The sequence below is a fragment of the Grus americana genome, chromosome 12, assembly GCF_028858705.1.
Source record: "Grus americana isolate bGruAme1 chromosome 12, bGruAme1.mat, whole genome shotgun sequence".
Taxonomy (NCBI): domain Eukaryota; kingdom Metazoa; phylum Chordata; class Aves; order Gruiformes; family Gruidae; genus Grus; species Grus americana.
The window spans coordinates 8,472,128-8,543,428 of NC_072863.1; the positions used below are offsets into that span (position 1 = coordinate 8,472,128).

General features: G+C 43.1%; 2 protein-coding genes across 5 annotated transcripts in view; one reads left to right on the forward strand and one right to left on the reverse strand.

Moving 5' to 3' along the window:
* Nucleotides 1-539: 539 nt before the first annotated feature.
* On the forward strand, nt 540-46,366 carry MAP7D3 (MAP7 domain containing 3). The gene is made up of 20 exons (XM_054839005.1): nt 540-753; nt 14,722-14,823; nt 15,649-15,729; nt 17,762-17,925; nt 21,197-21,311; nt 22,255-22,287; nt 27,236-27,337; nt 29,723-29,821; nt 30,224-30,322; nt 31,411-31,536; nt 33,633-33,778; nt 34,150-34,280; nt 34,862-35,106; nt 39,693-39,828; nt 40,568-40,748; nt 41,886-41,990; nt 42,262-42,315; nt 43,114-43,207; nt 43,661-43,853; nt 45,157-46,366. Exons 1-20 carry the CDS (start codon nt 672-674, stop codon nt 45,464-45,466), a joined length of 2,598 nt encoding a protein of 865 aa, XP_054694980.1. The 5' UTR covers nt 540-671; the 3' UTR covers nt 45,467-46,366.
* Nucleotides 46,367-49,087: 2,721 nt separating this feature from the next.
* FHL1 (four and a half LIM domains 1) overlaps nt 49,088-71,301 on the reverse strand; it is a 32,790-nt gene continuing 10,576 nt past the window's right edge. Inside the window, exons 1-7 of one of the 4 annotated variants that reach the window (XM_054839006.1) lie at nt 61,384-61,402; nt 61,176-61,271; nt 53,175-53,356; nt 52,327-52,504; nt 51,649-51,818; nt 50,881-51,067; nt 49,088-50,102 (exon numbers count right to left, since the gene is read on the reverse strand). In XM_054839006.1, coding sequence (XP_054694981.1) covers nt 49,945-50,102; nt 50,881-51,067; nt 51,649-51,818; nt 52,327-52,504; nt 53,175-53,356; nt 61,176-61,197 — 897 coding nt within the window. In that variant the 5' untranslated portion in view covers nt 61,198-61,271; nt 61,384-61,402 and the 3' untranslated portion in view covers nt 49,088-49,944. Of the gene's footprint in view, nt 50,103-50,880; nt 51,068-51,648; nt 51,819-52,326; nt 52,505-53,174; nt 53,357-61,175; nt 61,272-61,383; nt 61,403-71,301 lie in introns of those variants that run through there. The other 3 variants (XM_054839007.1, XM_054839009.1, XM_054839010.1) reach the window with 3 other exon arrangements.

Sequence of the window (71,301 nt, forward strand, 5' to 3'; positions counted from 1 at the left end):
CTTTGTTGGAAAAGTGAGTTTACAGATGGACCGTTTATAATGGCTCATTACCCCAGACAGCTGGCCGAGAGGTCTCTCAGAGCTCCCTATCGCAAGGCGATTTATCATCATTAATGGCAGGATAACATTTGTGGGGCCATAAATTACCGCCCATGCACTGGCCTGTGGGTAGCTGAGAGCTGGCACTGCCCACCGTGGGTGCAGGCCGTGTCCCGCTCTGAGAGGCCCTGGGCTGCTGGGCCCCCCCTCAGGACCAAGCCCACGAGGGACCACGACGGCTCCCGTGGACAGGCCGTTTCCAACGGCTTCGGCGCCCCTTATCGGCGGCGTTCACCATCCGCGCCCCCAGGTGGGCTCCGGGCGGGATGGAGCAATGGGAAGGAAGACGCCTTCCGTGCCACCGCTGCTCGAGGTCCGCGACGCCGCCGTAGCGGGAGGCAGCCCCGGGGTTCGCAACGCCCCGGCGCGGCAAGCCCCGCCCGCCACCGCCCTGCCCGGCCCCGGCGAGCGGCCGGGCAGATCGACCGCTGTGAGGGGCCGGCGCCGGGCGGGCGGCGCGGCGCTGCCCTGCCCTCCCCCGCGGCGGCGCTGCCGGGCGGTGCGGAGCCTGCGCACTGCGCTCCCGCGTCCCCCTTCTGCCCGGCCCGCAGTCGCGCGTCCCGGCGCTGAAGATGGCGGAGGGCGGCGGCGCAGCCCCCTCCTCCTGCTCTTCCTCCTCCTCTTCCTCCTTGAAGGGGCTGCGGGAGCAGATGGGTGAGAGCGGACAGCGCGGCCCCGAGCCGGGAGGGGAAGGAAAGGGGAGTGGGGGGTGGGGGGGGCGCGCGTCTGTCCCGGCGGGGGCGGCGTGGGGACCCCCGCGCTCCGGCGGCCCAAGGGCACGGCCCGCCGTTGGAGCCGGGTGTCCACCCCCCGGTCGCCTTCCGCCCCACAGTACGCCCGGCCCCCTTCCCGGGACGGGGGAAGGGGCACCGGGAGCGGGATCCGGGGCCGCTGCAGGCCGCCGGGCTTTGTGTCCGGCTGGCGGCGGGCTGAGGGAGAGGCGCTCCGCCCGCCTCCCGCCGCCGGGGCTGCCCGGCCCCAGCCCCTCTCCCCGCCCGCCGGCCCGGACGGGTCTGTGAGGCTGCGGAGCGTCTTTTCCCCCTCCTCGAGGCGTTAATTGCTGACTTGGGACCTCTCGCAGCGTGTAGGCAGCGGCAGAGGCGGCTGCAGGACTGCTTCGTTACATGAATCGCCCATTTTTCACCACTTCTTGACGATCTGAACTTCTCCGTTTCTCTGGTGGCTCTGGCATTCAGGCCAGCAGCTATTGCAGATGATTTGTCCCAGTGATGTGTCCGGTGACTGCACCAAGCCCCAGGTGCAGAAGGCAGGGGCGGTCTGTGGCACTGATTCCTAATCAAAGATTTGATAATGCCTTAATTTTTTTAATTTTTATTTTTACTTTTTTGAACTGGTCTCTTGAGAGGGCTAAAGAAACTCTGCTTTGGTTTTCTCCTCGGAAGTGTTTGTGTGCCTATTTATACTTAAAGTCCTTAATATACTCTGAAATGAGTATTGTGCATGCATGATGTATGTTCCAAGCATAATTTCATGGCATATCTCCACATGTTAGCTTTGTGGGCGAGCCATTAGAAAAGGTAAACATTTTCTTACCCCAGACTAAAAAAAAAAAGGAAAGAGAATCGTGGTTTGATCTAAACTAACTAACCTGGACTGGATACTAAAACTGCTCTGGCTTGGTTGTTTTCAGTGTACCTGTGTAATTACATGAAGAAGAGTGCTGGCAAAAGGTCCTGAATGCACAATACTCAGCTGGCAACCTTTCTTCTTCAGTGTGTTGTGTGTCAGAAATATTATTTAATTACTTCTTATTTCTCTTTCAAAATTAAGACAATCTAGTGCTCCAGAAGATAATGATCTGCCCAAAAATAGCACTTCTCACCTGCACAGACCAGTCTGATCTTTATCCTTGCTGCTAGAACTGCTGAATTTTCTTTTGTGTGTTGGATGCACTTATACTGTGGCACCTAATTTTTTCTAAGGATGGGCACCCACATTTGCTGACAGCTGTCATGACCTAGATTTAGTCCCAAAACCAGAGGCAAAATGTTCCTTGAACCAGGCAGCTCCATCTCCCTTTAGATATGCACATGTTCTAATATGCACATCATGTTAAAAAAAACCAAAACCCTTGCTAGATCCTGGAAAGGCCAGACTTTGAATTTTTTTTCCCTAAGGGGGTAGAAGTCACTGAGCCAGAATCTAAACTTCACTTTACATAGAATGCATTTCTAGCAGTTACGTGCTAGAAGATGAACTCACTGCTAACGTGAATTGAAGCAATACTGTCTGTGAGTGTACAGGCCACTGCAGTTCTGCTCCTGACTTCTTGTCAGTAGCCCTCCCTCACTCTCTGGGGAAAGCAAATGATATTTAGAAATCATTCTTGCAATCCAGTGGTTAACAGTGGAATTTGCAAGATAATTGCCAGTGTTAGGAGAAGTTGTGAGCAACAACCAAGTCTGATACTGCAGCTGTTTGGAGATGTAGAAAAAAGACAGCAGGAGGAACCTCCTTTGGTCCCACGCTGCCGTTAGGCATATTCAGAGAGGTGTGGAGAGGGACATCACTTTTTGCCTTTCTAAGCTCAGTTGGTTGCGTGGGGAGCTTCTCAGTTCCAAAATACCTGATAACTAGAATACTTGCATCCAGTTTCTGCTGGCCTGTGGGCAATTCTGTACTTCACTGTCTTAATCTGGAGAAGAAACCTCTGTGCAAAACAAATATAGTGCCGTGCACCTTCAGTCATTTGTCAGTGAACTTCAGGTTGGGAATCTCATGTTTAAAGACAATAAATATAAATTCGCAGTGTCTTGCTGAGAAACCACAACACTTTCTGGTAGTTTGACTAGGCGGTATACGCATACCTTTTGTATAGTTACCTTTTGTGATCTTTTTTACAAGATACCGCTGGGTCCTTGTTTCCTGCTTCCACTCTCTGTTACCAGCCTCTTGATACTGTTTTGATCTGTGGCTCATTAGTGCTTGTTAATTATTTTAGGCCTTGAAAGTGTAGAATCCCATGGTGCCACTTGTTACTAGCTTCTGTACCAACGTGGTAAGTTTAAAGAGAATCTTTTTCTTGCCAATTCAATCTAGTATTGAGGTAAGGAAAAGGTGTTTCTCTTTCTTTGAGTATCAACTGTAATTAAGATTCTGCAGGCCAAATCATGCCTGCTACGTCAGTTCTGTGATTCCTTGCAATAATTTTCTGCCCTTACACACTTGTCCCATCTTATTTACTTTAGGTGAATGACAAAAAGCAGAATTTGCTGCTACAACTAGAAGCCAGTTAACATTTCTATCGGTGATGCATGAACATCACTTAATATTAGAAATTAATTGTGATTGTACACTGTGAAACAGCGGTGCATAAATGGCATTTACTCCATTCTTGTGATCCATGCTTGCTGCTGTCATCCTTCAGGGGTGAAGATGAATTTTTGCTCATAAATTAATACCATAAGCACCGCTGAGCTTGTTAAGATTTGAGAAGAGAGGAATAGTTGGTTACTTGTGGTTTACCCAGTGAGATTTTTCTTGAGTGGTATGGATAATCAGAATAAAAATACATGTAACTTAATCTATTGTAGCCTAAATTTATTGTTTTATCTTTGTTTTCACTGAAATACTAAAATATCCTGTCTTTTGTAGTATCAGCGATAGAGAATGTCTATTTGCTTTTGCCAGAGCTTGGCTTCACCGTTGCTAGGATTTCTACTAGTGCATTGAATCGGTGCTGTGAAGGTTGTTCAAAACAGTATATTAAAACGCTATACATACATTTTCCTTTCCAAGATCTAGATGATCTTTTGGGAAATCTGCTACAAGACCTGGGACAAAAACAAAGTGCCTTTTTCAATAAATCTAGCCGCAGGCATAATTCCCGTTACCTGCATGGCCAAGCCCAGTTTGGTAGGAAGTTGTCTAATAAAATAACATCTTCAGTCTGTCTGATCAGTTGTTTCTTCCTGTGTAAGTGACACTGTCTGGCTTTGTCTGTCTTGCCTGGAGCACAGTTCCTGGTTACTTCTTTACCAAGCATATATATACACAATTGGCATGAAAAGAAGGCTGGATGGATAACTAATAGTGAAACTTCATTGCTCAAGCAAGTAGTCAGGAACGTGCGCAGATTTGTCTGGTCTCTAGGTAATAGTTATAAAATGTAACTTAAGAACACAAGTTCGTACCAACACCTATGGAAGTACTAGAGAACTCCTTGGCAGAGTCTTGGTGTCAAAGTCCAACAACAGAAGCTGGTGAGCACTGTCTGGAGAAAATTATTTGGGATCCAGAAGCATCTGTCAGTCAGACAACTGATGAATTGACCTCTTCATCAGAGCTGCTTGCTGGAAAAGAGAAATAAATTACTTTTGAATTTGTATCCTTAAAAGCCTTTGGGTTTTACAGAGTGGTTTGAGTAGAGGTGGGCTTCAAAACTTGTCCAGGAAGCTGCAAGACAAGTAAACGTCCTTTGCTAGGTTTCTGATAGCATGGGGGTGCTAGAGTAAAAGCATCTTCAGTATTCAGTTGTTGCCTGATGCGGTGGTGTTTGTACGAATGACTTGTATGTGTTTCATCTGCAGAGCAAAGGTGGCCCAGTGACTGGAGCATTCAACTGGCGTTCACTAGGTCTGGCTTCAGTTTCTTGTTGTCAGAGTCCTAATAACATTGAAGAAGGTCTTTAAGGTTTTTCTGTGCTTCATCTTTTTTCCCCCACATGAAGTAGTAGTTACGCTGCTTTGCAGAGTGCCAAGGTGCTAATGCAAAGAACTGCACAGAAATTGGGATTTCACATAGATCCCAGTGGTGAGAGAGAACATTCCCCAGTCAGGCTGAGAACTTAGTGTAATTGTAATGGCTATGAGCCTTAATTTCATTTTGTTCTTTTTCATGGAAATGTAATAGTATGAAGTAGGGATAATTTCACACTGATTCATAAAGATGTATGCTATGTATTACGTGCTTAACATTTTGAAGATTACTTCCAGTTGTAAGTGGTTTATAAAAAAGGTTTTATTCTAATTTAAAACTTAAAATTCTTGAGATTTCTCCACAGGCATTCAAGAAAGACATCCTCCTTGCTGTAAAGCAAAAACAAAAAAAAATCTCAAAATCATATGCATATACAGCATAATTTTGGGAGTTTCTTATACAGAATGTTCCATTCTTTACATATTTCTTCATGTGTTAAAATTACAAAAATAAATTTGGATTCCATGCCTCAATTCAGATGGAAGTATTAAACAAATAATGACTTGCAAGGATCACAACTCTAATGGCGAGAGCCCAGAGATACTGACTATCCCTAACTGTGCACAGCCTTAAAATGTGACTGGAATTAAGGACTGCTGCTTCTTTATACACTTGTGTTTTTCCAAAAGAAAACAGATAGGAATATTTAAAGTACTGATATGCTATTACTAATTTTCAGTTCTTTAAAAGTGGGTTACTATGAGATAAATGGAAGAAATAGTCTGAGTTAGTCATAATCAGAGGGGTATCAAATGCTGCTGTCTGTCTTTCAACTTGATTAAATAATTGGAGATGCTTGCAGTCCTTTAGTGAAAGAATAGCCTGACAGATAAAATTCTGAGCATGCAATTTTATTGACTTCTGTGAACTTATCAGATGACTTGCGATATTTTAAAAGCTAACTGGTGACTTCAAATTCCTGGTCTGCCACAAATAAATTAGCGCCATTTAGCTTCCAATAACACAGCTTACAACCAGGTAATTCTTAATTGATGATATGCTTTCGATGTGTTTGCACATGCCTGTCCAATAATTAAAATGGTTCTAGATGCTGATGATTAACTTGTTTGGAGTGTGGGATTGAGGGGAGAAAAATCAAATGTTGCTCGATGTGTTTCTGTTTGAAAGAGGAGCCCCAGCTGCCCTGCATAATGCCTCAGCCACCCGCCCTATATACCTCTGGTGTTCACAGCGTATGTAAATGGACACAGCGTTTGCTTTTAAGGAAGGCTAGCCTAGTTGCTTGACACTTCTTTTCTTCTAAATTATTGTTATTTTCCAGTCAGTTTGGAACTTCTGCTTTCTAGGTGAAGGATACACAGCTGAAGGTGCCTTTGAAGAAAATAGTCACCACTAGCTGTGCTCAGAATACCTCTGTCTTTCCTCATAGTGGTTTTTGCCATCATAATTCACAGGGAACTTTTAAAATACTGTTTCATGAGTATTTAACTGGCTGCTGATAAAACACCCTCTGCTGTTTCAGTGCACTGACCTGAATCTTGGAAGGGAGCAGAGATACTGTAGTGGCCCATGAATCGCCTTCTCTCGGCAAGTGTTTTGGAGCTTCCAAGTGTTCAAATTCCTTTCTCAAGTCTGGGAGGGATTAGCTACAAGAATATAGAAATCCTGTAGAGATCCTTATGCTTAAAGAACATAAATTTGTTCTATTAAATTGAAAGTTTATCCTCTGCTTAGTTTTGCCAAGAGAATTTCTTAAAGGAACGTAATTTTGCAGTGCAGTGTTGGTCAATGATAGGTAAGTTGTGTTCTGGACATTCAAAACCGAGGACGGTTGTCTCCACACCAGATCAGCGAGTGTTACCTTACTCACTTTCACCTTTCTCTGAAAGACTTTCTGCCAATATGTAACGAATTAAGCAAAAACATAGTCTCTTTATTGGACTCTTTTGCCCTTCTCTCCTTGGGTTTTTTTACGCTTACCCATTCTTTAAGCTTTGGGGCAGGGACTGATTTGTGATTACTTTCCTGGGGTCTTACATTACTACTTGTAGTGGAATGCCTTAGCTTTCATTTTTTTTAGGTTAAGCATACAGTTTTGAGAAAACTTGCATTTTAATTCCTTTTAAGTTTTGCACCACTGTGTTCTGCTTTAGACAGTGGGTTTGCTGCATTGAACATGCTGTGGACCTGTCAGTGTCTTACAGCACTCACTGTTCTGGTGCAGGGCTGTGTTGAGTGATTCGATTTGAGCCTGGAGGCTTGTCTCTTCAGGGTAAATGCCAACACAGTCCCTCTTCTTCTGAAGCAGACACAGTATTTGAATGAGCTGTAAAGTTAACATAAGAAATTCATCAAGTGTAAAAGGCAAAAGTAGTAGTTTTCACTGCTGTCATGTAAAGGAGTTGTTATCCTTCCAGCTAAAGAAAGCTCAAAATGCTGCTTTCACAGGGTTTGTCTCAAGTTAGTTGTGACTTGTAGTGCTAGGCTGTGTTCTTTGCTGGCATTGTGTGGGTTGGGTGTATTAAACAATAGCCAGCCTGCAAACAAGAGGACAAAAGCATTTACAAGAACATGCTTTGAGCAAGCAAAAGAAAGCACGCTGCTCAGGAAAGGGGGAAGTAACGGATAGAAATTAGCTGATTTCCAGTGTTAGGGATAGTGCAATATAAAAGAAATAAATAATATAATGGGGAAAACAGATGTGAAAGGGAAGAGAGCAGAAGTTTGTCTTGAAGTTACTTTTTGCAGTGGCTGGGCAGGAGTGTGAACAGAAATCAATTTAAGGCAGCCTCCAGAGTTGGAGGAGTAAAGCAGAGCTATCTCATTTGTGTCTGTCTAGGTTTTGCTGACTCTTGAGCTAGAACTACAGTGGGAACTAAACTGCTCTGCGCAGGTTGGAAGTGGGACTGCTCTGACATCTGTTAAGCCAGTCCGGTGTGAGGGACATTTTTTTTCTCTAATGTACTCCAGGAGCCTGAGGCATTGGAAAGTGTTAGTAAAGAAAGAAAATGATCTGTACAGCAGAGTGGGTACTAGTAATCTTCCACTCTGTGTCTAAAACACCACCATTTTATCTTTTTCATCCTGTAGCTGTAAAACCTGTGTCTAATTCTGTCAGGTTTGGACCATTTAGTCTGTATACGCCTATATATAAGCATTTAAGTTACGTCATGTAACTACTGTATTTCACAGTGAATCCACTTGAAATGATGTAAGGACATATTTATTATATAAACTGCTTTCATTTGAGTCCAGTGTAGTTGGATATTTTGGAATTTCCACTATGCAGAAACAGGTAAATACCGATTTCTGTTACACTTGGGAAGGATCACTAGGGACTTTTAGTCATAGTTTATTGCATCAGCATTGCAGTCAGTGTCTAATATATCTCTAAAAGAAACCACTCAAGGTAGGTGAAAGCAATTTCTGTTTGTTTTGCAGTTGGTGAGACGAGTTTGTAGTTGCCAACCCACAGAAACTTTGCACAGAAATATTCTCTTTACATCTAAAATGCAGCCTTAATGTATTCTAGTGGAGAATTTTAGAGAGTACAAATACCTTAGTGCCTTGCTCTTTCACTGAGAAACATAATGAGTGTTCCAGCCTTTCCAAACCTCTGGCTTCCCTGTGGCTGGCTGTGTCTTATTAAGACTGTGCTGCTAGTCAGCAAAGAAACAGCAGCAATGCGTGGCCATTTGCTAAGGAACACAATTGGGACAATAAAGCTTGTATCTCCTTTATGCAGGAAGCATCAGCCCTGGAGAGAGGTCATTGTGCAGATAAGCTTGGTAAGCACAATGCAATAAACAGATTAATAACTAATGCCAGGTAGAGCAGGGTAATGATCTGACTTGCATTAAACCTTGCAGAGAATTGGCAATATGTGAATTGGAGAAGTGCCGCCTTCAGAGGGCCTTTTTGTACAAATCATGTAATCATACCAAAAGAGACGGTAAAAGATTGTGTTCTTTAAAAAAAAAAAAAAAAAGTGACAAGTGGATCATGTAGAATGCAAAGCTTTGTCATGTTGGGGAGGCGAGGAGGAACCAGGGGAAAGAAGATAGTGGCAAAGGGGAAAGTGAAGGCAGCAGAAAGCCAGCAGTGAGTGAGAGTAGAGTATCTGTTGTGCTTCAGTTTAATTTCTTTCAGGTGGTAATAACTTATCTTAGTAGTAAACAACCCAAATTGTGAAGCTGAGTGTCCTTTCCAGAGAACAGGGAGGATCTACTTTGTCAGCCCTTTATACACAGTACAGGCAGTGCTTTTTACCAACCTTATGATGGCTTCTGCAAGAGTTGGTGACATCTCTTCTTCTTAAAGCATTGTGCTGGCAGTTGCTTTTCCCATTAAGAAGAGAGAAGCATAATTCTTGGCTGAGCAGTGTGAGCAAGGTTAAAATAAGAGAATGTAACAGCAGGAATCAGTGAGGCCTCCATAGGAGATAACGTTCACAGTACATATTGCTAGCGTTTGGGCTAAGGATGGTACTCACCTGATGTGGCTGTCAGGCAATGGTATAGCATCTCTGACTGTTGCAAGTTTTTGGAGGTGGCTGCCAATTCATTTAAGGACAAATTTTGATTCCTTGGTCTGTGCTTGTATTATATGCAAGTTTGATTTAGATTGTGTGCTTCCCCTAGGGAAAAGTGTACAGAGATCAACTCACAAATTATCTAGCAACCTTCCTGGTGCCTCTCTGAGCATGCCCTAGGCTGAACAAATACGGTACCATGTCCTTGAGAGTGCTTCAGCCCTATCTTTGTAGGTTTCCTTATAAGAAATAAGTAGTGTTTTCTTAGTGATGTGAATTTTTTTTTTTTATGTTTCCAGCTCGTAATCTGAGTATGGATGTTTAAGGATAAGTAAAAACTTAGATTATTGCAAATACGTCTCAAATACTTACTTGAGGAGCTGCTAATTCATATACTACAAAAGAATGTGGCAAGCAGTTTTCCAGTGGGATCGATACTTGTGATGAATTGAAGAAATCATCGTAAACTGCCTTGAACACTGGGAAGAAAACCAGATTGTTGACTTAGCTGCAGAAATGAACTTAAGGGGAGGAAAGCACATAAAGGTAGTAAAATAGGTATCTCATGCAGGGAATAAATATAGAATGAAAGTTATGTAAATAGAACCTGGAATATGGATAAGACAACAGGAAGCTCTTCTGGCCTGCTGAAGCTGAGAGACAGTGTGCACTGCTTTCTGGAGATCTGTGTGCTTCCCATCTGGTGACTGCCCAGACAAAACAGGAGAACCATCTGCCTTCCAGCTGGTCCGTTAGAAGGTGCCTACTGGGAGGCTCACGTATTTGGTTGTGGAGCCTGTCAGTCCTTGCAGCCCAAAGATGGGATGTGAGGATCGATGAGGAAAGACAGAAAGAAGGGAGAAAGCAGGGAAAAAGAGAAATGCGTACAGAGGGGGCTTTTCTGTTCATTAGAAACTTCTGTGTTTTCTGCCTGTTTGTGTGAGGATGTATCCTTCTGATGTCCTTTAAACAAGGAGTAATGGTGTAAAACCAATACCTGATTTTTAAAGCATCTAACATATGATCTTGCATCCGTTTGTCTTAACCTGTGTTAATTAATGAGTGGCAATCAGCTTAAAAGACAGTGTGCAGAAATCTCAAACTTGAATGCTGACTTCCCCTGGCTTTCCTGAAAGCATATACAAAAATTATTAAAAGAAAAAGGATCTTAACAGTGTTACTGAAAAGAATTACTATCTGCTAGACAAACAGTAGCTGCCTGTAGAGGAGCAAGACAAAGATGGCATCTTGCAGATTTGGCACAGTTTGCTATAAAACCAGAGATATTTGGTGGGAAGTTCAAATTTGTTTTGTTTTATGCATTGCTTGTTACCTGCTTTAAACGTATATGAAAACACTTCAATTCATAACAATGTTTAAAATTCAGGAGACCTCCTAACTTTTGTTTCAAAGGCTTAGACTGGCATTTTTTTGTTTGGTTGCTTTGCATAATGAATCATTAAATCATAAGAACCAGAAGGTTTTCTGTGAAAGTTGACACTGTCCACTCTTCTGGTTCTGCATGGGAAGGGCAGCGTCTGGCTGGGTCAAAAACAGCGGGAGAGGTGATGGGATGGAAGCTTTGAACCTGGCGGGTAAAGGGAAGGCGCTGGTTCAGTCCCTAATGAGGTTTACTAAGAACAGCAACTGTGTGGGTCCTTTGACGGTCTTGGCAAGGGCCAAGGGTATTAACTCAGTGCAAGGATTGAAATAGAAATAAAGTTTTATTTTTAGCACCGGTCTCTTCAGGGCATATCAGAAACCTGATCAGCAAAGGGAAGTGCCGTCGTGCTTGGCGCAAGGGAGGCACCACCATACCTGCGCGGTGAGCTTGGTCGTGAGCTGGAAGGTGAAAAGGGAGAGTCTGCTTTATCTGGCACATTGCCTCCTGTAGCGGCTGGCTCCTGGTGCTCCCGTTGGTTTGGTTTATCCATGGTACACTTGGCCAGACACATAGTGCTAAATGGTGATGAGGGTGCAGAAGGAAAACTGCTTCCCAAATTACCTAACCATTTTATGTTTCAAATAGCCCTATTTTATTATGCGCGAATGCAAATACTGTTATTGGCCACAAGTGTGGCCTGTACTTTTATCAATTTTAGCTAGAGTATTTAAAGGTAGACTACTGTAAAATAAGCACACACATTATGCTGATCACAAATTGTAGTTGTGAAAGCCTTTCCTGACTAGTGTGGGAGGGGAAGCTCAGGGTAGAAATGAGATTTAATTTGCTTCTCAGAGAACTTTTCTTCTCCAGGAAGTTTGCTGAATATGTCCGTGAAGGCACCCCCCAGTAATGCAGCATGTGACACAGGTTGTAGTGAAACGGTTGTTAACTGGGTTCCTGTTCTGGGTATCCTGATTAATTACAGCAGTATTAGGCTTATTTTACAGAGATAGTAAGATTTTGTGGAAAATTCTTTTCAGTGAAGCTTTGCTCCATAGCAGACTGCTACATTCATTGTTGAAAACTAGGCTAAAAAAGAATATTTAAATGTATTAAAAATTAAGATTTCTTTTATCATATTAAAGCAAAATAAAATCTGTAGGTTTTTTTAAAGGTTGCAGAGTACAACAGTATGCAATTCCTTTTCTCTTACTGTAGTAGAATTTGGATTTTGAAAATCACAGTTTCTTATTGTAAATTTACCATAAAATTAACAAAGGCTGTAAAACCTGTCTGTTGACCTGAGACTTGGTGAAGTTAAGCTCGCACATCTTGGGGATGCATCCAATGTGATGGCTTTTCCTCTTTTACTAATCTTTTGTTCAAATCCCCAGTCCACTTTTAATTCTGACTTCTGTTAGTTGCATGGATTACCTCTGTGTAACACAAAGGTGCACTCCTAGTGCCTTTAAATCTGCTACTCTCAAATTTGTAAGCACATTGTTTCTACGCAAATAATGAAGCATTGAAGCAGTGAACATAAAGATTTTAACTGACATACAAAAGAACCATGACATACAAAATCCTTTGGCTAAGTATTTCTAGACCTTTTTCACCTCTATGTCCTTTGCAAGCTGTACTGTTTCCATAACCCACTTTCCTGTTCTGTAGAACCTCAAGTAATTTTTTGCAACTTTAATTAATTAATTAAGATGAACTAATTGCTTTGCAGATGTGACACATTTTTTATAATGGGTGCCTTCTAATCATGAACATTATTCAAGTGTTTGTTTATTATTTTAGATGAATAAATACATAATCCCCTACATCCATTATGACTGGTTTGTTCACCAAGATTTCTAATTATAAAATACTTCTGCAATTAAAATAAGCTGAAAATTGTACTTATTTAAATTGCAGCTTGCTTCTTACTGTAACTTTGTTACAGAAATTTGGATGTTTAAAGCTTCTGAGCATTGAGGCAAAATTCCAGTGTTGCTGTTAGCTAAACCTGGTGTAGGTGTAGGTGAATTTGTTCTGTTGGGCTCATTTCCCAGCTGGACTGGGCTGAATTGGTTCACCCTGCCTGTATACCTCCTGTCCTCTCCTCCCTTGCTGGTGGAGACTGAAGACAAGACAGAACTGGGTTTCTGTATTTGTCTTAATTTTAAATGGTATTTGAAGCCATTAGGGTCTTTCATCCTTTGCGATCTACAAAGGTGTCATTGGATGTAAATGCCCTGGCTGTACATTTTTGCTCTCAGAAAAAAGTGCAGTAGGCTGTTTTTCCTTAGACTGTTTTCACATCTACTTGTGTTGAGACTATATAATTTTGTTGTACTCTGCTTTACAAATTTTTGGGCTAGATTCCCATCTGCATGACGTGCAACAGTGTACAAAATCAGCTTTTTGACTGACACTTGGTCTGCATAGTGAAGTTACAGTGAGCTCTTTTTTAACTGTTCTCTTCGCCAATTGGTAATCTTACCGTGTCACAGTATATCTGGTCTCTGACTTGTTTGAAAAGAGCCTCAGAGATGTATGGGATGGAACTGAGGAAGACTTTTGTTTGGTGCTGCAATGAAAAATTAATTCAAGACATGGCAACAGCTGCGGGTGACAATTTAGAGTTGCTGAATAAGTATTGTAATCTGCATTTATCACTGACATCACATGGGATTAAACACTTTGAGGTGATTGTTCTTGGGCACAGCCTTAGGGAGGGTTATTACCATGACACAGCTAGTTGTCATGGCAATGCATGGAGAAGAGGGAGACTCTTCCTTCCTCCTTTGCATTCTGCACTACTCAGTTAAAGGGAAGCCTGAGATCATTGGCAAAGCTGTCGTCTTTTTTTAAACGTAACACCAAATTCTACTACTTGTCCTTCACGTTATGTATGAAATCACGGCATGTTATGCATTACTTTTATGGATCACCTTTTCTGTTTAAAACAGGCATCAACTTTTGCTTTCTCATGTTTGGTTTATTGTGTGGTGTGTTCTCTTGCTACCCCCGTAGTTGGGCTTTTCTGTAAGAGCCAAGTTGATGTCCCTGTATCTGTCAGCTGAGGTGAGAACAAGGTGTCACTGCTGTAAGGACACTCCTGTTCCAAGCTGTGCAGGAAAATGGGGTAATGCTGTCTTACAGGTCACCCTGTCTGCTTTCCCTGTAACACTTCACCTTCCCACCCTAAAAGGTGATTAGTTAAAAGTGAAAGTTGATACCAAAATAAAGAAAATCTGTGGAAAGCGATACAGTAAATTAGTCTCCCTGATGACTTAATGGGTTTCATTATTTAGCGAAATTAATATTGCTAGCATTTCATTTCTATATGATTAACTGGGAGTCGTAGCCCTGCAGTTCACTGTATTCACCTTGGCAAAACTTGAATAAGGTAAATGGGTCTCTGCACAAGTGCTCAAATTACTGTTTTGGAGTCTAATTTATAATTAAAATTTATTTTTGAAGATCCAGTTTTAGAAGTACATTGTAAGCATCCATTAATGGTTTACTTTTTGCAGCTAATCCACTTTCTGTTTCATGTCATGAAATAATGAAAGGTCTTCATAAACCTTTCCCTGCTTGGGTCTCGTCAGAATATGATTCTACGAGTGCTAATTGACTACTACATCTGTGTGTTCAGCCTGCAAATAGAGGTGCAGTAGGAAAGAGTTTTTATTATTAAGTGTAAGTCACACTCATAACTTTGGTAAATACTGGTTTTGTTCTTAGAAAAGTTATTAAATAAGTTTTGGGGGTTTTTTTTTGAAACTATAGTCCTTTGCTACACATTTTAAAATGCCAGGGTTTGTAACCGTTGTTTTTGCAAAGAAAAGCTATGCCAGGTCTGAAGTCTCATTTGACAAGTTTTTTCTTCTTAGAAGATGAGGAATCCCAAGTTAGTTGTTTAATAAAAGGATCTGCAACCTCAAATAGATTTTTTTAATGTTTATTTTAGATATTTATTTCATGAGTTTTGGTTGTAGAGCTTTTCTTAATATGGAATGATGCTTTCTCACAGTTGCTGCAGCCCAAGCCATAGCAGAAGAAAGAAGAAGCCAAAGCGGCATTAGTCCTATTGCAGTCCAGACCTCAATAAATATAAAGACAGCAACTAAACCAGGTATAATTATTGGTCATTGTTCTTAATGAAGTAATGGGTTCACAAGGGAGAGTTAGTAGGGAATGAATAAAACATCTTTTTAAAAGAAGTTTGATCAGAGCATAAAGCACCTGGTAGATGGTTTGTAGATTCATTGGAGGTCTGGTTTTGATGACAGACTTTTGCTCTTGACTCACTCAGAGTTCAGTTGCTGAAGTTGCCTATCTTTTCAGTGGGGCATAACAACAAAAATAAATGATTTTTTTTTTTTTGTGCTCTGATGAGGTTACCAGCTCACTTGTTGCTGAAATTCAAGTTTTTATACCTGCAAAGATTTAAGGAGTCTTGGTTCTACTTAGCCTGCAAACACATTGTCCTACAGCGCTTAGAATTTGTCATGACGGGTGAACTATCTGTTCTCAGATTGAGTTTACCTAGATTCCTGTAATTCTTGATCATAGGAATTAATATGTACAAGAATGAGAATCAGAGCTGAATTTGGAATAATGGTATGTTGCCACACATGTCTGACTTCTGCTCAGGGTTTCTTTTGACAGTATGCATTGGGCCTTTTAATATTGTGTCTGCTTTCTGCTGCACCTATTAAAAATAGTGGATTGGTTGTTGTGAGGGAATGGAAAGGGGAAAAAGGAGGGTATTCAGAGTCTTATAAATTTTTCAGATGACATTTTTAATCTCTATATAGTGTGTACAGTGCTTTGTCCTATGTGTATTTCTCAGGAAGTTCCATTATCCTTTTGATAGTAAAGACTTTTGACTTTTTTATTTAAATTTGAATGTTCAAAATAACTGACAATTATGTGTCTTCAATTTTTCTTTTGACAGTGATAGATGGTTCCACACTAAGAACAGAAGACAGACAAAGACTGGCTAGGGAGCGTAGAGAAGAACGGGAAAAGCAACATGGTATTTTGGTGTTTCATTTAAAATATAATTTCCTAAAATGTTTGTGATAAGAATACCATATTCTCTTACTTCTTGTTCAGTCACTTTTTTCAGCTTGCAGACCTTGTCTCTTGTCCCCAGCTCTTGGTCTTGCATCAGTGACCACCTGTGAACCTGAAAGGAGAAGTATTAGATTTGAGAGGAGAACACTCCAGAGATTTTTAGCTTCTTGAAGCTGTATGTCACTTCTCACCTTCCATTTCTTAGTGACCACCAAGCAAATTTAGCCAATTTCTTATTGTAAACCTTAACAACAACACTTCTGAAAATAAAACTTTCAGCTTAGAACTGCTTCCTGTAGCCCTGAAGACTGAGGTTTGGGGAATGCTTATTCAGAGAAAACAAAAAAAGATTTAGCTAGTTGAATGGCTTGATTGCCTTGAACACTGCTTCCCTTGTTTCCTAGCACACTGAAATGATTCCTGAATTGAAGTGTCAGCAGTATTTTCTTTATCTTAGCAAAGAATCAGAGACCTAGAGAAGAGCATAAAACTCTTGCCCAGCTTTATGCTGGTTGTGATGTGAATCAGTGCACGTATGTGCTGCAAGAGACGAAAGGCTTGCAGTACTTGCAGTATGCCCTGAAGTCCTGGTTCTTGGTCTCCCAGCTTGCGAGGAGTGGTGTGTCTCTGGCCTGTATGTTTGTTTCTTAACATAAAAACAAAGACACACAGCGACGAGAATCATCGTGCTGTCGTAATGTGGAGAGAGGATAGGACTAGGATGCATATATGTTCAGAAGTATTTTGGAGGCCTTGTATGTTGATACTGCCTGTGCATTGTTGGTGTAATTATCTGGTCTCTCAGTTCATTTCATCTGTCTAGCCACAGAAAATACTTCCGCTGTGTATTCAACCACTAGCTTTTTGTCACAGGACTTGAAGCTTCCTGTTAAACTGCACACAGCTTTTCCTAGGTGGAGGCAACGGAGAATAGTGACATAACTATTTTGAATTTGGATGCAGTAACTCTGGGCTTTTCCCATCTTGTCACTTGGTGCTTTAAATCTTCTCATTATATCTTGTTCTAAAAAAAAATTAAAATCACAACAGAAAATTCCACCTTTTGATACTCAACTTACTACTTACTTATTAAGACTTCACTATTATGATGGCAAGAGAGGTATATGTTTAACATAGGGTATGTGCATATCCTGACATTCCTGTCTAGACAGTAAAGTCTAATGGCAGGGAAGGTTCTAATTTCTGGGGACAGAATTAAAGATGACTCTGTCATCATGCACAGTGTCATCCAGCACTGCAGGCTAATCTTGCTGTATGTTTGTCGTGGTTTAACCCCAGCTGGCAACTGAGCACCACCCAGCCGCTCGCTCACCCCCCGCCCTGCCCCAGTGGGGTGAGGGAGAGAATCAGAAGGGTAAAAGGGAGAAAAGTCATGGGTTGAGATACGAACAGTTTAATAATTGAAATAAAATAAAACATAATAATATAATAAATTGTAATTAAAAGGAAAATAACAAAAAGAGGAATAAAACCCAAGAAAAACAAGCAATGCAGATGAAAAACAATTGCTTACCACCTGCTGACCGATGCCCAGGCAGTCCCTGAGCAGCAGCCACCCCCCCTTACTGCCCCCAGTTTACATGCTGAGCATGACATCATATCGTATGGAATATCCCTTTGGCCAGTTAGGGTCAGCTGTGCTGGCTGTGTGCCTCCCAGCTTCTTGTGCACCCCCAGCCTCCTCGCTGTCAGGGCAGTATTAGAAGCTGAAAAGTCCTTGACTTAGCGTAAACACTGCTCAGCAGCAACCAAAACATCAGTGCGTTATCAACATCATTCTCATCCTAAATCCAAAGCACAGCACTGTACCAGCCACTAGGAAGAAAATTAACTCTATCCCAGTCAAAACCAGGACACTGTTTTAGCTTTAAGTGATGATAATTTTGCTTGGTAGTCTCTTGCCTGTAAGTTGCATTGTAGTATCAATGAATAGTTAAGTTTGATTTTAACTTTTTCTTAAAAATTTACAGCTGCCAAAGAGACACAAATCCTTGAAAAGGAGAGAAAAGCAAAACTCCAGTATGAAAAACAGTTAGAAGAAAGGCAGCGAAAGCTAAAAGAACAGAAGCAGAAGGAGGAACAACGGAGGGCAGCAGTAGAAGAAAAGAGAAAACAAAAAATAGAGGAGGAAAAGGTACTACGTGTCAAAGGTCTATAGTTTTAAAGAAACTTCTATATTGTTTTCCTGCGTTACCGTGCTCTGGAGTGGTGTAAAATAAAAAGTTACGGAAACGGTGAATGTATTAGAACATAAAAATATTTTCCACGTCTGTACAGTGGGGTATATAGACACATGTCCTCCTTCCCCATCCTAGGCCTAGCTTTAGCTATACCCAAGGCACTCAGGATTTCAGGACCTGTGGATGCTGTTTGGCCACTGGTTATTTTTCACATGAGCAATAACCCCACCCCATATTCCTAGATTTCCAGATTCCTTTTGGTGCACTTTGTAGATTTGTTTGTAAACCATCGTGGGTGAGAGGTCTTAGACTTTTCTTAATTCTTTGCCTTGCTTCCTGGGAGCCCCACTGTGGCCCAGGAAGCTCACATTCTTTCAGTTCTTCGAAATTACAGTTTGTTACAATATGTTGAGCAGTTGATAATGTTATCTGTGTAGTTACCGTTTGCTGCTTTGAACTGTATTTTGACTGTTCTTACTTGACTCTTTGCCTTTGCTTTGACTGCACGTGGACCAGCAGAGCAGTAGTTGAGTTGCAGAACTCCTTGCAAATTGATAGAAGCCAAAAGTAGAAATACATGAAGTTATGCCATGCCTTTTGAAGAGTAGGTCTGCTAGTGCGTATTAAATGTGATGCAAGTTCTGAAAAGGTTCATTTCCAGGGTGTCAGCACTAAAGGCATGACACGCACGTGTGCTTTCATAAGGTAGTTGTGAGAACTTGCTGTGAATCATTGATGAAGAGCCTGTAAGCCTAGCTGGCTGTTCCCTTGGAGTACAGCCATTGTTACATTGTTCTAGCAATACATCTTTTTTTACCCTTTTTGACTGGCACTGTTCTACACTGATGTCTGGTTATCTGTAATTGGCTTCTGGGTGTGTTCAGATTGATATTCCATTTGAACTTCATGGAATAGTTTACATTGCTGGAGAACAAGCAGAAATGTTTGGGTGGGCCTTGACTGCAGTCCAGCACAGTATCATGTCTTTAAACAACTACTTTAAGCAAAAAGCATCCCTCGTGATTCAAGAGGTTTTATCCCTAAGTACATTTATTCATGTAATTTTGAGGATGGTGGATATGTTTTAAGTGGCCAGCAAGGTGAATAATCAAGGAAGATAAGGAATAGCCAATGAGCGATTGGTGTTAACCTTGTCTTTTACTCGTTCCCTGGAGGAAGATCACAGAATCACAGGGGTTGGAAGGGACTCTGGAGATCATCTAGTCCAATCCTGCTGCTAAAGCAGGATCACCTGGAGCAGGTTGCACAGGACTGTGTCCAGGCAGATTTTAAATATCTCCAGAGAAGGAGACTCCACAACCTCCCTGGCCAGCCTGTTCCAGAGCTCTGTCACCCTCAAAGCGAGGACATTTTTCCTCATATTGAGATGGAACTTCCTGTGTTCCAGTTTGTGCCCATTGCCCCTTGTCCTGTCACTGGGCAGCACTGAAGAGAGTCTGGCCTGATCCTCTTGACACCTGCCCTTTAGATATTTGTAAGTATTGATGAGATCCCCTCTCAGTCTTCTCTTCTCCAGGCTAAACAGACCCAGGTCTCTCAGCCTTTCCTCATACGAGAGATGATACAGTCCCCTAATCATCTTTGCAGTTTGTACATAGAGAGTTATACACGAAGAATCTGGCAGGTGGGAAAACAGCATATGCTTGAGCTGTAAACCTTGCTTTCCACCAGAAAGCGAAAACAGATCTTGACTTTGGTACTCTGACGTTAGAAAATAATCACTTTTAAAGAAGCTAAGCTATCTTAGGGCAGTATTTGCCAGCAAGATACCATATACAATTGTAAGTTTAGTAGATAGAAGTGCATCAAAAAATACATAGTCTCCAACATTCTTGTTTGGTACTTCAGCCAAGTCTCATTCAGTTAATCATCTTCCTTAAATAAAGTAGAAGCAGCAGCTCAATAGCAAATACTGTGGAAAAAGAAGTGGTTCTCTGCCGAGGAGAGTCCTGAAGATAGCTTGCCATGGCTAGGGTTGAGATACCTGTCCTCTCACAGTTACTCAATTATTCTCTACAGCTATGCAGCTTACTATGTTGATATCTTGAGTTGATAATTGATTTTCTGTTGTTTGTAAAGTGAATCCTATGTCTTTAACTATAACTTTGAAGAATTATCGCACTGCAGATACCTCCATTGAAATATCATCTACAGATTACATAATGTCTGGGTACTTTGACACCTTGGGTAAACTCTAGTTCAGGTTTCTTTAACAGGGGAAGCTAAGCTTTATATTTCAAACAAAAACTTCTAATTTTATCTTTTGTCAGTGAGTGGAATCCTTCCTCCCTTCCTTCCAAGTTTACTGTGTCTATTATACACTGTAACTTTTTTAGTTTGTGTTGTGAAATGGTGTTGAAAGAAGGTGAAAGTCTTGTGTCCTCAAGAGGGAGAAATGGTTGTATAATGAGTCCCCTTGGCATCTTACTGCAATGTATCAGCAGTAAATACTGCTTCAAAAGATCACTTGGGATAAGACTATTTCAGAAGAGAAAGAAATCTGTTGTCAACACATGTATGGAAACCTGACTGAGAAGAAACAGTCTAGTGTGGTTACAGTTCATCTTTATGCACAAAAGCTAAAGTTCCCACATTAGCAGTTACTACTCAAAAGAGAAAGCTTCTTTCAGTCCTCTTTGTCCAGTCAGCAGTGGTTGTTGCTGAGGTCTGGAATTGGTTAGTCTTTTTTTGCAGATTTGCCTTCATGTCTTGCTATTTCTGGTTTCATCATATCTCTATTAATGCCAGTATCTGTTAAGATTTGGGTCAGTGTTTGTGTAGTTCTCTGAAAATACAAATAACCTTATACATGGTATTTTATAAAGGAGAATTTTTAGAAGTAACTTCAGAATATAAATAGTTTAAAGGGTAAGCAATTATTTTTGCTCAGTTTGGGGTTCACCCCTATTTGGAAAATAAGTAGCGCTGTTTACTGAATAGGAAATCTGTTTGGTGGCTATTTTAAGTAAAGAGTAGAATAGATTATCTGTGCTTTAGCTCAACCTAATCATGTTTGCAGTGCATTGAACCATTAATTGTCCTTAACATTCTTTGGATGATATTTTTTGTAACAAAAGCTTGTTGTCAGGCAGTATAGGTAAAACAGACTTTAAATCATACTGGGGAAAAAAAAATATATTTTGTCTTCTGTCGTAGCTGTGCTTTATAGTTACATAACTTCATAGGGGTGTTGTTTGATGATAGGAGCGAAATGAAGCACTTATGCATCGTACCTTGGAACGGAATCAGCGGCTGGAAACACGACAGAAGAGATGGTCGTGGGGAGGGTCTGTAACTCCAGATTCAGAGAGCAAAACCGGTAAGTGGCACCTTTCTTAGCATGGCTAAAATCACTGAATATTATGTGTGAACACTGGCAGGTGCAGCACTGTTCATAGGGACCTGGGCATCCTTTCCTGTCTTGGATGTCCCAGCAGGATGTACGGGTAGCTCTTGGGAAAAGATTCCTATCTGTCCTTGCCCTGAAATGCTGCTCAGACTTAAAGCTATTTTTGACTTTGGGAAGAGCTAGAGAGAAGCCTCATGGGAAATACACCACCTGGCAGCATTGCATTGCCAGCCCCCAACCGTCAGATAAGGGGAACTGTAATGTATAATGTTAAAATAATTCTGCAACCTTCAAATGCAGTGCATGTAGTGGTGTGCTAAGACTAATGATAAACAGAAAAAAAGCCCCACAGTTGTACTGTAATATTACATCTAAAATGTTTTAAACACACCCTTAGAGTTATATAATGCTAACTGATGATTTGAACAACCAGTAATGGGTAAGGAGATGCAGTGGGTAGTGTCCGAGCTCCTCAGATAATAGGTTCTGTTCTAGTAGGTAATGCATTTTAACATTCTTTTTAATTTGAGCTCAGATGTTTTCCTATTTCACACAATTAACTGTTTCTGCTTGTAAACATTCTGAAATCAGACCAGCAAATAAGGATTGCAGTGGAAGGGATATTTTCATGCACTATCTAACTGGAAGACCCCACCAATAAATAACTTAAGTTATTGTCCAGGAATAAAATAAAAATTGCTTCAATTCAGCCTGTCTTTTGAATTGGTGGAATTGTACTGGGTGTGTTTTAGTAGTATCTTCTTTTATCAGCTTGAGCGTTGACTTTTCAGTGTTTGAAAGTGCTTTGATATAAATTACCTTTATGATACCCAGGTTCCCTATTTTTTTTGTTAACTTGCATTGTTTGCTATTTTACCTTGTGACTTAGCTTACAAACCTTCTTCTTCTACAGAACAACAGACTGCAGATGAAGGTGGAACTGGTGGTATTGATTTCTAAAATGTTCTTTTTCCGTTGTTTCACACTCACTACTAACCTTTTAAACTTGAGGTTTTGTTTCTTTGAAACTGAGGAAAACCATCTTCTTGTAGATCTTTTCCTGGATCTTGGCCAGCTGTGCAACAAATGTGATCCCTAAGTAGAAAGCAGTCCCCTATGTTTTTAACTGTCCCTCCCAGCTGATTAAACTACAGCTTAAGTCATGGCATCCTGAGGGAATTTTCAGGGAAAGGCTATGTGCATTTGGGTTTTTAAAGATGACTGGATACAGCATGGGGGAGGGAAAGAGAAATTCTTAGTACCATGTATTTGAATGTAAGTTCAGTAGTCTAAGCATCTTTTTTTTTTTTTTTTAAGGGCAATTTTGAACCCTTTCATTGTTTCCTAATTTGCAAAGAGTACATGGTATGGTTAGGTTTGTTTTCTTTTTGCTTTGTTTTACCAGCAATTGAAGTAATATTTGCAAAATGAAATTATATTTTGCTGAAACTTTGTGAAAGGCAATGGGTCCTTTGTGCATTTTGATACTTTTTCCATGAAGGGTTTTGCAAAATCAGATCTGTCCAATTATCTAAACATAATTCTATATATTAAATATGTTTTAATTGGAATTCTGGCACTTTCCAGTGCACAGCCAGGCATTCATAGACATGCTTTGGCTCACTGATACATTTGTCAAGGCTATATGTTTAATAAGCAAAATTATTTCTTGTAGCTAGTTTAAGATGATAGCTCTCAGCTGAGACCCAGCTAAATCTGAATTCTGAAAATCTGTGCATGCTCACAGCATTACTAATTCAATACAGCTGTCTTGTAATGCTTACAATATGAGACTTGAAAATGCAGTGAAAGTCTGGCTGAGTGTGATTTAACTACTGTGGCTTATTCTGGCAACACACCAGAAGCATGTGTATTTTATTTAACTTCTCTCTTCCCTTTCTCTGCACAGTATGAATTCCTAATTTTCTCCAAAATTAGCCAGTTCGACTGGATTGTTTTACCTGTTTAACAAGTGTTCCTTGGATACATACATAAATCCAATTACTGTATTCCACATTACCAAATGTCATTTAACCTTGAAACTAGGAAATCACATTTGTCTATAATGTTTAGGAAAGCACTATTTTTTTTCTCCTCTATTCTTTTCTACCTTATCTAATTTTAAAGCTAAACTTTATAACAAGCATAAAATAATGTCCTTTGCTGTCTCCTCATTTATACAAGGAAAAGAATCTTGTCTGTCCTGGAGGAAGACTTGAACCACAGTGCTGCTGAAGCATATTAAAAATAAAGTGTCTTCCAACAAACATGCTCCTGATGTAAAAATAGGCATTTAAGCTGTACTTTATGCATCATAAAGTAACAACAGGAGGAGTAGATAGGTTCAGCTACTGTTGATCAATTTGAATAACCTGGCACCAATTTTGAAAAAAATTACTGTGGAGATAAACAGATAATGCAGTGTTTGACTGACACTTGTGTATCCACACTGTTTCAAATTTGTGTTCGTCTTTACGTTGAGGTTTCAAACATACAGCTGTCTTACCTGGGCTGAATAATGTGGAATGATGATTGGATTCATGCTTCTTGTATTTATTCCCATTTCAGGATCGTCCTTAGCTTTTTAACTTCCTGGAAGCTCCTTGCTTAATTGTTATTTAAAATCTACCCAGACCACGTAGGATGCCAAAGTCTAGACAGCTTTCTAAAAAAGTCTTTATTCGGTCCCTTTCACCTTATATTTGCATAATTGCTGGCAAGACAACAATTACATATGAGCTCTGCTACATTATGTCATTGTGGCCTAGTAGTGCACCTTCTCTAACAGCACATTTAGAGCAAGTTTTCTACCATCAGTTTCTGTGGCAGATTTGGGATTAAAGGCTCCATTTCTTAAAATGAAAACCATTGGGGAAACAGATTTCAAATAGTCTTTACATTATTTTAGGACTAAAGGCTTTCTTTTCTATTGTATTGCTGTGGGGAAAAAAAAAATCAGACATGTTCTTCCATGAACTGGCTGTGTTGACAGTAATATTTAGGAACATTGACTGGTAAAGCAGCATTTGTGGGTGATGAAGGTAGTGTGCGCTGGAAAGTAAACCCCGTGTAATTGAACATTTCACCAACCATCAGCCGTTCTGCATTGTGTACAGAATGTGATTCATTGAGACTACACCAAGTACCCCGCTGATGGCCTGAAATTTAAAAATTGATGAAAGCTCCGAGTCAAATGTTACATTAATGACATTGCTGTCAGTACTAAGATGAAACATGCGGGGTGTGGGTCTGCCAAGTGAAATGCAAGGCTGTATGATAAAGCATCCTTGACAGAGTCCTTGTAAATGAGGGAGGTTTAGTTATGACTGCTGAGCAAAACTAGACGTTCAGGTGCATCTGTAGTGGAGACGTGCTATTAGAATAGAAATTGGGCTGCCAGAGTCTCTCCTTTCTAAATAAAGAGCTTCCTTGTCCTAGTAAAAATTCGTAAGGAACCAAGAGATAAATAGTCTTATTTTATTTAGCCTGATTTTATCCAGCCTCAGACAGGCAGTGCTCCAGCACCCTCTCTCAGTGAAACTCAGAAGCTAGGTTGAGAGCTGCTCTCTCTAATGACGATTTTCTTAAGATACTCTATTTCCCAGCTCCTTACCCAATTGCAAGCCTTGCTGCGTGGCAGTCATATGCTTTATTTGGCTTTGCTGCTTCATTTTGTTTTCCATTAAAAACAACACAGTCGTTTGGTATCGTGTGGGACTATGCTATATGTTTCTTGCATTTAGAATCCCTTAATGTAAGTAATTAACTTTCCCCCCAAAATACAAAAGAGTAACTTACCCATATAACCAGACTACCTTACTTGAGAATATCTTGTCTGTCTTCTAAAGCTTTTTTCCTAGTGAATTGTCCAAAGCTTTCAGGTTTGCAGAAGCTGTCTTACGGTTGAGGTAGGGAAAAAGCTGCAGCTGTCTGATCATATATTTGCAAATGTATTGATCAAAAAAGCATTGACTTCTTAAAATCTTAAGATTTTCTGGGAAAAACGAAAACTCAACTATCTGTATGAAAAGCCTTCACCAATTAGATTTTTTCAGTCAAGGCATCAGTTGGGTTATTAGCTCATGCCCTCACCACTGCTCTCTGTTTCCTTGTAAAATAGAAACCCATATTGGGGTTTTTTTTGTCTGAACAGTCATATATAGATTGTCATTTTTTCTTTTGAATCTTCTAGTAGAAGTTTCATCCCTTTATGTCTTTACTGAACTGCACAGCCCACCTCCAGAACTTGTAAACATGCTGGAAAAGAATTGCTTTGCTCATTGTAGTTTTCCTCAAGGCAATATTTAATTTTCTGCCTTCTGGGTTTTAGTGGGTGATAGACCAAATGTCAGATTTCATGCAAGTGCTAATTTGAACCAAGAGAAATTTGTGTGGAGCACCTCCACGACGTTTGAAGGCCTTTGACTTGCACACTTGCAGGAGCCAGGCTTGCTTTTTAAGAGTAGACACTAGAGGGTAGTCTTTCCCTTTGAAAATGCCCAAATACATGAATAATGAGTTTCCTGATTTTCATGTATAAAACCTCTCAAGGCTGTTTTAGTTATCCCAGTACTCAGGCTTCATTCATAAAATGCTTTTTTGTTTTGTTCTGTGTTTTTGTTATGTTGGGAAAGTATCCACTAAGCTCAGATCTTAATTTCTTACCTAGATTCAGTAGATTACCCCTTTCTCCCTCTTACCCTGTGGGGACCTTGCTCTTGTTCACAATGGCAAGAACTTTCCCCTTTCATAGCTTCAGCTCCAAAATCTGGTTTTGCGGGAGGCCCCTAGCTCAGGACGCCTGGGTTGGGTACATGTGTCAAAAGTACGATGCAGAGGCAGTCCATAGGAATCCTTGTGCCCTGGCTCTTGCTATAAGGCACTGCTATAGCATGCTGGCCAAAGGGAAAAGATGCTGCTTCCTGGGTGAGTAGTGCTGCTTTTTCCTTTGGTACTTATGCACTAATGAGTTCACATTAATTATCTTTGCTGTCCAGTATGCCAGCAAAATTGATTACCTGTGTTTGATGTATACAGTTTCTTGTGTTTATTATGCTAGTCTGCACTACTTTGTGTGCATTCCTGTTTTCTGCTTATTGAGTTTCCATAGCAACAGCCACATGCTTTTCCAAGGCTTTCACGCTGTGGAATAGTGTTCATCCTGAAAGTACATTATTTGAAATTAAAAAGCGGGTATTTATCTGGCTTGTGGTAAACTTGAAATTAAGTGTGTATATATGTGTGTGTGTGTATATGTATACAAAAAAAACGCTTCTTGTGGCAGTTTTTTTCAGAAGAGATAGAAGACTGATAGAGGAAGCATGAATGTAAGGAATAGCTTTTTGAAAAAAATTGGAAATTTCTAAAATAGAGCAGTCCTTGGGAAGTAATTTGAAATAGGAATGCTTTCTTGCCTTTCCTCAGGACTTGCTTTTATCCCTCCAAAAGTATTTGTTTTGGTTTGGTTTTGTTAACTGGTGATTGAAAACCTGTTTTGACATACCTGTGTGAAAGGAATGAAGAAAGAAATTACTGTTATTCACATTTTGTTGTTACTTTCTCTGTTTTGCCAGTCTGGTAACAGCACACAACCTCAGTAGCTTTTGTCTTTACATGTTCGGAGCATAGGGTTTAAAAATCACCTGTTTGCATACATATGCCTAAAATTTTGGCATCACTCCACTAAAACTAAATGCCTTTTCTGTGCAGGTTACAACTGGTGCTAATTGTATCAAGTCTGTTCAAAGGGGAAAAAAAAAATCTCTGTTTCTCATTAAGCAAAACTGGAAATAGCTTTCAGGATGTAACACTTCCAAAGTTAGCTCACAGCAGTGTGTGAAAGGTTCTTCCTCAGGTATGAAGATGAATTCTAAAGTTAGCACTTTTTTACACAGCCAGCAAGCGGTCCACCTCCACAGCAAACCTCAAACAGACAGAAACTGTCATGAATAAACGGTTGTCATCATCTGCAGCGCTTTTAAATGCTTCTGATCGAAGTAAGTGTTTGTGTGTCTGGTGGTAGCAGGTGTACTGCTTACCTGGTATTTCGGGAGGAGACAGGAGGTGGTATGATACTCCTCTTCCTCCCTTGCAGGGTAACTCACTTCATATTTTGATCTCAAATGCATTTCATGCAGTTTTTTAATCCAGCTTGACTGTTCAGGGCTTTGACCCAGTTGATGTGATCTCTGTTAGAGGAGACGAGTAACGGTAAAAATTGCTGGCTTTTTATTTTTTATTTCTGTAATTGTTTTACTAAAGTCAAATCTTGGTGAATGATTGATTCACAAATCATTTCACATCATCTTTACGGGTTTGCATGTCTTAAACCCTAAAATTTCAGCAAAATGGAAATAGCACAAAAATAAAGTTTGGCTTGTTCTGTTAGACAGCTTCAGTCGTTTGATTGCCTATGGGAAGGAAAAAATCAACTTAGTTGTGACATCTTTCTGTTGTGCCAGTCCTGTACTCTATAGACACACACTTTCTTTTTAGTATTAAAATTCTGCTTTAACCAAATAGAGAAGGATGCATGAAAAACCCTGACACCTCTGGGAGTTTTTTGGGAGGAGATTGTTTTGTTTTGGCCTGGAATTCTAGCATGATTGTAGTCATAGCGTGCGGCTCTGACACCATTTCCTAGCCCAATAAATTAGTGTAATCTTGATACTGATACTCAAATTATAAATTTCATAAACTGTTAGTGCACACCACTGCTTGCAAACATTCTGGGTTACTTACTGTGCCAGTGACTCCTGAGGAATAGAAATGGCCTGGAAGCCAACTATTTCTTTAATTTTATTTTTTTAAGGGTTTCTGAATGTTTGCACTCTAGAGATTGTCTACCAATTTCTGTGGCTTCCAGTCTTACTTTGAATTGCACCTTTGGGGTGGATGAAGCTCCTGACTGCAGCGTGTCACGTTTAAAATGTGCACCATGCAACTAGTCTTAACAGGGATGTAGAGAATGAGATAGATCTCTGGTTTTCCCACTCTCTGGTAAACCTGTACACGTAAGACTCCTCTCTGCCTTCTCCCCTCTGCCCCATCCCGACACATTCTGTAAATCATGGCAATCTGCTTTCTCCAAATAAAAAACCCCAGATATTGAAACACAAGGAATTGTCCTAAGCTACTTGTTAAGAAAAATAAAAATTATTTGCATGAGCACATACCAACTTGTTTTAGCCTGAGATTTTCTTGTGGGGAATCTTCCCATTGTTTCCTATGAGCCTGCCTGTATTCCAAAAGTTGATTTTTCCCAAAAATTATGCAAAGCATTAATAAACTAAGAGCTGTTTAATACACAAACAAGTTCAACTAGATCTATGCTGCATTGTTCTGTCAATCTGTAACCTTTGATCAAACGAGCTGTGCTAGAAGAATCCCTAACATGGACACAGCTAACAGTGATTTTGCTGGTTCATGTTGGAAGGTGATGCAGCAGGAAAACTTGTACACTGTAGGCCTGGTAGGGGAATCAGTGGATATATCTATAGTGGCATAGCTGCAGGGGCTCTGAGTCACTGGAGACTGCTTGTGATTTAAAATTATATTTATATATAATGTGTCTGTAGGGTTCAGCTCTGAGGATGAGTCAGAAACAGGGCTGTAAAGTACAAATTAAGCCTCTAACAAAGGAAGTCACTAATTATCAACTAATTGGGATTGCTTTCAAACTTACTGTCATACCTTGAAATCCTTTGTGAATCCTTGTTCACTTCGGAGGAAAAATTGTCAGGTGGCCTGAAATACAAGAAATTTGGACCGGACTCCAACTGATGCACACAGTCAGGATGCAGAGGTCGACTGACTGACTGGTTTAGATTACCACAACAAGTCGGAGTGATTCTGTGCTCTTGATCTGGCACTCAAGAAGAAATGGCTGTTGGGTAAAAGATGGCTAAATTCAGACAACAGAAAATACAGTCGCAGAATTAACCAGATTGCTTCTGCTGTGCCTGTGTGCCTGGGAAGGTGGAGGTGCAGAATGTGAAAATGAGAGGAAGATGCTTGTCCCTGGATCAGTGAAGTATTTAAACAGCTGTGTTCTGTGTTAATTCTCTTACTCATACACAATGTGAGCAATGGCCTTTTAAAATTATTTGTTTATTTTAAAAGGCGTACGAGGATGGCCTTGGCAGATCAAACAAGAAGTCTGTTGAGACTGACATTCTGCTGCTATGATCAGTAACATACAGGAATATAAGAAATAATGCTTTTTATAGAGTAATTCTTCCCTGATCCAGTTTTCCTGCTTCTGAAGGATTCATCCTATAAAGTGACTTAATTACTCTTCTGTATCTTAGGGAAGTGGGGCAGGTGTTGGAGGGGACTTCTAGGCTTTTCAACGTAATTAATCCATGCGCTTTCACTTCCAGGTACCACAAAGAGAAGTGCCTCATTAAACAGACTGAATAACAAAGTTCCTCTACATTCTCAGCAGTCAGCACTCAAAGGTTCGCAGGTGGAACAGAAAGGTGCTAGAAACCAGTTTGTTTTGAGAAGTGGGAGGCAGTAAATGGGATATTTGAAGTTGACTTTAAACCATGTCCCAGTTTCATTATAAATGTTTTTACTCAGGCTTTCGCTGCTGTGCATGCGGTCTATGCACTGTGGCATAAATATCATTATGCACATTGCAGTACCAGATATTGGGTAACTGTGTCTGTAAACCAGCTTTATTCCTCTGAAAAGTGAAAGGGTGGGGGGAGAGTAGACAAATGGTAGCCAAACAATTTAGCTCATGAGAAAATAGTGCTTCATAATGATAGATCGGTGGTTTTAGCAGATTGGCAAAAGCAAAGCATGGGAATGGCAATTTAGAAAATCATATATATAAAATCTTGTTAAAAATAATCTTCCTTACGCTTGGTCTCTAGGAGGAACAGAAAAGAAGAGGAGCACATCTTTGAATAGAATGAGTAGTAAACCCCAGTCCTCTCCAGAACTAGAAAAAGTGAAAAAGGAAGAAAAACCAGGTGGTTGTTTAATAAAGCTGAATATTTCTTTTTAGAGCCATTCATAGTAAAGTTTGGATAGGCTTACTTTCACTAGTTTCCTTGGATCTTAAATTTTTAGGACTTTTTCATGGCTTTTTAGTTATCCAGTGGTAAAGATAAAATTGCAAATGGTAAAGGTTAAGTTTCTCCCTTTGGACAAAAAAGAAACAAAGTAAGAAGGACTTTGTTAAATGGCACTGTAAGTAGATAGCAAAGTCTCTCTCTGCTTGAGATACATATTTGAAAGCTGGTAGCTTTAAATGTAAGATATAGTAAAAATGTCACTGATACCTTCACTTCTTAGTTAAATCTTACCTTTGCTTTTTAAACTCTCTCTCATTATTCAAATTAAAAGTGATTTCTCTGTTCCTGCTGCTGGCCTAAACCTTGTGCATGCAAATGAAGAAAGAAACCTGTTCTCACTTCAGTCTCTTGTGGTCTGTGTATTCCCCACTTGGTTACAAATAACCTCTTTTCTAGGAACTCTTCCTAAAGCTGAAGACTAGCAACTTTTCTGGCATGTTTTTTCCTTTTGAATTAACAATTCTGAAACTTTCCTTTTTAGGAGCTATTGCCAACAGTGGAAATTATCTTCTGCTTCAGAATCTTTCCTGTATGGGAGGATGATGGGTGCTGTCCATGTGAATTTGTATGTGCAAATGATGCCTGATGATAACCATTCGCTTTGACTTGGAAGTCTTCTGTTTATTATGTCAGAACAGCCTTTCCTACAATCTAGAGAACATAGCTCTGCAAGAGCTGGGTCAAAGACTTTTCATACTTTGCCTGACTTCAACATTCATTTCTGTTGTATGCGTGCCAGTCTTTGCACGTTAAAATGATTAGTATTAAGCAAGCTGAGGACAAGAAATGCAACATAAGAGATCGGAGCATTTAACCCTTATGTGCTTTTAGTTGGGATTTCCCTCTCCATGACTTCAGTATTTTTCTTCCAAAACAGTTATGATTTGCAACAATGCTCACAGTCTTCCTTTGCTTTGTACTGCTTGTCTTTTTCATTATATGGTTTCATGTTGGATCCTTTTTGATTTGTTCCCATCATTTAGCTCGTCGCTCCCAGCTCAGTCCTCTGGACAGTAGCGTAATCAGTCGCCTCCTCGCCCCCACACAGGCCTCCTTAGCTAGGAGTAAAAGTGCTGCTACATTATCGGCTGATGGACAAGATCCCTCAGGTAACAGGAGGGCAGCAAAGCCTGAAAGTTTTATGCAGTTGCTCTTCAAGCAAGAATTTACATGATAGTCACTGTGTTACACTTCAGTATGAATCAGACAGTTAATATATGATTATGTATAATATTACTTATCCAGTATTGTCTTTGGTCAGTAGTAACCAATTCATATGCAGTGTTGCATGTTTATTTGACAAAGTCATAGAATAATACTGGCTTTTAAACTCCAGTGTCAGTTTACTTGTTCTGCAGAGAAACAGATGCTGGTGTTCGTTTTGGATTTTGTGCTTTGTTGTTTTTTTTTTAACTGACAGAGATCTGCATTTGGGTGTACCCTCAAATGAATCTGAGACTTACTGGTCAGAGAACAGTGCTAGGAAATGAAAGGGGAAAAACCCAAACAAATATATAATTTCAAAGGAGGCTGAAAGGAATAAGTACAAAGCCTAAATTTCTTTAGGGGGAGAAACTCTTGTAGGAACATGAAAAAGGGGTTATCTTACTATTAAGTGCAGGGTGCCCTGAGCCGGCTTTCCTCAGGCTGATTGTAGTAGAGGCATACTAGAATGAGAAGATACTGTAGAGAAACCCTGGCTGGCTCAAGCAAATTCATATTTGTCCAGACTGAGCTGATAAGCCCATGCTGTGGCCTAACTTAGTACTAGCACAGGAATCTGTATCGTGGGCAAGCCCTAGCTGCTTCCCACATGTCTTGCAATTGTTATCGGTTATAAGAATGGCCCAGTAAATGCATATCTGGAACCAATGTGGAGTCCTTTCTCCTCTCTTACCTTACAACTTGCATTCCAGTTCTGCTTGTTTCCTCTTAAGTATGTTCTTCCATCTTTTTTTTTTTTTTTTTTAATGCCACTTGGTCCTTGTTGGTAGTGGTGACATTTCTACAGTTCTCCCCCTGCGTAATGATCAGTTTTTACTTTTTTGGTTTGCAGTCAGCAGTCATATTTTTGCACACCTATCTATGTGCCACTTTTATTTTACCATGAATATTTCAGTTAATGTCATGTGGGGAAATACCATCTTTTTCACTGTCACTGACAGCATGTGACTTACTATTGCTGAATTAAAGGCAACTTTTACATTTTTATCAGTTTACTTATAAGTACTTGCTTCATGTCAGTAGAAACATTACCTGTGCTTTAGCACAAACTATGCACAAACAGAATGCAGTTCTCCTTGCACAAATGCTGTAAATATAAAAATAAAATGTATTTTCCATAAAGTTACAAAATTAAGTGCTGACATCTGTCACAATTTAGTCAGACTATAGGAAAATCGAATACCTAGTTTCAGAAGTAGATTTTTACATCTATGTATGCTTATCCATCTATTATTATGTTAGTGAAAAAAGTAATTAGAAGATACAATTTCTTTCAATATCTTATATGTGAAGAGAATGACACTTCAGGTAGGAAAGGTATTTTAGTTTAACAGTTGACCTTTTTCTCTTGATGGGTTTCTTTTACACCACCTATTTTGTTTTGCTAATGTGGATAAAGGGCACACATAGATAGTAATAAAGGAGTCAGAGAGGGAAAGTAGAGTAAAATAATGTTGCACAAGTGCTTATTTCACAAGAAAAGTTTATAAAGTAATGCTCAGATTCCTAATGTAATGCTGCTTTATAACTGCTCTTTAAAAAGAAGAAAGATTTCCTCCTTGAATATGGGGGAAACACGCTTAAAATTTGAACCTGTCATGGAGAACTTGTAAAGAAAGATGCTAAGCCATTAAAACTGAAGTATTTGTGATTAGATGCAGCTTGACTAAAATTAAAGTAACACTGGTGTATTGGAAATTTAGATGTCATTTGGAAAAGCATTTTATTTTTATCTATTCCAGACTGCTGCTTTCAAAATGGTTTTATTCTTGGTGCTGTTGCTTCCAAAGTACTAATCGTGTGGTGGTGGTGTCTGTGTCCGTGACCGATTGCAATGTGCGCTGCCTGTGGTGTTTCTCTGTATGGTTTCTAACACACAACAATCTTTCTTTCTCTCCTTTCTCCCTCTTCTTTTTTTTTCCTGTTCTTACGCTGTGCACTTGGTTCTTGTTTTGTCTTGTCAAATTCCTAACTTTTATAGAATCTCACCTCTGTCCTCGTTCAGCTTCAGCCAGTTCCATCAGTTCCCCAGTCCCAACTCCTAAAGTGCCCGTGCGCAGTCGTAGCATCGACAGGTTGAAGTCCTCTGTATCTTCATCTGATGCAAGTTCACCAGATTCAACCCAGGTTTGTTGAAGATCCACAGGAGTTAGGTTTGTATTAAGCGGGGAGGTTGGAACAGCTTGGGATGGGATCCTGTTTCAACAGTTCACTTGCTTATTGAAACATTCAATAGCATTTGCTTGAAAAACACAGCACTGAAATCAAATTGGGATTTTATGGTCCTTGATCCCTCTGGTATCTTAAAGGCATGCTGTTTGCTGCTTATGGTTCCCAAAGTTTAATTTAGGTAACATATTGACTGGGTCTATATTTTGGAACATAAAGGAAATATAAATTACATCTTGTTCAGAAGTTGTATGTTTGTTGTGGTAGCAGCTCCTTTGTCTGTAAAGTATTCTAGAGAGTGAGCATTACTTTGTTTTTATGTATCTTAGAAATCAGAAACAGAAAAACCGTCCCCAGGTTCCGGTTTAAGATGCCCTCCCTCGCCATCTGTGTCTGCCCGTAGAAGATCCCCTTCTCCTGCTAATTTGGTGAAGCGTCCTCCATCACCTTCTACCATTAGGTATGCGTCTAGGTTAAATACCTTCTTTTATTCAGAAGAAAATGAAGGCTGCTTCCAGCCTCAGACGACCGTGCTGTTAGCACATGGATGACCTACGCTATGCCATGTTGATACACATAAGGACTTTGCTTTTGAACTTATTTCTCTTTTCCACACTGGGGCTGCAGCCCTTACTTGAACCTTTGTCTCTTTTGTGCAGACAAAATACACCCTGCTTTTCTGTCCAGTCTGTGCGCTAAAACAGACAGGAAGTATGCAAGCTTCTGAATAAGATGATCTGCCTGTATTTTCGTAGTTTCTTGGATTGGAATCACAGGGTTCATCCTTGATGTGGAGTAAATGGAGGTCTGTGCTAGCAGACCTGTTTTGATGTTAGCCCACAAGTAGCAAGTCCAGGTGCCCAGGGTATTTTGGAATCCTGTATTTGAGTTTTATGAGGAAGGCACCAGTAGTTTGTGCGTGGATTTATTTTTAAAAGTGAGGTACGTAATGTAAACTAAACAAAGTAGACTGCTATCCTCAGTTTTGCATGTTTGAGGTTTTTGGTGTTAGCCCTGAAAAGTATTTTTTTATTTCAACAGACAAAAGACTCGTCCACCTTCACCTAGTGTGTCAAAACAAAGGCCACCATCTCCTACTCCAGTCTCTAAACCGGCACCCATCCAACGTCCACCTCTCACGCCAGGTGTTATAAACATTACCAAAAAGAAAACTGAAGCAGAGAGCAAACCAAAGGATAAGAGCACAGAAGGAACAGGACAAGAACAAGGTGCTTCACCAGCCTTGGACAGGGATGCGGTAGCAGCTAGCACAAAGACCAAAGAAGGTGAGTATTTCTCAGTGACTGACGCACTCTTATTCAAGACATCTCCAGTGTGTGCTAGGACTGGTGAAATAATTCATCTGTGAGGCAGACCACTGGAGAGTAGAGCACTGTAAAGCAGATGATGTTCATTGCTGATTATTTATACAAGAATTTTACGTTGTGTGACTTTTGGGTATGGATTTTAGTGCAATAGTCCGTTTATTTGACTTGAACATTTAAGTCCAGAGCTTTCAATATTACTGTTTGTACTGCAATTTTAGGAAAAGCAAAAATCCTGTTTGCCTTTTGGACTTCAGGCACGCTGGCTGAGATAGCTACTAGTTTAGCTTTGCAAAGTCAATAGTTAAACTATGCAAAGGTCTTTCAGTCCAGCTGGTAGTTCTTAAAATCGCTTGTGTAGGGACCTGCTTGGAGGAAGAAATCAGCTATTAGTCCATCACAGTCTGAGCGCCAGCTTTCACAAAGCTAGAAAGTTGCGTCAGTCTTGATTCCAGTGAATGTATAATCATTGCTGCCTCAGGAAAAAGCAGTGAGTTCACGGGTCACACTGAGACGTTATCTTGGTAGATTGAGAGCCATATACCGGATAAGCAATTAGTCTCCCAGTCCTTTTCATCGTGCTAAATAAGCACAGCCTCTGTCCCTCTTACTGGAAGAATGCCATCTGCCATCTCCAGAACAGAATCTGGGAGAGGCTTCTGATGAGGTCTGGCAGGCACTTCTCTGTGGAGAAGGACTTAGGAGAAACTTAACAGGAAAAGGGAGGGATCTCTGGAGTTTAAACTGCAGCCAATGGGCAGTACTGAGGGTGAAAATCCTTCAGATGCAAGGTAAGTGGGAACCTATGCTTGATGACCGTTACTGCATGTACAGTTCCTGTTGTGCATTCCTCAGCTGGCTTAGTTGTCTGTGATTTCTGAGGCTCTCCCTGATCCTACCCAGTGTTGGATGTGAAATAGTCGCCTGAAGAACTCATTTATGGTACAGTTCTTTGAGCATATATTCCTGTAGAAGGAAGCCTGGATGTTGTAGTCCAGTGTGGATGTCTGTATGAAGTTGCACATCCATCTTCAGTGTCATGTCATTCATCTTTGCAGTCAGAATGTCCATCCCTTGATGTGCTACATTACTGCGATAAATGCCTTGCATGCCTTAGAAGGGGCGTAATCAATTGTAATCAATGTCATCACTTGGTTGAAACCTCCATAACAACATGTCCTATTTCTGTATCTTCCAGTTGTTCTGGAACAAGAACACTTGTCCTTGCTCCTTGGATGCCCCACCTGTCTCCTCTCCACACTGACTTCTGGAACTGTATTAACCCAGTTTATTTGTTTCCATTTTAGTTTATTGATAATGTCCAATCTAGTTGTCTTTGGAGCAGATCACGATGGCTGTGGGTGAAGCTCCTTTTCTTTGACACGTACAAGATAAGGAAATAGTGGCCGTGAGGCAAAATCTTTGTTCTTAAAAAGTTGATGTCAGTTTTCAAGGCAACTTTGATTTTACACATCTGTTCACCCTGTGGGTTGGGGCAATGCTGTATTCCAGACAGCTTCTGAAGTCAAAGTGCATCAGTGAACGGCATGCGGCAAATCAGTCTCTAGGTCTTGTAGGTTCAACCTAATTTCGGCTTTGTGCACTTGTATCTTTATACCATCTCTTCTCCCTCAAAATAAACTTGATTGCCTGTTGCTGACAAACAGCAATCAAGTTTTTGTCTTGTTTTTTGTGTCTTCCTGCTAAAATATATTGTTCTGCAGTAAATGACTTTCTATTTTTCAGTGACTTGGAGCAGTTGTCATTTCTGGCAGCAGCCTTTCGCAGCTTCTCCAAGAATTAAAAGGCTTGTTTCAACTTAAAGCATAAGAAGTGCTCCTTCATGAGCTCTCACCTTATGCATGCTGATAGGTAATAAACTACCATGGAGCCTCACTTTTTTGTATCTGGGTAGTGAAGGCTTTGGAATATGATTCCTAAATTAATTATGAATAAATGACTTTCCTTGAAACGTGTTGGAATCTTCCCTCCATCCAACTAATACTACAACACAAGTGTGTTTGTGTTCTTGCTGTCAAACAGGACAATAACAGTCCACTGTTAGGAACTGACACCAGCTTCTCCTCACATAGAGAAGAATATTACACAAATCTGCTACCTTAAAAAAAAAAAATAGATAAATGGGAGAAAAGGAGGAGGTTCGACTTCCACCTCTTCACAAGTTGCAGATCTTCTACATCCTTCCTACTCAGCTGGCAACCAAATATTGCTGAAGAGGAACTGCCTAAAGGCAGTCTGTGTTCGTAATGGCTGCAGGTATCTTAATAGTGCCTCTTTGCTCTTAAGCCACAGGCTAGAATTAAATAAGGCCAACAGATCAGCTGTCAGTCCTGTATTTTATTGCATTTTACAATTGTTCGGAGACATTTCTCCTGCCTGTTTCCCTCTTTCCCCTTCCATCACAAAAAGGTTCTTTGAGAAGACGACAGTTCTTATCAGGAACAACAGTGGGAGTACAAGAAAAACGAGGCTGAGTATAAAACGCTGGAAGAATCTTCTTAAGGCATGTTAGCAATCATGTTTGGAAGTGCCACGTCCTGCCCTATGGAAATAAACTGCACAAGGGGTGCATGGAGATGAAGGCAGTATTGAATTAAGCATATGGGAAACATTGGTAAAGCTTCAAAAGTGAAAATGCCATGGGAGGATCCCCCATAGACTTGAGATCTTTTACCCTCTCTTTTGTTTTTATGCCCCTTGCTCTTTCCATATCTGAGGGGGGAAAATAGAGTGAACTGGACATTACATGTCAACCAGTTTTGATAGGACTGAAATTCCAGTCTGCTGCATTGTTCACTGTGCAAGTGCGTAATAGAAGATGGCCTCTGCTGTAAAAAGTGACTAGTCTAAACGGGCAAGACACTCAAGTGGTAGAGGAGAAGAGAGGCATTTTGATTTTTTCATGGTTGTATACTGGCAACAGTGAATGAAACCTCCCACCTTTTCTTTATAAAAAAATTGCAGAATATAGGAAAAAAAGCATTTGGTACATGCAAGTCTCAAGTAGGTGGAGCCTGCTAATGGTTCTTATGACTGCAAAGGACTGATCTTTCCTGCTCAAGGAAGAGGGGGAGGAAGAGGAGAACCACTTTTGACTGAGTTCAAGTTTGGAAGTGTTGTGGCTGATTCTTGTATCACCATGACTGCATTTTTGCCCAAATCAGAAGCAATGTGTGTCCTGGGGAGGTGCTGCTTTTTCAGCATTGGATATATCTAAATTTTAGAAAGTTTTTCTGTGAGTGCACTCCATGTTTTTCCTGGGACTGCAAGAACAATTTCTGTGCACAAAATGCTGCCATGATTCAGCTGCTATGGGTGTACTCTGTGTAATGCCCTACAGCTGCAGGTAGTGATTACGTGTCCATGGGGCTTAAGCAGCTTTTCAGGTATTAAAGTTCCTAATGACAGCATTGTGTTTTGAATGAATTTGTCTTTAGGTCAGAAGCAAAATAACTGATGAAACCCTGATGTCATTGTTCATTAAATTACCTTGGCTTGAAGGTTAATTTATAATAGTTAAGCAAACATGTATGTGTTGATTTGTGAAATACTAAAAAGAAGAAAGGCAGGTCCTCACTTACATTATGCTACTATTTGCTCTACTGACACCAACAGCTAATTCTCTGAATATTCAGATGATCTCTAGCCACATTCAAACAGTAATATTTCTAGAGAGTGGGAATAACTGATAAAAATCAGAATTCTTTCAATATATATTGAGAGCAACTAGACGGCAAGGGTGTTTTTTCCCTAATGTTAATTCATAACTTATAATAATTAAAATATATATAAAATTGACAATATTTAATTTATAGTATCTCTGATCATAACACCAGGCAGGACATGAAACAAACTGCAGGACTGTACAAATATCCACTAACCTGGTGGCTGGAGCTGTTTCGATTGCCATGAAAATTGGGAAATTTATTTGTTGCTAAAATGTGTAGAAATATGGTATTACTGAAGTCATTAGTATGTGCCTTCAGGGCCAGATAACATGGTGATTATTTGCACCCTAAGATAAAATAAATACAAGGCATGAATGTTAATGTTATGAAATAAGAGAAATTAAAAAAATTACTATTTCCTCATTAGGGTCATGTGCGTTCAGTTGTATCAGAAGGAAGTTAAGTGTATTTCCTAAAACAGTATCTTTTTCAATTTTCTTTTAAGTGTTTTTAAATGTTAAAGAATAAATGTGTCTTTTTAAAAATATGTTTTTAAGTACTATGGTAATTGGTGAATACCTTTAACTGTATCATCTGGAATATGGCTGGATCAGTGTAGTTTAAATAAGTTGTTACTATTTCAGTGTCAGTGAGATATCGTGGTTCTGCATCTCTTTAGCACTCCCCTTTGGCTCTTGTGGGCCTTTAGATACAGGGTGTACTTCCTGAGTGATGAAGCACTGATGAAAAGATAGTGGGTCAGTTGGCCTAAAGAAAAATCTCATCTCACAGTGATAAGTCTTTCTTAATTTTAGGTTACTGGGAGTTTTTAACAGCAATTTCTTTTAACCTTTGCAGAATCAGGTAGCAAAACAGTAGCAGGGACCACCACAGCTGAAGAAGCTGCTAAAATTTTGGCAGAGAAACGACGTCTAGCACGGGAGCAAAGAGAGCGTGAAGACCAAGAAAGAATTCAGAGACAGGAAGAGGAAAGGTAACAATTCAGGAGAAGGAAGGGATGCTTTCAGTTATGGGGTGTGGTTATCATGAAATAGTCAACCTCTGTATATTAAAATTCCCTTTGATGAACTCAGTCAGTGGTTTGATGTACTTTAAGTCTCACATTAGTGATCCTGAATCTGGATCAGAAATGTTGTAGCCAAGTAATTCAAAGCGATAAATTGCTATACATTTGCTTCACTGCATAGCAGTTGTTAAAAATAATTAACTTTGTGCTGACTAACTTTATTCCAGGTTAGGGCTCACTTGTCTGTGCCATCAGATTTGTTGTGTACGTCCACATGATTTGACAGCATACACCTCCAGAATACCTGGAATTTGGACTATAGAAGAAATAGGCTTTTCGAAAATCCAACTAAATTTATGTTTGACAGTGACCGAAAGCTTCATTCATGTCATGGATGCAAGTGGCATTTATTGAATAGTTGTCACTTAATCCAGTTCTCAATCAAACATTCCATTATTGGAGCAACCTGCCTCGGCCTTGACTTAATCAGCAAAGAACATTTATGTATTCATAGATAGCTTCTTCCAAGTTACTCTGCTTTTTCCTTTGACGGGTCTGGATGGTGGCATTTGTAATTCCACACCAGAAATTAGCTTTAAGCAGTTATTCTGTGATTGGATTTTCTTGCTTTCCTAGTCTGTCTTGTGCATGCACAGGTTTAAAGAAATAAATATTCAGGTGGTAATCTGTATCTTGGAAACACTAGAATCAGAGAAGAAGAAATGGCCAAGAGAGCAATTGAGGAAAAAGCACGACGGGAGGAGGAGCTCCGCAAACAGGAGGAAGAAAAGAGACTGGCTTATGAAGAACAACAACGACAAGCTGAAGAAGAGAGGATCCGCAGAGAACAGGAAGAGCAGGAAAAACTTGCAGAGCTTCAACACCAGGTCTGCTTATCTGTAGGCTCCAACTGTGTTTTTGAGGGGGTTGTCTTTGATTTTCTTTCACAGAACATTCCTCACAAATCAGGAATGAGGCAAAGCAGTTCATCCTGTCCGAGATGGATTTGAGAATGTCTTGAAGTCCTTTCCTTGCCCTAGTCTATGTGGGAGATTTTTGTTTTGGGTTGGGTTGGGTTGGTTTTTTTTTTTCAACATTTGATGAATTTAAGTGTGGGGCAGAAGCAGATTTTTTTTTTTTTTTTTGAGCCACCTGGGATGGTATTTTGGATATGTAAAATATTTGTACTGAGCCCACTTTACCAGCTTACTGCTGTGGATTATAAGGAGGTGGTCTGTCTGGAAAGCCATCTGGCTTGCTCTGATTCCTTTAAAAGAAAGATTGGTAGTGGTTCCCCGTCTGCTTTTCTGGTTGCTAAATAGCCTTCCACAGCTAATACGTGTACCTTTACAAAGGCATCCTTCTAACTGGAGGGAGCTGTTTTTCAGAAAGTGGACTTTCTTTAAATGAAATTAATTTTGAAAATTAAAGCAGTTTTACAATGAACTTCTTCGTGTTTGAAGAGCTGTATCTTACAGATAGCATTGACATATCTGAGTGTTTCTTTAGAAGCTTGTTTATAACAATTATTCAGAGTGTTAACTATGCTTCTGTCTTCTTTCCAGTCATACTGGAAAAGATTTTCCAGTGTAGAAGGAACAGAAGATGCTCAGCACCAAGTATCTTGGTAGTAATACCTGACTGCCAAGATTTTTAAGTTAACCTTGCTGCATTTAGAATTTAATTGCTGTCTTGTTACTTTATAAATTATCCTTCCTAGACAAATCTTCAACCTGAAGTATAGTTTGAACCCTGAGCAGCTCAACAACATCCAGAACCTTGGCATAATGACAATATAGCCACACACATCATTTTTCTTTTCAGATCAGTTTCTGAATGTCATAGTAATATATATTTCATGTCAGTAGCTGGGTAATTGGCATTTAGCTGCAATGTATGGTAATATTAAATAGTGACTGTCTGATGTTCCTGTCTGTGTTGTATCAGAATCTCTGTAACAGCTCTGCTTTTAACCCTTGGGAATGAGTTGTGCACTGGGTGCTCTCTTCTTTCTTTATTTTCAGAGAGAAGAAGCTGAAGCAAAAGCTCAAGAAGAGGCCGAAAGACAGCGACTGGAAAGAGAGAGAATTATGCAGCAAAATATGCAGGAAAGGCTTGAAAGGAAAAAGGTATGCTGTTTTGAAAGCAGAGAAGTTTCTCAGCCTAAAGTAGTGGTGGAGGTGTTAAACCGAATGGGCAAACTGTCTTGGATGTATTTAAATAGTACTGTGTTCTTTAAAAAAAGCCAGCTCTGGCTTGTGAGCTTTAAAAACGGTGAAAAAAGTAGTAAATGTATGAAATAAAAATATATTATGATTGATGAAAATATAAAATAAAATTAAATAAAATGAAAATTTAAAGCTCTGTATGTCATTGCAAATATTTTCCCTGTTTTAACAGAGAATTGAGGAAATAATGAAAAGAACACGAAAATCGGATCAAAATGAATCCAAGGTACTTGTTTGGATCTGTATAACAACAGAATAGGCCTTTCCCAGAGAAGGCTTTGCCTTGTATCCTCTCTTCTTCTGTTACCCTTACACAAACTGGCTTCCACATGAAGTGCAAAGGTCTGGTGCACCAGAATAATTTTCAGTAGCTTCCCATTGCACACATTCTTCTGCTTTGCTTGTTCTGACCAGAAGTCTTTGATGCATTTTTGTTCAAGGCATATAGAAATAATGTGATCTGGTGTTATTGCTTGCAGATGGGTTAAAAAAACCCTGGTTAGTAATGGATTTTATTTTTTTTTAAATACGCATTCTGCTGGGGCTATTTTTCCACAGAAAACTTAAATTCCTGGCTTCATCTGTTTGCTTAAAGCAAATCTTGGATGCATCTTGGATCACTACAGTAAACAGGATGTATTTCTCTTAATGTAGTGACCTAAAGTTTGTGGTAAATTACGCATATTATATTGAGGAGTAGTCTGTCTTCTCTGAACATCCAAAGACCCAACTCTTTATATAGCTGAAAAATCAATCAATATTTGGCACACATCTTGGAAAAATGAGGGGGAAGGAACTGCAGAATAGTTCATAGGTAGGAGATGGAAGTGGGTCCCCACATTCGTTTCCAGACTCTGGCTCAGCAGAGCATGTGTTGCTGGGTGACCCGATTGTCTGTTAGCCTCTGGACTAGTGTGGCCTTACCTGCTGGGCACATAGTAGTCCTGCACGGGAGCTGTGATTGAACCATTTGTGAAACGCTAGACAGTAGCAAGTTATTCTGAATAACACTCTGGCAATTCAGTTGCAGAATGAAGGGAAGTCTGTCTCCGAGGCTATCGAGGGAGAGGATATTGAAGAGGAGGAAGAGTTGGGTCTTGAGAAGACTGATCAACCAGGTAAGGAAACTTGATGAGTCAGGTCTAAGTGACAGTCAGTGTCTCAGTGAGGTTTAAGCATTGTTAAAAATGTTACTCACTTAACACTGGGATGGTGTGAGACACAATTCCAGAAAGGCCAGGGAGGCTCTCTGCTTGAACAGAGTAGATCATTGCCTGTTCCATAACGCAGGAGACAGGCATAATGATTAAATGCAAAAATTATTTGAGTGTGAAATGCAGGCAGCAGGCTTTCATTTTACAGGTGTATTTTTAAAGATGGTGTATTTTTAAAGATGGAAAACAAATTTCATGTTGTTATAGGCAGCTTGTCTATTGAGAAATTATTCTATCAAAGCCAAGTGCCTTGAGTTTTGGCTATGAAAGGTCATTTTGGCACTTGTATTTTATTCATTTAGAATAACAGTTCTGTTGCTGAAGCTCGCTTTCTTTCTTTTTTCCCCCTACATTCAGGAAAGCTAAATGGCATTGACTTACCCCAGGAAGTCAAGGCAGAGGGTTGTTTAGAGACTGCGCAGAGCTTGATCTCTGCAGAGTCTGAGGAACAAGATGTGTCAGCGTTGAAGGCCAGTGAAGTATTTATGAATGGAGGCGATTTGAAAAGTGACGAGGGGTCTCTGCTTGTTACTGAATTAAAGGATTCCAGGTGAGTCTGTGTACGTGGCTGCTTTACTGTCAGAGCAGTTATCCATCACAGGAGAAATCCCTCTCTGTGTTTAAATTAAATTTAGTGCTGTATGTAGCGTTGCATCAAATTTTGCACCCCGCTAGCTTTGTGGTATTTCTCTGGCTTGCTCCAGGCATGTCAGTTTACTGCTTCATGCAGAGGCAGTTAGTTCAGGAGAATTGTTTGTTTAGATGGCACCATGTTAACAGTACTGGCTTTGCTAAGTGAGACACATAGCCAGCAACTAGTGTTACTCATAAAGAACAGCATGAGCTTGAAATCTTTTCTCTTGAAATGGCTAGTGGTTCTTTTCCTTAACAGAACATTAAACAAGAGGGAGGGGAACAACACTGAAAAGGAAGAATAACCTCCAGAAAGCTCTAGAACAGTTTCAGTTGCGCTGAAACACCAGATACAACACAAAAGCCTCTCTTAATGGGAAATTTTTTTTAGTATTTCAAATTTTATCTTTTTGAACATAAAGCATTTCCATCTACTACTGGAAAATCTGTCCTCTCATGCTTGTTCCATGTGCTCATCTAAATGCTAATGATTTAGATATGACATTGTGAACTCTTTTTTTAAAGTGATGATAAATTCTTCTCATTCTTCCAGTGATGGAATATAAAGACATTTTCATGAGTTTCTTAAGAATGAATGAAGATTGATCACTCTGATTTGGGTTTAGATTTTGAATCTGTTTTAAATAGTGCTAGTCCTCTGTCGCTCAATTTTGTGTTTTGAAAGTCTTAACTGGAAAGAAAAAAGGAAAAATGCACGCTACTAGAATAGGATTTTAATCATGGAATCTTTAAGGTTGGAAAAGACCTCTAAGATCATCAAGTCCAACCATCAACCCAACACCACCATGTCTACTACACCATGTCCCAAATTGCCATGTCTACATGGTTTTTGAACACTTCCAGGGATGGTGACTCCACCACCTCTCTGGGCAGCCTATTCCAATGCCTGACCACTCTTTCGGTGAAGAAATGGTTCAGGCTTTAAACTTGTTGCTTTCTTATATCAAGTCTCTGGAGCCAGACCTTACCTGAGAGCTGTTAGTGTGGTAAAAAGTTGGTATATGTTGGTGAGTCGTTCTTCCCCATTGGCTCTTGGAGAGGAGATCCTGTGTGGCAGCTGGAGGGGCTTGTCTGGGAATGCCCTTCAGGATACTCAGTGCTTTGCAAAGTACTCAGACTGCTAATGGGCTCTCCTGTAATGAATCTAAAGGTTAAACATCCACAAATTGTAATGCAAGTATCCATTCTTCTTTTTCTAGCCATCCTGCAAAAGAAATGGTTATCGATGACTCAGTGAAGTTGGGTGTTAATGAAGCTGATCATACAATTGGACTTACTCAGAATCTTAATGGAAAATCTGATTCATGGACTTTTGAGGAGTTTATCGACATTGGAGTACATTCCAAGTCAACCAAACTGAGCTCAGACAGCATCTCTGCTGGTAACTGTAATCAAAACTTGAATGATGCTGCTACAATACCTTCTAGTCCCAAATTGGCTTTTGAGGAAGATGGTGCAGTGAATACATTGACCAAACCTATAGACGCTTCATCAGGTAATCCAAGCTGATTTCCCTGTCTGTCTCTTCCTCCGACTAGATAATTAACTTCCTTGCATTTTACTCTCCTTGCCTTAACTTCAGCTTCTTACTTTGAAGGCACTTTTTCCAATGTGTAGATGAGAGGGAAAGCTTTCTTCATTGCTTGTAACTTGCGTTCTGTCAAAAGGACTCGCCAAGTGATGCCTTTGTAGGGACTTACTCTAGACAGCAGCTAAGGCCCAACATTAAGGCTCTTCCAAAGACACAGCTGAGCCCCTGTGAAGCTTCTGTATCTCCTACCAGCACAGAATGCCATCCGTTGCATTTTTAGGCTTCTAAGATGTCTTAAATGGCACATGTTACTTTTGAAGATACTAACAGTTTCAAAAGTGTCTGATGTAACTCTACAGACAAGACCTTTCCACTCCTAGGCATGTTCTGTAACTTTTTGATGCTGACCTGCATGGTCTTACAAGGTCTCTTCAGGCTCTGGCAAGGTATTAGCTGTCCTCTCTACTTACTGTAGCATAGTCTTTCACTTCACTGAGGGGAGTACCACCAACCTTAAATTTCATAGATGGTTGTGTTACATTTTGGGAGGAGTAATAAAGCTGCACACACAATATTCTGAATTTTCTGAAATAAGCAGGGCTGCATCTGAAGCCACATGTACTTGAGAAGCCAAACCCTGATGCAGTACACATAGTGTGTCAGAGGGGCTTCAGTAAGCTAGTTTAGATAAGACTAAACGTCTCTGGTGTTGGAGCTAAACCCCAAATGGACGTACTCACAGCAGGAGATCTCTTTCCATGAGATAAATGACTGCGTGAACAGTTGAAATGAATGGTAGTGGAAAAAACAAGACTTGCTCTCCACATTTTCTTTAAGTGATGTGTAGCACTTTTTTTGATTAAAGTGTAGCACTTTTCTAGACTGAACTGTTTCCTAAGTCTCCTCTGTCACTCTGCGTCTTGTGAATTTTAGTCCCATGGACAAACAGCCTTACTGAGACCTTCCTTGAGGCCATGACTAAGTGAGCCATGGGAATAGAAGGATTTAATGGGATGCTGCTGATCACATTTTGTTCTGATCAAAAGCATTAACTTTGCAGTGAATAAAGTGTTGCTTTTTAATTTTGAATTTGAAAATGGTTAGACATAATATGGTTTAAGAATTACATATGTAACTTTGAGAACTGATATTTGTATATAAAAAAGGAAAAGCTACTGCGCTGATTTTGGACCGTAAGTAACCAAGTGGCTCTGTGCTCACTCCCTGGATGTAGGCTCTGACAGCGATGATAGACGTACGTGGCCTACACACAGTTATGATGGTTAAATGTTTTCTTCTCTTTGCTCTTTGGACAGAACTGTGAACACTAGAGACCTGGAAATAATCTGATTGCACTTCAGTAATCCAGTGTTTTATCAAGTACCGAAGGCCTTGTTTTGAAAAGCTGCTTGTTTACCTTTATCCATCTTCAAGTTTGCAAAAAAACACCAGGGGAGGGATGACAAACTTCTAGATTTGCACCTTGAAACGTTTCAGGGAAACTATTGTGCAGATGTTCCTTTTACATTCTTTTAGCTAATTGTTAGATAAGATTTCCTTGTTCAAATATCACTTGTTTCCCTTTTACAGACTTTACAGTAACCTATTTGAGTCTTTTTTTTTTAATTTTTTTTATTTTCACATCAGTATCATGAACAGCAGTTTGCCACTGGAGGCTCCCCAGTTAGCTACTGGACAGATTCTGCATATTCCTAAAATGGCACTTGATGACTTGAAAGACTCATTCAGTGTGTGTTAAAGTTGAACTCCCTTTGTAACATTCTAGACAAATGCTGTTATTGGTGGTTCATGGGCTGTTTAAAAACGCAAAACTGGAATATCTTCGATTTTGAATGGAGAAGGAAAAATTCCGTTTTCTAACATGAAAATATTGGCAATTTCAAAATGCAGTGTTGTACCATCACTAATATGTTTTAATCTATTGGCAAACATCAAAACATTTTACAGCAAATGCACTAATATATTACAAAAATGTTGAGTACCTAGATATGTCTGATGTAGTGCAGTTTAACATGTCATGCTTTTAAAAATGTTTTCCTTTTGATTTACTTATTTAAGTTTATCTACACTCATGGAAGTATTATTTTATTGTGTACATAACAGTATTAGACCACTGAAGTCATGTTTTGTTCATGTTAATTATTCTAAGTGTTCCTGTTCTGGCTTTATAACAGTGGCTGCAAGCTGCGTATATATTTCCCTTCCCCTAAAGCCTGCATTAAGTGATCTATTTAACCTAAACTCGCCTGCTTTTTACAGCATGAAAAGATTAACTAAGCATCTTCTGAAAATTGCTACTACAAGTAACAATGCAGTCATGTTCTTATGTCTCCTGTAACAGATATACTGGATAAGTGAGTACTGTAAAGCATAGCTGTCTCAAATCCTGCTATAAACCATTGAGTGATAGTTCAACTCAAATGAATCACCCAAATGGCAGCTGCCTTTTCAGTGGTTAAATGCAAATGGTTTTGCTGGAACTAAACGTGTTCTTTCCTCGACAGCGCAGATACAATAGGAAACCCTCAGCCTTCTTACTCTCACTGTTTGCTGTTCAGACTACAGTAGAACTGTTTTAGACTTTAGAGCAGTGCCTTAGGTAAAAAGAAAAATGTATTTTTGTATGATAGCTGTTTAATTCTGGCACAGACAATCATTCTAACAAAAAAAGATGCCGGTATTTTTTCTGTCCTGATATTATTTGTAGAATGCTCTGTTACAGCTTTCTGTAAATATGTGCACACTGTTAAATAAACTTTGCAGTTGAACAATGCTTTATTTCTGTAATGCTAAACATTACCTTGCTAGGAGTTTGCAGCCCCTTGCCATGCTGACCTGCCTTGAGATGCGCTCTGGTACTGCTCTAACTTCTCCACAATGCAGATTCCCAAAACTAGCAGCCTCTTTGGCAATTTCAGTTGTGTGGTTGGGGAGGTATTTGTACCAAAACACCTTCGGACCTTGCCATGTTTGTACATGCCGATGGTGTGTTCCTAACTGTTGAATTCTTTAACTTGCTTTTCACTGTAGGCCTTTGCTTTTTACTTGTAGCACCAGCATCTTTCTGGTCTAACAGTGAGTGTGACAGTGTTCTGTGGCTGCAGTGGAATGGTGACTGTCAAGAACACAGCAAGACGCTGCCTTTGTTTTTCTTGCAAGGTTTCTTTGTTTCTGGTAGGTGCTTGTGAACAAAAATGAATGACCAGAGCAGTATGCAGGTGATAAATAGTTCTGTATGGTATTGAACACTGCTGTGAAAAAAACAACTTTAAACTAGCATTCCGGTTGCTGAAGGGCAGTAGTACGTCTGTACGTGGACAGTGGCTATACACATGTTCTCCAAAGGGCTTTTTCACACAGGCTGTTCTTGGCAGATGGTGCAGTGTCAGTTATATATTAAAAAAAAAAGAATTAGTTTATGGGAATTGTTGCTTTCGTCCTCAGATATTTAAGGGTGCAATGGCAGAACAGCTGACCCTTGACTCTGCCAGTATCAATGTATCAGATGATTTCAGTAGCTCAGCCATAAGAGGTGTCAATCGTGTAAGATGGCAAAATGAAAAAATAATTTTCCAGACTGTAGGACTCCAAGCAGGCACTAGGCTCACTTTTATTAAATCATAAAACATACACTGACATGATAGGAGAACTATCGTTGTCTGAGCTATTTTTAAGGCACTTCCAAATGCATGTGCCTTTTTTTTGTTGTAGTTGAAAGATTTACTTCTTGTTAATGGATTAATAATTGTATATAGACAGTCTCATTTAAACAGTGATGTAAAAAAAGCTGATGAGCAAAACTTCTGGGCAAACCATGCAGAAATCAAGACTAAAACAAGTTTATGAAAGCTTAACTAAAGCTAAATTGTACTGCTAAAACATTGTTATATGTAAGATGAAGCCATTCCATACAAGGTGCTGCAGTTTGGCGTGGTAGGTACTTATTATTGAGCTGCTATTTATGGTGTGATGTATATAATGTACCTGTACTTGTAAAAGCATAATAATGGATCTCTCTGATCCTGGGTGCAATCTTTGCATCTCTGTTTTGGAGGTGCATGCCTTGTCAAACCCACTTCATTTAAGTGCCAAGCTTAAATGTATACCAGACAAGTTTAAAACTAGCTTTGTTTTAGTTTAAGCCACACGCAGATTATGTAGTATGTGGATCTCTAATGCTAAATCTAACGGCATTTCAAGCCTTTACACTAAGAGTTACTTGGAAGCAAAGTTAGATTTTTTTTTTTTGCAACACTACGTGCTTTTGTGCTGCAGGAGCTTCAAAAGTCAAACCCAGTATATTGAGGCTACTTTAGTTTTTATACTAAAATGGAAAAAGTTAAAGTTCGTAACATGCAAAAACCTGCTCCTTTACCAGGACTGTTTTGGAAAGCAAGGCTCTAAAATCCATTTTACAGCAGTTGCTGTCTGCTCCTTACAGTCGCTTGGGACACTCAGCACAGTAAATTTTTCCATTATGGCAAACAAAGCGCTTGTTGGCCAGACCACGGGCACACTTTGTGCATTTGAAACAATAATCATGCCAGGATTCATCTTCGTAGTTGACCACACTGGTTCCTCTTCCAAATCCTGCTAGGAGAGAAAACAATTATAGGACGGCGATAGTAGCTTTTCCCTTGGCTGGGTTAGCCCACCAAACAGCAGATCCCAATCTTACTGCCTCCTGTGCTGCTGTAGTCCGGCAGAACAGATTTGTACACCCATAATCCTAGCCCAAATTGCAACTGAACCACATTGCTGCTCAGGGTTACTGCTTGTAGAGAAAGAGGCAGCTTAGCATAAGGCTCGTGTGGCTTGTCTCTGCAATAAGCTTTTTCCCTTGGGATCCTTTCTCCAGGAAACAGTCAAGCTGAAGGAAAGATCAAGATGTAGAGCAAGGAGAACTTGGGCTAAATGCCCTCCCTGGTTGTTACAGGCTCAGATCCATGCAGAATGCAAGTCTCATGGGAGTGCAGGATAATGCCCATGGTTCTGGGCTGAACTTTGTGATCCAGTAACTGTCACATGTAAATACATCAGAAGTTCAAGCAAATGTCACTTCAGGGCAATAAAACATTGGTCTTTTTAGACACAACGTTCCCAGACTAAGATAAAGGTGGGAATGCTTCTAGTTGGGGAAGTTTTGAAGGAGGTAAATTTGAGGCCTGCAAAGGGGGAAGAGCCCAGTTACTAACTCTGACTCCATCCAGCAAGAGTATGTGGCTTATAGTTGGATCACATGTAAATTGCTGGGATTGGGATACTAGGGACCTGCTTCTGGTATTAGCAACCTCTGAGCTGCACATCTTTGGGGATCGCTGTTCTGACCTTAAGCACCTGCTGCCCCCAAGCTGCATTTAATCCAACATACCTGTAATAGGATTCTTGCAGCCAGCACACTTCTTGGCAACGCACTCCTTGTAGCATTCAACACAGTAAAACTGATCCTCTACAGCTGTAAAGCGCTTCCCACCCAGTTGCTTCTTGCAGTTGGAGCAAATGAAACACTCGGAATGCCAAGGCTGTTCCTGGTAAGTGAGGCCTCCAGAAGTGATGGGCTAGGAGGCAAAGAGCAGAGATGCATTTCAGAATGGGTAGGGAGGAAAAGGGGTGATGCAGGCATGGGAAGATCTCTGGAAAGATCTTTCTTGTCATGGAGATGATCTCTGGAAAGTTTTCATTAGAACAGTGCAGCACTTGAGTTCCTCTAGCCTGAAATTCTGCAGGCCTGGAGCTTTCATAATAGCTTATTTTACCTGTGGTGACTCTGCCATTCTATGACTTTTGCAACTGATTAGTGTAAGACAGCTGTTGTTTTATAAAACATTGTGTTACTCCTTGAACACACAATACCTACTAGAGAGCTTAAACCATCCCCAAAGCTAGTGCAAAGCTGGTGCCTACTTGGTTTCAGCAGAGCTCAGGTAACCCTACAGCCCCTGCTCAGATATTGTAACGTGCTGGAACCATTAGCTCCCACGTTATTATAGCACCAGCTGCTTGCACCAGTATCTCAAGGAAGGAAAATAAGCATTGATACAGCTGCAGCGTGATCTGTCAACTGGTTTACTCTCCCAGCTTCTGAAAGACATGTGATGGCCAGTTCTGGCAGCTGCCTTTGCAAAGTGGAAGGACTTACATTCTTGCATTTAGCACAGGTCTTGGCAAACTTATGCTCATGGCAGGAGACACAGTAGAAGTCATCGCCCTTGGGGAAGAAGCTCCCAGATCCAATCACTTGCTTGCACTGGCTGCAAGTGAAACAGTCCTTATGCCAGACCATCTTCTTGTACTCAACGTTTTGGTCTCCTACAACAGACAGAAATAACTTGTTATGGGGGATTTCAAGCTTGTGACAAACTCCCACCCTGTGCAGTGTAATATACCTGTAGGCAAGACTTGTCTATACTTATGCCCAGGATTCAATTGTAACATGGAAAAGGGACAAGCTGTTAATCTCTGTATTTGACCTTAGCCAGGGCCTTCTAGATTTTCTTAAAGTATTTGTCAGACAGGTGCCTGAGTCTTTCTGAGAAGAGGACCTTGATATACAGAGCAAAGCTTTTGGTAGGAATGGTTTAGGAGTAACTACTAAGGTGAACTATCCACATGAGGGTTAACTGCAAAGCAGCCTTTCAACGCCTGCTTAAAATGGACAGGCAAGAGCAACAGTCAAAACCTGCACCTTTTTGTGGTGCTCCAGCCTTCCACTATGCTGCCCACACCCCTAACTGCAGCCTCCACAGCTTGATAAACCCCCGCAGTTTCACCCTAGAGCAGAACTTGGCAGTCGTAGCTGTATCACTGGCACCAGTACCTGCAATAATAGGTTTGAAGCAGCCCTTGCACCTGGGCGCATCCTCAGTGGCAGTGCAGTTGCTACACCAAACCTTGTTGTTCTCCCGCAGCATGAAGGGCTCGTTGACCAAGGACGTATAGCACTTGAAGCAGCGGAAGCAGTTGTCATGCCAGTAACGGTTCTTGAAATGCAACTCCTGGAATGAACAGAAATGGAGTGAGCAATAAGCCCTTCTCTCTTGCTGAGCACCCTAAAACCCAGCTACTGTCTCATCAGCCTCGGCAGTAGAGTCCTTAGTTCCTAAGCATGTCTGCATTCAGTGGTTGGAGGTGCAGCTCAGCTGCAAGCAGTTACGGGAAGGACATTTAATCAAACTCACTGACACAATCACATTCACTTTGGACTTTCAGGGTAGCAGAAGCTGCTTCAAACCAACAGCTTTGAGAGTTGAAGTTCTGTAAGTGTGGGCTTCTCTGGTTGTCAAGTTCCCTCTAGTTCAGGTGTATGTTAACTGCCATAAACATGAAGCAATAAATGTTTGACAAACTGACAACAAGCCCTGTGCAGGCTGGATCACCTGCAGTGCTCTCTGCAGGACAATTAAGCATTTGCAGCAGTTATACATGGCTGAATCTAGATCCTGAAAATAGCTCTTGTGCGAAAGCAGCCCATCATGACCAGCCCTTCTGCAGGCCCCAGAGCCTCTGGCTCTTTGACCAAGGAGCACATGGCCCATCAGCCAGAGCACTCGCAGGAGAACTTGTTTTCACACAAACTCCCAGACAGACCAGAGCCAGGAAAACAAGTGGGAGGGTTATCAGCATCCGCCTGTCTTCTCATCACCCATTTAACTGCTCAGCGCTCACCTTGGAGTCAGCTCCAATGGGTTTCTTGCACTCAGTGCAGGTGTTGGCACAAAACTTCTCGAAGCACTTGACGCAGCAGTGGCGGCCCTCCTTCTGCACGTACTTCTTCCCTTGCAGAGGGTCACGGCAGTAGTGGCAGTCAAAGCGTTCTGACATGGTGCCTACGGTGTAACTGCCAGGCCCTGCAAGAGGAAGGAGGGTGAAGTTACAGCACGAAAGCCCTGATAGCTGCTCCAGCTTCTTGGGGCTGTGCAAATGAGAAGTATCAGGAAGATGGCTCAGCAATGAGCATCTGGTGGCGTCGCGCTCCTTGAGGGCTTGTTGGTGGAGAACATGGCTTCAGTGCCAGCACTGTTGGGGCAGTTTTTCTATCGGGCAGCTCAGTGTTCTATAAAATATGACAGCTCTCTACCAACTGCACCGGCATTTTCCAGGTGCCTCCAGCTTTGCCTTTAGAGTCTAGGTCCGGCTAACGAACCATCACCCTCAGGAGGCTGGGTGCAGTAGACAGCCTGGCTTTGGCTGCAGCAGTCACAAAAGGCAGCTCGGATGTCCCCTCCCAGGTCACGAATTGCTGTTTGCAGAGAGAGAAATACCATGAAGTCTCAGAGAAGTGCTGGCCCCAGAGTAAGCCCTTGTGGGCCGGCTCCTGCCTGTGCTCTGGAGCTCAGCAAGGGCAGCAGCTGCCTGTGCTGGCCCCTGCCGTTAGCTTAAGCAATGCGTTAGTAACAAATATTTTCAGTTCCCTTAATAGCCTTCCGAGATACGAATGCTAGATTTCTGCCTACAGAGCAGCAGGACGGGCTCTGGCCAAACACAAGAACGCAGCTCTCACCTCCTGGGGTCCAGTGAGCGCAGTTACTGGTAAGGAGAGCAGAGTCCCACACCAGGCTTTCCCCATCACCTTCTTACGAGGAAGGATACTAGACTGGTTCATTTACATATGTCACATCAAGCAAGGATAACGATACCTGATCACTCACTGAGAGCGGTGAACCCACTTAGTTCATGATGGCCAGGCCCACTGCAGGCCTCAGCGAGGTCCTGGCTGCAGCACTGCATAATTTGTGCGCAGAAATCACCGCCAACCCCGAGCAGAGCAGAATAGTTTCCATGTTTCCAGCCTAAGCCCACAGCCAGCTGCAGCCCTCTGAGGTCTTTTGTGCTGGATAGTTGTGCAGCTTCCAGCTGCATCTTTTCACCGGGCTTTCACATATAAAGCCATGAGGAAACCAGGAAAAGATCTCCCTAAACATAAAGAAACTTCTTCGGTTCATGCCAGCAGGGCTCTGCCAAGGCATGATGTTCCACCATGGCCAGGGAGCCAGCACATCAGCGGGTGTGGGGGCTCTTGACCAGAGGATTTTCCACTTTGGCCGGAGGTGCACGCTCACGCTTTCTCCCCAGACACCCGCCCCCAGCCTGCACGCCCGGTCCCAGCCTCCCAGACCATTTCTACTAATGGCTCCCTCCATTTCCCCCCGCCCTTCCTCAGAGGAAGCCAGCAAACGCTCCTGCAAGGGCTGCAAAAGCTCCATCAGGGTTATGCAAGCCTGAGCAGTCCCAGAAACGCAGCTCCATCTCCACTTATGCCCCCACAGCCCCCAGCAACACGAAGCCCCATCTCCCCTGCGTGGCCAACAACCCAGGACACAGCCTTGAACTTTCTGCACCATCAGCAACCTGGCAGGAGACACATCTGGCAACGGAGGACGCCAAGAGGAAATTTAATTATTCTTTTCCTGATAGAGCTGTAGTGCCAGCAGGAAAGGGAGAAGGATGCGGTCAGGCAATATAAATTGCTGCTGCTTCCTGCTGCAAGGTTGGGGAGGCCATTAGCACCTTCATCGCAAAGCCTCACCTCAGACCACCCCACCACGTCCTGGAGTTTAGGGGCTGCTTTGCTGCCTGCTCCTGACAGAGCTCAGCAGCACAATGGCTGCTCCTTTCAGCTCCAAGTTCCAGCACTGAACCTTTATAAACTGGAACAGGGCTTGGGAGTTTTGGGCTGTAGAGAGGGTACGTTGTTCCCAGCTGTGCCCTCATGGCGAGGAACAGCCAGTGGGACCCCGTGGGACTCGCCCTTGGCCGCAGGATGCTGCACAGGCAGGACTGCCATGTTTACGGCCCAAGGACCTGTTTACGCAGCTTTTTCTTGGACACTTGCCCACCCCAGTAATTTGAGATTTACCATCAACTGTGCGGCCCAAGCTGTCGGCATGAGAAATGCCCATGCTGGCACGGGAGCCGCCCGGGGCTGAGGGATCCTTGCTGCCGCCCTTGTGAGGAGCAGGGCTTTGCAGCAGGGGCACCAGCACAAGTGCACCTTGCCGGACAAGCACACATCCAACCCGGCAGGTCCTGACCAGGGCACAGCCCCACCTGGCAAGCCCAGGCACTGCAGCAAGATGTGAGGGTGGCTGCTGCCTTCACCATCTCCCTTGCTGACCCAATTATTTTTTTTTTTTTTGAGAGTAACATGCTGTTGGCAGCACCTGATACAGCCAGGTGCAAAGCCTGGGGAGTTGCCTGCCTGCAAATGAACGTTTTGCCATTATTTCAGAAATAATTTTCTGCCTCATCTCTGGGCTCAGGAAGCTGCTGGACAGGCAGTGGAAGATGCTGGGGCAGAATACGGGACCCACACTGTTACTTTGCAGATTTTAAAATCTAAGAGTCATCTCACTGTCTCCTCTTTGTCACCCTTTCAATAACGTCAGGCCAGAACAAGTTGGAGCATTTCTCTTCCAGAAAGTAGAACAGATAGTCCTGGAGAGGAGCATCATGCAGGGAGGCTGCAGCAGAGGTGGGGACCAGGTGCACACCCTTCCCCTAAAACTTAGAGAAGCAGGCTGGAGGCTGGGCTGGCAGGAACTGCACTCTGTGGGGATCGAGGTCTGGAAACGCCGCCTTGCCAAGGTCAGGAGACGGCCACGTCCTGCTGACAACTACGCCAAGGGTTGTGTTTGTGCCGGTTCAAGTAAATGAAACAAATAAACAGCTGGGAAATGTGGAAACTATGTGAGCCACGGCCAGCTCTGCAGAGCTTTATCAAGCAAGTGGGTTTTATTTAGAAGAAATGCAATTGCACAGGGTCCAGGGCAAATGGTATCGAAACGTTCTTGATCTCGGGTTTAGGGTTGCTTTCAACCAGAACACGTAATCGTGAACATATGGCTCAAGGAGTAACATAATCCTGTGTTCCCATGTAATGCATCATGCACTAACGTGAGACGCACATTTATCACGGCAGCTTTGGAGCTCCACAGACAAATTAACACTGCACCAGGCAGCCCCGGGAGCTGGGCTGGGCCGGCAGACAGGCCAGCTTCTGCCTGCTTCATGCCACCTCATGGACCAAAAAGCCCCCCTCATACATAGGCTGGGCCATGAATTTTCTTCCAGCTCTTACAGGAGCTTTCTGCCCTTGGTGCTGTCATCCCTACTCTGATCTAGACCCCAGAAAGGCATCTCTATCCCCTTGCCTGCAGTGAGGATGCAAACACCAACCATGTTGTCCCAAACAACATGCTGGCTGTTCACGATCTCTGCTCACCCATGCCATGCCAAGAGCCCACGTCAGTCAGACCATCTCCTACAACCCTCACACGGGAGCAGCCCGCCCAGGGGCTGGCACACAACAGCCCCAAAAGCTGCTGGTCTGTGGCAGAGTGGGGCACCACACCGGTAGCAGCTGTGCTGGAACCACCAGATCGTTTTCCCAGAGTGGATCAAATGTCCATGGAGACTTCAGAGCTCTGCTGCCCTGGGACAGAAGCATTTAGTATCCTACTGCTGCTCCCCTAAGTGGTCCTGTCCCCTCTCACGGAAGGTAGACAGAACAGATACTTTTTTTTTTTTTTTTTTACAGAGCACAAGAAGTAAGTAAATCTTCTAAAGCTGGGTTGGCAGCAGATCATGGCTTTGGAGATGTTTATCTCCTTAATAACCTGTTCACCCTCCAGCTGCACCACATCCCCACAGCTTCACTTTCCAGAGCTTCCAAGTATATCAACCATGACCTGTCTTTGCTGTCTGGAAAACAGGCACATCATGAAACTAAGGACACACTGGGTATATGGAAAAACCACGACTCCTCCTCACTCTTCCCTGGGGCCTTTATTTTAGTGCACGCTGCATAGCTTCCCCATGCAAGCCATGCAACAGCTGTTGAGCACTCAGTAAGGATTCACACCAGCTACAACCATGCTGCAGCAACACAAAACTCAGTGCTCAGGGTAAGCGCTCATCAAACTAACCACTAAAACCCTAAGTGCTGTACCTTTGTGCTTCATTTCACAGTGGTGTGCTTAAAACGACGGCAGTATGCACAGGTGTTTTAGGTTGGAAGTTACTTGAACAGTTTCTTTGGCTGTACCTTTACACCAGACTACAGCGTCTCTGAGCTGACAGCCTGGTCAAGTGTCTGCTGTTCACCCCTGGGAGAAGCACATACCCTGAGGACATGCACTGATCCAAACCCCATTTCAGCTTGACTCTGGGGCCACAGGAGGGGATTTAGGAAACAGAGGAAAAGGAGAGACTGGAACTACTCTCCGGCCCAGGCTGATGTCCACACACAGATGATGTTCTGCTGGAGAGAAGCAGGTGAGAAGAGAGCATGCAGGCTACTGGGGAGAGGGGTAAGTGCAGTATGTGCCCATCCTTAAATAGCCTAGAGGACCCTCAATAAAAATAAGAGCTCAAGGAAAATCCAGCAATACTTCCAGAAACTAATCCCCCTTTAAAGCAAGGTGTCCCTCTCCCACCAGCCCTGGCAGGGTGCTGTCTAAATGTAGCTCCCTGATGGATTTGGCTACAGCTCGAGGGCAGCTGGCCAGACCAGTGGCCTTCTCAAGTATCAGGGTGTTTGTCATGAAGACCCACTGGAATTCAGCCCTAACATTTACCTGACCACAGAGGTGCCAGTTAGCCACTTGTCCCCAAAGACTATCTGCTGCTTTTCAAAAGCAGCCCCTCAGCCCTTGGACAACCATGCCTTCCACCTTTCAAATACAGATCTTAAATGTTTGGGCTCGGCCAGCTTCCGCACACCTCGAGTCATGCTGACACCATGCTGCAGAGCAGTCACAGGGCTGTCCCAGCTAGTGGTCACCATCAGGGCTAAGTCTGCACCCTGCAGCATGGCAAGCTTTAAGATGGAGAGGAGGGTACAGACCTAAGAAGTGCACCCCACAAAAGCTGTTGCATTAACACAACCCCATGCGTCTCCCTCTCCCACAGCCCCTGGGCTAGTTCCTCCCAGTTCAGGCGACCACAACTCAGCATCACAGTGGTTTGCACAACAAATGAAACCAAAGCTCTCTGCAAAGGGAGCTGAAGCATAGCTGATAAGCAAAGCACTTAGCACAGGATATGTGTTAATGTCTCTGGGGAATATGTTTAAATGTGATAAACCACCAATGAAGACCTTCAAGTGTGGTCTCTAAAAACAACCAGGAAAGCTGTACTTAAACCTTACAGACTATTCTGACACTTAGGAAAGAAGATGAGGCTGAAGGTGTTAACCCTCTGCCCTAAGCACAGCTGCATTCTCTCTGGCAATATAGAAGGAAAAGAGAAATTGCTTTTTAGCTCCATCAGTTTTATTTTTCTCAGCAGACCGAGTACGCGCAGCCCCTGTACTGCCAGGCATTGGCTACACCTGCCTGTTTCAGCTCAGAACCTGGCATCCCCTGGTCTGTCACCTGAGTTACTATTCTCAGCATTTCTCAATGCAACCTCACGTGGTTTGCTATAAATACCAGGGAATACCCTTAAAAGAAGGGTCCCGTTAATCCAAAATGCGAAGCGATGCTCAGGACTGCACCTCAAGGTCACTGGCATGCTGCCCTGGACAACAAGGAAAGAAAAAAAATCACTTGCAGGTCATATTTGCTGGGAGAGCTAGCAGGAACGAGTGGAGAGCTGTGCTCTCCCATTGCCAGGCTGGGGCACGTGCGAGTCTCATACTCTATAATTCAAAAATTAGTCTGTTGATAAAATGGAAGCTTCTTTATTTAGAACAAGAACGGCTCCAAGTTCCTCAGGCGGTTGCCAAAAAGATTCCCTGCGGTCCTATCGCCACCATGTCTGAGCACATCCCCATCATTATTAAATCTTCACAGTTCCCCAGGGAAGTAGAGACGTGCTATTAAAAAACACACTGCTCCAGCCCTGCAAACGCTTCCCCCAGGGCTTGCTTTTGCACTTAATACAGAGCTCGGCTAAGGCTAACAAGGGTCCCAGTGTGCATGGATAGCACCACTGCCTACAGTAAGTCATAACACTCAGGCAGAGTTTAGGCAAAGTCCAAACCTTGCAAAACAGCCCAAATCAGCTAAAGCAAAAAAGTAACTAACTGCTCAGTAACTAACTCACTCTGTGGCTGCCTTAAGCTATGACCTTTGAGAGTCCTCAATTACATTCCCAGCTACACATGGATCTGCCCCCACCTCGGTGCCTGGATGCCCTTCTCGTGCCCAGGTGCCCCCAAGAGACGAACCTGAACCTTTCTGCTGCTGCAGGGAAGTCACCCCCTGGGACAGGCACTACAGCACCCCCTGCACCTGCCCTGCAGAGGGGGGCTCCCTGCAAGGTGCGGGAGCAGACACTGCGCTATAACTCGTTGGCGGCAGCACTCCAACCGCAGCATCTGCTCAGAAGACACTTCAGCATTTTGTATTACAGCACATCATCAAATCCGTGGGTCCTTGCCCCAGAGAACACCTCCCTGAGGAATATGAGAAAGAAAAGAAAGATACAGCTGGGAGTATAATGAAAGGATGCTACAGCATCGGTCAGTCTCATGGGCTGAAGTTACAGAATAAATGTCTTCTTACATTTTAATTGAATGGATTGCTCTTTTTAAACACCTGAAAGGCATTTAAAAATGATGCCACGGAAGTCAGATTTTTCTCAGAAAGGTACCTTGCATAATGTATATCTGCATCACCCAAGCAAATCCTAAGTAGTTACATGCCATGCAAGAAGCCTCATGGTCGTGCCCTGTCCTGGGAGACTGAGTGTGAAGCTGAACAGCCTGCGGTGACTTTCCTCCCCAATTTTGAAGAGGCTTTATGTTCCCAGCCAAGTCTCGTGAGCACCACTGTCCCCTGGATCCTGGCATGCAGCAGCTCAGTTTGATGCCCCTGGGAGCTGTGCCCCAAACTTAACACCCTCTCCCCAGGCACATCCACCCCTTGGGCTACATTTCGTCAAGAGATGCAATGGCACTGCTATTGTACATTGTGATATAGGGCTGTAAATATGTGCTGGACACACACACAAACATGGTTAGCTTCTGAGAATCAGACAAGCTTTTAAAAATCCCAAAGAGCTTTCAATTGTAATTGGAGGGCTGGAGGAGTTTAGTCGCAGATGGGAAGACACAACACATCTGCATGCCATGGGGGACGTGCAAAACATGCTCTGAAGATTCCTGTCAGTGTTAATGGGAAGGAAAAGTTAACATTTTCCTATCACTGGTGAGAGTCAGCCAGTTTGATCTACAAGACAAACACAGAGAAGAGGGAGTAACCACAAGCTTCCCACCAGAGCAGAGCAAACCACCTGCGTTTAGATGCTGGGCTTCTGCATGCTCCCCTCTGCTACAGATTTCCCCTGCTCACAGCAGTAACCACCATAGCAAGCTTGCTGCAAGGAGGAGCATCACCCCCCATTTTCACCTACTCTTCTTCAAATAACAGCCGAGCCCCAGCCTTTCCACAGCAGCGGATATGAAAGCGCTTTCCATCCAATGCATTTTACAAACTAGACGAGGCCGCCACCACTGCCGCACTCCCAGCGCCAGTCCCACGCACTGGTTATAAGCCCATTTGCCATCATTAGTTACAGCTGCAGATTGCTGAGGCTTAAGACTGCATTCAGAAGAGTTATTTTGCTGGTGCAGAAACCTGTTAGCAAAACCTTCCTCCCCGTTTACCAGGCACTGCACGCACAGGGCTTCTCCCATCACACCCGGCAGCATGTCCGCTTTACCTGTGTGCCTGTGGAAAGCCATGGTTAACAGCCCAAAGTCACCAGCAGCCCCTTAGGTAACAGAATTCACAGTGTCTTGGCCGATTAAGAGCTGCCCTGTTTGATAACATACATTTAAACGGAGGCTATTAATATGGACGGGACTCCTACCAGATGTCCACTCCCCTCCCCAGAGATCACAACCTTAATCCCCCTTGAAAATTCTTACCATTTTAGGTGATCCAAGGGAGAAGAATAGGATCCAAAGACCTCTAGGTCTCTGTAGGCAACATGTAAATACCTGCCCGGCTACTCAGCACCCAAATTAGTCCCAAAGGCAGAGTGTGCCTCAGGAACTTGACCCCATGCTAGTACTATTTGGCCTTGGCTTTAGAGCTAGATTGTGTCTCATAACAGTCCTGAGCTAAATTACAGACTCGACGTTAATTCTGCCCTGCCATTGCTGAAGGGAAGAGGTGGATCACAGCCCCACGGGGGCCGGAGGGGCTGCGGTCCCAGGAACCAGCAAGGGGCTGTCCCCTGGCTGTAGGGCCCAGAAAGGACCTGGGTTGTAACCCCGGGGACCCAGCTGACAGCCCACAGAAGTACCAGAAGATATGTTCATGGGTGGGTTAGCCTTGCCTTCAACATGAGGGTCACGCTGAAGTTTTACTGCCAGTAAAACTACCGTACCTGGTGGTCCTCCAGCTTTTACGCTAAGGAAGCTCAAGGCATGAGCTGTTCAAAGTGAGCAAGTCCCTGAACAGCAGCACTTGGAAAGCTGGGTTTCATGATTACGAGGCTTCTCTAGCATCTAACAGTATGGCTGGGCTCACTCCCCAGCACGTGGCTTACAGAGAGCACTGGCTTTTTACTCAGGCGTCCACAAAACTCCCTGGAAGACCCCAGCTCCGCGGCTTCAACCGACCTATTTCCACCCAAGTCACAACAGGGAGCGGAGGGAGCTGTGGCTCAGGGCTTGCTCCCATGGGGACACACAGGCTGCCGCAGCTCCCGGCCGCAGGCTCGCTCTGGGTTATGCAATCGCGGGGGTGCACGCTCAGGGCCGGGGGCCAGGGACACCCAGCTGCTAATCCTGCCTTGACACTGACTCACTGCATGGCCGTGGGAAAGTCAGTTAACCTCCCTGACAGCCGCTGGGAAGAGCCAATGTTTATCATTCCTTCCATGGAGCCCATTGCGGTGGTGTCTGGCCTCCAAACAGCAATCGGCATCTTCAGCCTGAGTGGCTCTGCTACAGCCAGGAACCAGGAATGTCTCCGCTTCCCACTTGCAGAGGTCCTGAGAGCTCCTCGATAGCACACACGTGTGGGCGTGCACAGCCTCCAGCCCTGGGCTCGGTGACCCCCTGGGCCTTTGTACCCATCTTAGGGCCCCCAGGTAGCACACCTGCAAGGTCAGCACCTCACCAGTAACCTGACATCTCTGAGTTTCCAACGTGACCTGGAAAAGGCCACACTTGACAGCATGCCGTCCAAAGGAGCTCAGCGTGGATCCACTTGTGTAGCAGATTGAGGCTGGGAAATGTGCTAAAATACTAGCGCACTGAAACACTTTGGCTAGGAAAAGCCCAATGTTATTCTGCCCCAGCTCATCTATAAACTCAAGCAAATTGTTTGCATAATTCAGATGGTAACAGGAACCCTAACAACTGGTATTTTCCTGTGCTAATCTTGCTGTGCGCAGTGTAATATTTACAGACATGAGTTCATTTTTGGCAATGCATGTAGAGTTTGCACCATTAACCATTGTCATTCCTTTCTAGTTCCCTACACAAAGCACTGGCACCCTCCTGCTCAGCAGTCATTTCCTACTTCCTCCAGAATACCCTCGTATTTCAATTAGAAACGGTAACCTTTGCACAGCAACGCTATTCCGCCTTTTAGGACGGGGAGCGATCTCAGCAGCTGCCACATCCCACCCCAAAGGCAGCTGCAATTCAGCAGTGGTTTGACAGCATTGCAGAGGCATGTGGAGAGTAGGGACAGACACTTGGCCATCAAAGCATTTCACGTGCACAAATGCACGTGTTTTTGCAGCATGACAACAGGCATGGGCTGGAGGAGGTGGGAGGAGAAAGCTTGGCCAAAAAACAGGAGGAAGACCCAGCCCTGCTGGTGGCCATGAAACTTTACCATGAAACTCCCTGGAGAAGCATTTCATGGCACAGCTCACTCTGCAACGCCTCTGGTGATTCCCCAGAGCAATCTGTAATAAAAAGACCATTTTGTTTGAATTTGTGGCCTCCTGGGCCAGCACAGTAAGGACGGGCTGAGGAACAACCCTTATTGAAAGGACAGGGCTGCTCTGGGTTTCAGCCACGTGACCTTGGACAATTCCCATCTGTCTGCACAAGCCCGGGTGATTAAACACACCGGTGGTGCAAGGTGTAGCACAAGGGTCAAGGAGGGACATCATTGCCGTGTGAAACCCGGCAGGGAGCAGACACACCCAGGAAGGGGGTGGGTGCCCCAGAAGGGAGGTGTGCCAGCCAGGTACCATGCACCCGCAGAGGAAAAAGTGCTACAAATGTGTCAGCAAGCACACAGCAGAACATGCAGGTTTGGGTTTTCATGATTTTAACATGAAACCTGTCCTGTAGGTTTTTGGGACTCCAGGGAGCAGGTCTGGACACACTGACCCCACCGCACAGGTCTGACTGCAAAGCAGCATGGCTGGGGCATAGTGTCATCCACTTGGATAGACAAATGATTCACATTGTGGTTTCCAGAGTATTTTCTTGCCCTAACAATCCTGCCAGAAAAGGTCTGGGTGTCTCAGCTTGCTCACACATCCTGCTGTCACTCAACGGGCAGAAAGTCCTAAATAGAGCCGGTATAACCCAGGCATTGATGAACTATTAGTCACCGTCATCAAAGAAAGAAGCAGGCAGCGGTAAATATGAGGAGGGAAGCACCTGTCCACCTCTTAGGTTAATGCTGTACCTTCTGCTTCCATACATACTGCTTACCAACACGCAGTAAACCTGCATGGAAACGCACACAAGCCATTCACCCGGCTCCACATGAAAATGAGAGCCTCGTACTGCTCCCTACTCTTCCTCTCGTGCAGGCAGGCGCTGGACTTGCTCCCTGCTCACTCTGGCCGGAGGCTGCTACTGCGATAGCACAGGACTGGCACCGTCCCAGCGGCCAGCGGGGTTAGCACTCCACATCCAGGTTTGCTCCCACCCGCCATTTGCACAAACACTCCTTTCTTTTCAAATAACAGCACAGCAGATTGAGGGTTTATTTTATATCTATCTTAGGTTGCATGCAATGTGTGTTCTCCCACAGCAGAGAGCACTCCTTCTGCCCAACCTATTGCAGAACCCAGTTAAACTTCCCTTGGCTCTTCTGAGGCAAAAACTAAACAAAATAATTTTTAAAAACTTGTATATATATGTGTAAAGACAGAGTTTGCAGGAAGCCAACGAATAAAGGAGCTTGGCTTAAGAGGAGAGAGGACACCAAAGTGAGCCCGCCTTTGCACTTGCGGCAAGTCCATCAGCGGGAGGGAGGAGGCAGCAGCCCCACAGCCACAGAAACGCCGGGCAGGTTTGGGATCCAGGACTGACACCTGGGGCTGATCCAGCTCTCCAAGTGTGCTTCCTGCTCCCAGCACTGGCTCCACGCTCCTGAAAGGCACTGCAGAACAGTGTTTGCAGACCATGTGGAGAGGGCTGCCAGGGGATGGCCCCTGCTTCCCCACACCCCCACCCAGCCAGGGACCCTGCGCGCAACCCATGATCCATGAACCAAAATGGGAAGTTTCCACCTAGTCTTTTCAAAGAGCGGAAAAAAGCCATTTCAGTTTAAAAGCGAACACTTTCTCTTTGAAGTATCACAAAAATGCTTCAGAAGACGCAAAACCTGGCTCATTTTCCCCATTCTGCACACAAGGATGCACCTCTACACCCCTGAAGCATCCTGCAGGCATTCAAGTGAACACAAGACAGAGACACCCTGGTTCCCACGGGATGTACCCGCATCCAGGGCAAAGTCAGCATGAATATCACAGCAGTGACAGAGGGGACAAACATACCTGCCATCAGGCAAGCCCCGTGCCCTCAGGCAACCAGCTCAGAGGGGACAGTGGTGAAGGCAATGGGCAGCACGTGGTGAAGGCACACAGGGTGGTTTCCTTTCTTCCATGCTGAACTCCAGCCCACAGCTGGGTCAGATCTGTGTGTGGAGCCTTTCAGTGCCAGGGAAAGCTTGTAGGATCAGCTATGGAGGCAGAGATAGAGGAACTGGGAATAAATTTATAAGGAGGCAGACGCAGACTGGGTAACCCTCCATGAGCTCACATAGATACAATGTAAGTAGAAACAAAAGGGAGAAAAGAAGGAAGGATAAGAAGATAGAAAAAAATAAGGATGAGGGTGCAGTAACAGACAGGAAAGAATAGCCCAGAGATAATAGAGCTGGAAATAAAGGCATCTGAAAAATAGCAAAATTGAGAAGAGATCTAAACCGGGTTTTTCCCATCTGCCTCCATCGACAGGCTGGACTGTTTCCAGGACTACTCCCATGGCAGCTCCAAATTTATTTCCCTGCTGCCATCTGCTCTGCGGCTCCTCCCCACACACGCTCCCGACTGGCACTTCTTCCCGTCACCTGTTGCTGACATGGCAGACCTCTGGCTGCTGCTGAAAGCCAAGTGACACCAAGGCCTGGGAGGACCGTCTGCGCATAAATCAAGAGCTGCTTTATAGACCCAAGGCTTTGCTCAGCTCCTGTCTCCCCTCCTGGCTATGTCAGGGTTGGAGAACAGAAGCCACAGCATGGTGGGGCACGGGCACCATGCAGACCCACAGCAGCAGCCCCAGGACGGGCTCCAGAGAGGACTGGGGCCAGAAGATGCTGCAGCAGTGTTAGTTGCTGCACAGGGCTGGCTTTGAACCAACTGCACCAAGACAGTCCATTTCCTCCTATCTCTGCTCCCTCCTCCCTGTGGCTCTTGGCTATATTATAGATAAGATGCCAAGACCATATCTTCCAGCAGCAAGGAGGCTGAGTGCCTGCTGTGGTCCCAACAGTTAGACCTTTAGTACAAGCTCAAAAAGGAACAGCCCCAAAAGGCTAAAGATTCTTTTTAAATCTCTTAGAAAGACAAACGTATTAGTCATAAATGCACTAGGTTAAACCTGGGGCGTGTTTCTCTTTCCAGCTGTCTCCTGTATCCTTCTGCTTCCGTTCAGTCTGCAGAGGGGAGCTGTGAATGTGCAGGCAGCAGGCTGGGAGGCTCGGCAGGCTGCCTGCAAGCCCCTTGTACAATCTGCAAGGTGGAAACAACAGGTCTGAATGTGCCTGGCCACTGGCCACCCCTAAGGGGACACAAAGACTTCCTTTGCTCCTCCTGGGAGAAAGCTCCCCTTGTACAGCCAAGACTGGTCTGATTGAGATGCTTTATAAGAGCATCAAGCCTGTAACTGGGCTAGAAAGCCTCAAACACAGCTTTCACCTCTTCCTTCCCACAGACCCACCCAGCGGCACTGCACAGTTTGAGCAAAGCCACGCGGGCTGCAGGAGTAACGCGAGAAGCGTTTACCAGGGAGGATGAGCCAGCAGGCACGGGGGAAGCAGCCTGCGTGTCTGGTCATGCAGGAGCAGTGGGGACGGCCTCCAGGTCAGCACCTCGGGGCCGCAGCAGTGCCACGCTCTCACCCACGCTGGCCAGGCCCCTGCATCCAAAGCGCCCGTGAAGAGCTCTGGGGTTTCTGCTTACTGCAAAGCCCAGAGCTTTGGCTGCAGAGCTCCAGCTACGCAGCACTGTGCCCGCAGCAGTGGCGTGATGCCTCTCGGTTACCAACAGTGCTTGTACCAGGGCTGATGTGGTCCTCGGAGGAGCTGTCCCTGGGGCCAAGCAAGCTGCACCACAACTCGGTTATTCCCCAGGTTATTACCCCAAAGCTTCACACTTAGCACAGCGGAACTCCTTAGGGTGATCTTGGCCAACTGCAGGGGTCTGTTCAAGTTCAGATGCAGTCGCATAGAGAAGGAATGACTGTTGGAGTCAAACATGAGGCCAAGGTTTGCCAGTCACGGCTTTCCCCTCATGGCTTAGCCCTGGCTTCAAAGATGAGAAAAGTAACTTAAGTCCCTGTCAAATAAATACCACACTGATCCCAGCCAGGCAGCATGGCAGCCTTTTCCAGGAAAGATGAGGTCTGATGAACACTTGTAGTGATATAATCCTACCATACCTACACAATAAATGCTCATGTCAGGGCTTCACCAAGTTGTTAGTGAGCCATCACTGAAATAATATTTTACAACCTCCATTACGCTCTCTGCACTTCTAATTGCTTTCAATTACTTCTCATAGGCTCAGCAGCTGGCTGAGTGATGCTCTCCACCAGTGAAGTTAAACAGCTCACTGTGGAGAGCATGGAAGGAAGTTCAACTATTAGTTTGCATCACTGCTTGAAAGCCGGGTCATTCACCTTCCCTGGAAATCTATGCACTATGAGTCAGAAATTAGCAGCTACGCAGACATCATCTGCAACATGCACGTTCTCCAGCATCCCTTGCGGGTCTCCAGTAGCCCTGCCATCCACCTGTGGTCATGCAACAGGACCTGGCAGCAGGACGGACTTTCAAGGCAGGCACTGCAGGCTATGCCTGAGCTCGTCCTCCAAAGGTTGGGAATGTTTTCAGTGTGATATTTTCTAGCAAAACCTCACATTCCCAGGAAGCTGCTGGGCAGATGGTTCTGCAGACCTCCTTCTCTGCTCCCACAGCACAGTGGGCCAAGCCAAAACTCCACACAAGCAGTGCTCCGCAAGATCAAGGAGCCTTGATGTTTCCCCTTAAAGAGGTTTTTTTTGGAGGGGGGGAGGGGGGGGGGGCGGGGAGGGGGCGCGGGGAGGAGAAGAAAGGGCTGTTTGTGGGTGGACTGCGATTCTGGCAAAACATCCTCCAGAAATTCAGCACATGGGAGACACTGAGGATAAAAAACTTCAGCTCGGGTGGTCAAAGATGGGCAAAGAAAATGCTTCCCAGAAGAGGGCTGGGCAGAAGCACACTGCCTGGCTAAGGGTGAAGACAAGCCACCGCTTCAATGAGAAGGACATGTCCTTCCGAGCACTGGCACACTGGTTGGGAAGACTCCATGGCATCCAGCACACCATCAAAGCACTGCCCGAACTTGGCACAGGCCCCAGGGCCATGCCCCAAGTGCTGATGTAGAGCTGCCAGGAGCCGGCCCTGGCGTACGTGTTTAGCAGGACAACCAGCCCATTACCGTGGGCGCAGGACAGTCGCCTCGAGCAAGATTAGTGTTTGACTATCTACACCTTCTCTTGTTAGACAGCACTGGTGGCTGAAAGGACCAAATCACCCTTGTTATGTGGCCATTTTAAAAATAACCTTTCCCAAAGCCGCACAGTGCATAACCCCGTGTCTGTCTCGGCTCCAAGAGCCGAAGGAGATCAGCTTGCAGGGCTGACGGGTATTTTTGGGCACTCTGACTAATTGTCAGGACATATGCTGGGCATTCTTTACAAAGAAAAACAAAGCTGTAAAGTCCCCTCCAGTGAGGCCTGTGGGGTTGGATTAGTCACAAAAGTTATTCTCAGAAACCTCTGCTTTGGGAGGGCTCGATTCATTTCCAACTTCAGATAAGTGCATTTTAAAATGGAGGAAGGGGTCAACTTCATCACACCCTGATACTTACAACGAAGGCTCAGCCAGGCTGGGCCACATAGCACCACCACCACCAAGGGCAGGAGAACTGAAAACCCTTCACCTTGGACTGCCTTCAAATTCGCAACTGCTTTTTTGGCACCACATCACATGGGCGCTCACTGGCCGTGCCAGGGGACGTGCTCCAGGACAGTCTGGGAACGTGCTCCAGGACAGGCCAAGGAGAAGACACCCACCAGAAGGGGGTGAGGAGGCCCACAGGCACCCGCTCACTTGTAAGACGGAGACATGGTGCAGCCTTTCTAAGACACCTTGCTTTGGTCCTGCATTATCACACATTTCCTCTGCTGAAACAGATGCCATTTAACTTTCCCCTTTGCCCAGGCTTAGTTTGCGTCCAGAGTTGACTCCAGCCACCATCCATATTAATATTTTGCAAATCAGCTCATGAGGTGTCTCATTAAAGCCCTGTTCATTTAACAACCGCACATGACCCTGCTCAGCTAGGCTCCTTGCCCCTCTGCTTTCGCAAGGCAGTTGGAGCCTTTGCCAGACTAGGCGATCGCTCGCACCGATCCTACTGAACTTGCCTCGGCTGCTCTTTCCCAAACTGATCTCCAAGAGACTAAGGACTCATGCAAAACCAGAGAAGTCATCCAGATGTCCAGAAGAGCCTGGAGCCCTGATGAAGCAGTATTTTGCCAGCCATGACCCTCTTCCTGTCTCCACGCTCAGGAGCCAGGGACTCCCAGCTCAGCAACTCCAGAGCCTCGATGCATTGCAGCCAAATGTGAAGTCCTCCTTGGAGGCCATTTTACCTGAGAGGAGCAGAGATCGGCTGGTTCTTTCAAATTAATTTACCATGGGGAAAAAAAAGAATTTATTTTAAAAGGAACCTGATTCGGGGGGGGTGGGGGGGTGGTGTAGTTGTAGTTCCTTGATGCTTCTCCTCCCAAGGGCATCTTTCACCAATCTCAGTGCCTCAGCAGCATCTCTTATGCCAATTTAAACCAGCACTCATCCAGCTCGATTTCTCTGCACTTATTAAGACAAAAAATAAAGCACCTGTGTGCAACATCTCCACAACACTCTGGGACACGCAAGCCCAGTGTGCAAGGCCTGGGTGCACTCTGCCTTTCAGTCCAGAAGCTGTTTTGATGCTTTGAGCCCCACTACTGTCTCACCCACTTGTGCTTTCCCCTTTCTCTGGAATATATCAAACCTTGCTCTTTTCATTCAGCAGAAACACTGCACCAAAAGCACACACATCTCAGGGTGACGAGAGCTCTCTGAAGTCCCCACTGGTGCTTTCTGCATATTTTTCCCCCTGAGCTGCACAGCAATTTCCACTGAGGATAAGTGTTGTCAATTCAATTTCTAATAACGGCATTAAAATGTATGAGCCATTTCTCTGGAGTCAGGGATAATATTTTCAAAGTGCCTGTGTGATAACAGGAATGTAAATCTCATTTTTCATAAAGTGATAAGGATCCCAGGTCTCCCTGGAAATCATGTCAGATCAGAGCTGGGCAAGGACTACACTAAAAAGCATTCTCCATGGGGTCGGTTAGAAAACATTGATTCTCATTCTGTTAAAAAAAAAGGAACAAATACCTTTAAATCCTTCATCAGGGTTAGGATTCAATTTCAGCCACAACTAGAGAGACCCAGCCCAGAACAGCTTTCAAGCCCTGGTTCGCAGCATCCCAGCCAAGTGTCCTCATCTGCAGGATGGAGGCTGTTTTGGAGGCAGGGACAGGGGAATTCTCCTCCCCACAACACCCTCCCACTCTAGTTTTCGGGTAACCTAGCAAAATTTCAGTTGCTTTTGTGTCTTTGGAACTATTAAGATCAGTAGGCTAATACTTGGCAGGAGACAATTTGGCCCAAAGCAGTATGGAGAGGCAAGGTTATTTGAGCTGCTAAATTTAATTTGCTTCCCATTTGCTGAAACAGCAAATATCTTCACACACACACCCCCCATCTCCCCAGGGACAGGCCAGGGTGCTTGGAAGCAAGAGAAGGTCCCCTCTCCTCTCCCATTGAGGGTCTCATAGCAGCACTGCACGTTACAGCATTTCTATCAGTGCTCACTCCTGGAGCAATGAGCAAAGTCTACAGGCTGTTACATTTATTAAACACAAACCTTGGAATAAGAAAAATAAGATACTTAAAAGAGTGCTTGATTTTAAGCATAGAAATAAACCAACTGGAGTTGGTACAGGCACTTATGTGTTTGATTAAGCCATCCTCTGCTCCGTGGCTGGATTCAGGCCCAAAAATGATTTTGTTTTCTTTTTCAAGTAGCAGCGAGACAATAAATTCAGGGACAACAAGTAACACAGTCTGCAAAGAGAAACAGCCCTTCTCAATACAATTACTGCTAGCTGTCAAACTACTGTCCAAATCAAACTATTAGAGAATTGGCTCCATGTGACAAAAAAGCAGTGCTAATTGCACACAAGTGCCAGAGAAAA

Coding starts and splice junctions, on each gene's coding strand:
- MAP7D3 (XM_054839005.1), top strand. CDS start 672: ATGGCGGAGGGCGGCGGCGCAGCCCCCTCCTCCTGCTCTTCCTCCTCC. Junction 754..14,721: donor GGGGCTGCGGGAGCAGATGG/GTGAGAGCGGAC, acceptor GCTTTCTCACAG/TTGCTGCAGCCCAAGCCATA. Junction 27,338..29,722: donor TTTAAATGCTTCTGATCGAA/GTAAGTGTTTGT, acceptor TTTCACTTCCAG/GTACCACAAAGAGAAGTGCC.